The 65307-nt window shown below is 45.6% G+C and overlaps 3 protein-coding genes across 6 annotated transcripts; 2 read left to right on the forward strand and 1 right to left on the reverse strand.

The window, feature by feature from the left end:
- The first annotated feature begins 1984 nt into the window (after positions 1-1984).
- SNX1 (sorting nexin 1) lies at positions 1985-37903 on the forward strand. 2 transcript variants are annotated; one of them, XM_082649232.1, is made up of 15 exons: positions 1985-2160; positions 16800-16911; positions 20430-20557; positions 21106-21172; positions 25014-25057; positions 26783-26924; positions 27909-27987; positions 28441-28516; positions 31387-31500; positions 31713-31806; positions 32862-33067; positions 35489-35632; positions 36214-36294; positions 36737-36825; positions 37465-37903. In XM_082649232.1, the coding sequence occupies exons 1-14, from the start codon at positions 2002-2004 to the stop codon at positions 36785-36787; spliced, it is 1497 nt and encodes a 498-aa protein (XP_082505358.1). In that variant the 5' UTR covers positions 1985-2001; the 3' UTR covers positions 36788-36825; positions 37465-37903. The 2 variants fall into 2 exon arrangements, with proteins under 2 accessions (XP_082505358.1, XP_082505357.1); XM_082649231.1 differs by having other exon boundaries at positions 36754-36825.
- A 12523-nt stretch (positions 37904-50426) lies between these two features.
- SNX22 (sorting nexin 22) lies at positions 50427-53933 on the forward strand. Of its 3 annotated transcripts, XM_082647528.1 has the most exons (7): positions 50427-50507; positions 50885-50968; positions 51397-51501; positions 51986-52080; positions 52471-52503; positions 52736-52803; positions 53272-53933. In XM_082647528.1, the coding sequence occupies exons 1-7, from the start codon at positions 50433-50435 to the stop codon at positions 53391-53393; spliced, it is 582 nt and encodes a 193-aa protein (XP_082503654.1). In that variant the 5' UTR covers positions 50427-50432; the 3' UTR covers positions 53394-53933. The 3 variants fall into 3 exon arrangements, with proteins under 3 accessions (XP_082503654.1, XP_082503655.1, XP_082503656.1); XM_082647529.1 differs by lacking the exon at positions 52471-52503; XM_082647530.1 differs by lacking the exons at positions 51397-51501; positions 52471-52503.
- Positions 53934-54035: 102 nt separating this feature from the next.
- Positions 54036-60630, reverse strand: PPIB (peptidylprolyl isomerase B). Its single transcript, XM_082647570.1, has 5 exons — positions 60444-60630; positions 59605-59718; positions 58599-58692; positions 55108-55292; positions 54036-54381 (listed from the first exon to the last, which is right to left on the reverse strand). The coding sequence occupies exons 1-5, from the start codon at positions 60576-60578 to the stop codon at positions 54259-54261; spliced, it is 651 nt and encodes a 216-aa protein (XP_082503696.1). The 5' UTR covers positions 60579-60630; the 3' UTR covers positions 54036-54258.
- Positions 60631-65307: the final 4677 nt, after the last annotated feature.

Below are 65307 nucleotides of genomic sequence, written 5' to 3' on the forward strand. Positions count from 1 at the left end.
GGGCTCTAGGCACGCGGGCTTCAGTAGTTGTAGCATGCGGGCTGAGTAGTTGTGGCTCGCGGGCTCTAGAGCACAGGCTCAGTAGTTGTGGCGCACACGCTTATTTGCTCTGCGGCATGTGGGATCTTCCCGGACCAGGGCTCGAACCTGTGTCCCCTGCATTGGCAGGCGGATTCGTAACCACTGCGCCACCAGGGAAGCCCTCATACCATGTCTATTGAGAGGAAAGTAAGGATTATCTTGCTGAATTATCCCATGATAACATATCCCATTTATCTTTTTTTAATAGATATTTATTGGAGTATAATTGCTTCACAATACCGTGTGAGTTTCTGTTGCACAACAAAGCGAATCAGCCATATGCATACACATGTCCCCATATCCCCTCCCTCTTGAGCCTCCCTCCCATCCTCCCTATCCCACCCCTCTAGGTCATCGCAAAGCACCGAGCCGATCTCCCGGTGCTATGCTGCTGCTTCCCAGCAACCAACTGTTTAACATTCGGTAGTGTATATGTCAATGCTACTCTCACTTTGCCCCAGCTTCGCCCTCCCACCCCATGTCATCAAGTCCATTCTCGATGTCTACCTCTTTATCCCTGCCCTGCAACTAGGTTCATCAGTACCATTTTCTTTTTTTTTTTTTAGATTCCATATATATGTGTTAGCATACGGTATTTGTTTTTCTCTTTCTGACTTACTTCACTCTGAATGACAGTCTCTAGGTCCATCCACCTCACTACAAATAACTCAGTTTCGTTCCTTTTTATGGCTGAGTAATATTCCTCCCATTTATCTTTAAACTCTTGTCTAGCTGATTAGATTTTAGGCCCACCAGACAACCAGTGAATAATTTAGGTCCCAGGAAAATTTCGTTCAGAGTTTAATAATTCCCCTGCCATCTGTTCCACTCCACTTACTCCACAGCAATTGAGAGGATAATTCTAACTTCCTTGTAATCAAATTTAGGACACTGAAGTCTCACCTCCTCTTTGAGGCCTCCCGACTTCTCCAAACAGAATTGATGATCTCTTTTACTATGCTCCCACAGCACATTATAGCACGGTTCACTTACATGCCCATCTCCCTCAAGTGCCTAGGGGGCCAGAAGCGTCTTTATTTCTATATCTCAAATGCATAGCAGGGTGCCAGGCACACAGTAGATGCTCAATATATATTTCTTGAATGAATTAACTAAATGTTGTTGAAAGAATGAATAGCAAAGCTTTACTGTATCTGTTCAGAGACCTCAATCAAAAATATTTATTGAGGACTTCCCTGGTGGCGCAGTGGTTAAGAATCCGCCTGCCAATGCAGGGGACATGGGTTTGAGCCCTGGCCCATGAAGATCCCACATGCTGCGGAGGAACTAAGCCTGTGCACCACAACTACTGAGCCTGCGCTCTAGAGCCCACGAGCCACAACTACTGAGACCGCGTGCCACAACTACTGAAGCCCATGCACCTAGATCCCGTGCTCCTCAAGAGAAGCCACCTCAATGAGAAGCCCACGCACCACAACAAAGGGTAGCACCCCGTTCGCGGCAACTAGAGAAAGCCTGCGCAGAGCGACGAAGACCCAATGAAAGCAACAATTAAAAATATAAATAATTTTAAAAAATATTTATTGAAGCTCTATGTAGCCACTGTGCTTGGCATGGGTTGGTGGCACGAAGAGGTTTTCAGACTCGCTTCTTCATCTCCTTAAGAAGCCCGGTAGATAGAGCTATCTAGAGCACAAAGAGCCCTTAAGCACGTCCCCGAGCGCCTCCTTTTCTGTCCCTTTGCCCCGTAGGTTAAGAGCTCAGCCCTGAGACCAAGGGTTTGGATTGGCTGGGCAGGAGCCCCGGGTCGTCCCGCCCCGCCCCCAGCGCGTAGGCCCCGCCCCGCGCGCCCCGCGGGACTGGTAGCGGCCTTACCTCTTCGAGCCGCTGGAACGCTTTGCTCGCGGCACTATCTCTTTATAAAGTTGTTGTTGCGGCTTCCGCCGTGGGTGGAGGAAGATGGCGTCGGGGGGTGGTGGCTGTAGCGCTTCGGGAAGACTCCCTCCGCCCTTCCCCGTCCTGGAGCCGGAGTCCGAGGGAGCAGTCGGGGGGTCAGAACCAGAGGCCGGGGACAGCGACACCGAGGGGGAGGATATTTTCACCGGCGCCGCGGATGCCGTGAGTTCGCACCCTTCGGGGCAGGCGGGCGGGCGCCCCCAAAGGAAAGCGACGCTAAGCGAGGGTTGGGGAGGCTGGGCAGAGTGGGCCCGGCGAGACCTTACGTTGGTGACAGTTGTCGTGGCTTGGGTTCTAGATGAGCACCGAGACGTAGGGCCCGGCTTCCCCGCCCCTGGGCGGACGGTGAGGAGTGAGGGATGTGGTGGCTTCTCAGCTGAGGTCCGTGACAGCGAAGAGCCTCCGAGGCGGTCATTTGGCCCTGCCTTGCGGCCCCACGGACCCACGGGGCTGGTTTGCTGGTGGTTTCCTGCCAGGCTGATTTAATAGATCAAGATAAGGGGGTGGGGTGCAGACTTTCCTTTACCTCGCCTTACTGTTCCAAGGATGAATAATGTTATCTGGAGTTGCCCAAGATAGTGACCTGCCCACAAATCCTTTCGTTAGCTCCATCCTTACCGGTGATTACTAAAGGTCCTTTTGGATCTTAGTCTAGGAGAATTAACTTGACTCCTTTGATCTCTAGGAAAATCCTGCCAGATGTCGGTTGAAAAAAAGGTCCTGCCAGATAAACCACTACGTAGATCGAAAGCTTTGTCCCTGTTTTTTGTGCCTAAGTACCTCAGTGGGAGCAAATCTGTAAATGAGACGAGGAAATGGTGTTTCCCATAGTAATATCCGGGTTTCTTTTAAGAGTTAGGTATTAAAAAAACTCATCTTTATATGTGGAATGTGGAAATCAATAATCAGTTCTGGAACCAATGGAGATGTTTTTGGGCTGTTTTATAAGAATACTGACTCATACCATTTGGTACAGTTAGTTCCAGGTTGAAAACTTCTTCAGTGCTAGGAGTGAATTTATGTTTCTTTCTATCTTGGTTAATGCTTAGCTTCATAGTAGCTACTCAGTATATGAGTGACTAAATAAAACAGCTTTAAATTCTTTATGCAAGCATGTGTCTGAAAAAGTTTGAGGCTTCTCTCATTTTAAGTCAGAAAAAGGTTAAGTTTCTTGGCAATGCCTTCTGTGATAATCATTAGATTTTTCCGTGTACTGTATTTAGGAATTAAGTCCATAATCCCAGCTCCAAAAGTGTTTGCTGATGCTTATATAACAGCTCAGACTGTCAAATGAAGTCTCTGTTATTCTGAGAAATAACTCTTGTTGCTAATTTAGTTCTGTATCCCATTTAAAACAAATCTTTTGTCTATTCCTTTAGTAATTCCCTCATAAGCCATGCAGAACAGCGACTGTTGATAACTGCTGAGATGGTAGTCAGACTGAACATCTGAAAACAGAGACTCTGGCTCTGAAAGCAATTGGTCACATTGGTAAATGATGATTTATTTTTCAAAAAGGACCCTAGAAGGATGAGTTGTTATTTTCTAAAGTTCTCTAAGTAAGTTCAAGAGGTTGTGATTTGATTGGTCTCACCAGATTACTTCCCAGAGGCATCCATACTTGTCTCCTAAGATAGTGAAAATACTTTGCCTAATTTCCATCTAAGGGGAGGAGGAGGGGGTCAGAATGAACTTGTTCTACCACAGAAAGCCAAATTATTTTTATTTAGATTTTGATCCAGGAAAATTGAGTTGCTGAGGGAACTAAAATGCCACCTGTAAGCCATTTTTTAGCAGCTTGTCTTGATGTTAATCTTCAGAAAGCCATTTCTGATTCCTCACTAGTTAGGCTGTGACTTTTTTATTAAATAGTCAATACAAATTATATTACAATAAATGCTTTAGTTGTGAGCCAGTGTGAGAAGATGGATTGCAGTGCTTCTGTATCTTAAGGAACAAGATTGAAGAATAAAGTAATTAAGAAAGTGGGCTTTGAAGCCTGGTTTAAATCCAGGCTCTGTTACTTGCTGGCTTAACCTTGGGAAGGGTACTTATTTACTCTGTACAGTTTCCTCACCTGTAAAATGTGAATAGTAATAGTATTTACCTCCACCATTATTGTGAGGATTAAATTAGAATACCTGTAAAACACTTAGAACAGTTGAGCATTTTGTAAACTAGAATTACTCAAAGAATCAAAAAACCCACAAAATCTAATAATGAATTAGAAAAGTTAAATTAATTAATCCTAAAAATGGTTAATGTAATTTATCAAAATCAAACTGGTAATAAGATTGATTTGATTAAAATCCATCAAAGTAGGCACTTAATGACTTCAGTAGCATCCTACTGATTTAAGTTTATCTTCATACTAGGTTTTGTTGCATGTTGGAGGCAAAGAGAGGAATATTAAAGAATTGAGAAGCTGAGGCATATAAAGTTTAAAACTCATTTTTGGTATGCATGTAATTTCCTGGACATTGATGTAACAGCTGCTGCTGTTAATCATCCCATCTGCTCTCTTTTAGAGCCCAAGAGGCTTTCTTAATATGGTAATAAAAATATGATTTGATTTTTAATGGAAAGAGCAGCCCCTGATATGCATTTTAGGATCTACAAACCAGTTATTTGAATGGGATAGACTGGAGTTAAAAGGATTATTAAAACAAATCTGAAATCATTGCTTTAAGCCTGAAAACCAGTTTGTGGAAAGTCTGGTTCTTAAGAATACTCAAGACCTTATCTTCTTTATGCCTCTTACTTTGTGGACCTGTGAATAAAAAGGTCTAAAATTTTAAATATATTATCTGAATCTTTGATTGGACCTGAATCCAGATATGTATCTATTTAGTTAAAACTTTCTTAGTTCTAGGATAGGATTAATTTTTCCCTTAGTAAAAAGAGAGACTAAATTAGAGCCCCTTTTCGGTTCTTCTAATTCTTAAAATTGTTATGTTAAAAACACTAAATAGCATACATGTTTTTACATCTCATTTGACCTCACTGGTCTTATTTGCATACTTCTAAACCGGAAAGGTAAAATTGAAGCAAGTTCTTTATCTGCCTTCCCAGAAGCTCGTATATGCTCATCTCTTTAGCAGTATGCCAGGACCACCATTAGATTTGCCCTCTGAATAAAAGAGGAGAACTGTGGTGTCCTTTCTCATGCTGAGAAAAAGGAGGGAAACATAGATTAATGATATCCTTGGTTCAGGTTTTGGCCAAATCTGGTAACTTCTTCATTTGATGATATATTATACCAATTAGATTTTTTTTTTCTCACCACTCTTATTCTTGAATTGAAACCCTTGTAATTAGAGAAATGGCTAGAAAAAAAGAATAGGATAAAGACAAAATAGCAGGGGACTTGAAAATGAAAAGTCACATATTGAAAAAATTGTCTTTGGTTAATCAAGACTTATTTACATATTTCCACTGGTGTTTAAAGAACAATGTCACTAGCCTTTATTGGTAGTCAAAAGTCAAGGATAGCAATTGGCTTCTGATTGACAATGTTTTATGGACTATAGGGAATTATATAAACATAAGTTACATATTAACATTTAGACAGAAAAGGGCATGGTATTTTTAGAATCCAGTCCTACATCTATGATCAATATAACATGTATCCTGAGGGGAAAACAAATCAGCTTTTTTTAAATTGTGGTATAAAACACACAACAAAATTTATCATCATAACCATTTTAAATTGTACAGTTCAGTAGTGCTAAGTATACTCACATTTGTGTGAAACAGATCTCCTGCGTTAAATAACAACTCTCCTTATCCCCCTCCCCTGGGCCCCTGGTAGCCACCATTCTACTTTCTGTTTCTATGAATTTGACTGCTTTAGATAACCTCATAAAGTGGACTCATACAGTATTTGTCTTTTTTGTGACTGGTTTATTTCACTTAGCACAGTATCCTCAAGATTCATCCATGTTGTAGCATGTATCATAATTTCCTTCCTTTTTAAGGCTGAATAATATTCCATCAAATGTATATACCACATTTCGTTTATCCATACGTCCTTCAGTGGACATGTAGGTTACTTCTGCCTTTTGGCTCTATGAGTAGTGCTGCTATGGGTATGCAAATATCTCTTTGAGACCCTGCTTTCAGTTCTTTTGCATATATACTCGGAAGTGGGATTGCTGGATCATAAGGTAGTTCTATTTTTAAGTTTTTGAGGAACCTCCATACTGTTTTCCATAGCAGTTGCACCATTTTACAATGTTATCTCAGCTCTTTTTTAAGACCAGTTTATTTCCTTTTGAGTGCTTATAGGATAACTTTTTTAGATCTGGATATAAGTTGGTAATTTCATTAAAAGCTCTAAGGAAATTGATAGTTTAACTGGCTAAGATTTTAATTCTCTGTTCTGCAAAATGCGTGGTGGCTATTCCCAAAGGTATAACATGTCTTCAGTAAGTTTCTTGATACTGTCCTTTCTCTGTTCCTAATCAGACTTCTTTTTTTTAAAAAAAAATAAATTTATTTATTTATGGCTGTGTTGAATCTTTTGTTACTGCGCACGGGCTTTCTCTAGTTGTGGTGAGCAAGGGCTACTCTTTGTTGCGGTGCGCAGGCTTCTCATTGCTGTGGCTTCTCTTGTTGTGGAGCACGGGCTCTAAGCGTGCGGGCTTCAGTAGTTGTGGCTCGCAGGCTCAGTAGTTGTGGCACACGGGCTTAGCTGCTCCACGGCATGTAGGAGCTTCCTGGGCCAGGGCTTGAACCCGTGTCCCCTGCATTGGCAGGCAGATTCTTCATCACTGCACCACCAAGGAAGTTCCCTAATCAGACTTCTTAAAGTTAATCTATGCAACAGTATTTTTAAACAGATTTAATACTTAGTTTCTTTAGTTAATGGTATAGTCATTTACAACTAATATTAGTAAATAGTCATGGGTAACTGTCCGTCTAGTTTGTAGTATTTTCTATACGCATATTGTCCCAAACACTTGTTTTTGGAGCTAACATCACATCAGGTGGTCAGATCTAATCAAAAGATCAGAAGTTGAAATTACACATTCTTCACACAGGTCTGATACAGATGTTCTTGGAAAAGTCAGTAACTGGTGTTTTGTCTAAAGATTCATTTTAATGCTCAGCTCAAATTGTAAACTTCTAATAAGTTTAGATTTTCCTGAAGTACATAGACTCATTGATTTCTTGATCATAGACTTGTACTAGCAGTTAACCTAGCTTTCAAGGTTATGGAGGAGAAGCTAACAAAAGTAGTTACAAAACACTTTTGGAGAAAGGGGCATGAGAGAAGACTTAAAGATGACTAATAAGAACCCAACTTAAAATGTATTTAAAATAAGAGTTGTGGGGGCTTCCCTGTGGCACAGTGGTTAAGAATCTGCCTGCCAATGCAGGGGACATGGGTTCGAGCCCTGGTCTGGGAAGATCCCACGTGCTGCGGAGCAACTAAGCCCTTGCACCACAACTACTGAGCCTGTGCTCTAGAGCCCTCGAGCCACAACTATTGAGCCCACGTGCCACAACTACTGAAACCTGCGCGCCTAGAGCCCATGCACCGCAACGAAGAGTAGCCCCCACTCACCGCAACTAGAGAAAACCTGCACGCAGCAATGAAGACCCAACGCAGCCAAAATAAATAAAATAATAAATAAATTAAAATGAAATAAAATTAGAGTTTGGGGCTTATGAGAGAAGCAACTAACATTGTGATCCGACTTCTAGGTTTTGTAGGGAGTTGCTGCCCCTTTACTTACTCAGATGTCAGGGTAACTCTAATGACTTGGCCACTTGTGATTCATTTGGCTGGGAGAAGGGAGAGGAAAAAGAACACTCTAATTTCTCTCCCTTGGTCCTCAAAGCTTCTCAGCACTCTTCAGTAACTGCTGTCATAAATAAATCATGAGTAGTTGATAGTTACTAGAGCAAGTAGCCATAAGTATCTCATCTCCAGGAAAAGTCTGTTGCTCAACTTTGGCGTATTCTTTTGCTTAGTCAGATGGACAGCTGGGGCTTTGTTTTGCTTTCAGAGCAGATTTGAACTGGGTTTGTTCTGCTTTTTCAATTTAGAAGCTAATGCACCATTAGTACTCTGATCCTTCTTCAGTTCCAGGCCCTTCCAAGTTATATTAGTGTGAGACCCCAAAAATTTGGTATGGAAGTTACACCAGAGGATTCAGTAGAATGTCTGTAGCTAAATTTTGGTAGATCATGGATGGCCTTTCACTTTGAGGTCTCTACTGCACTTGCTCATGGTTTTCCTTTACTAACTCAGTGGTCAGTTTCAGGCTTATTTTCCCCACCCTTCTAGCTCCCCCTTTTCCATTTTCATTAGTCCTAGAGGAACTAGCTCAGAGGTTCTCTACCTTTTTTGTGTCATGGACCCATTAGCAGTCCAGGGAAGTCTGTGGACCCATTCTCAGAATAATGTTCTTAAATGTATAAAATACATAATATTACAAAGGAAACCAGTTATACTGAAATGCAATTATCAAAACGTTAGAATAATTTTATGTTATATGCTTTTTAAAAAAATGCTTTAAATAGTATCTAGGGATAGGTTTAATACCGTGATTTTTAAATTGAGATGAGCATAAATGATATTTTAAGATCTGTAATAACTGTAATATCAAATAAAAATATCTAATTTTTATTAGCTATGTCTCAGGTACTGCTACTACTCATGGTTTGTTGCCTGTCTTTATAATTGAAGAAAATGCTGAATTTCAGTTAGAGGTTAGTGAAAAGTAAATTGTAATTTTATTCCCATTTAAATTCATAGGCCCGATTCTCAATTCTGTGGCTCATGGACCCCACATTAGAATCCCTACTTTAACTCCTTAAGTTATGAGAGGGGGTAATATTGTGAAATCATTTGGGTTAGTTAGATATCCACCCAGTTTGTAGAGTAAGATGTACCAAATCCAGTGGACACTTAAGGTCCATTCTCCTAAGCACAGAAACTTTTAGTGCATCTGTGCCATTTTTGAAACATGGTGTGGGAGAGGAGTCACTGCCTGCGGTAGGCGGAATGACTTCCCCCTCCAGCATGTCCACTCCTATTCCTGGAACCTGTGAAGGTCTTAGGTTACAAAGTGAAGGGTAAATTTGAAGTTGGGATTAAGGTTGCTAATCAGCTGACCTTAAAGTAGGGAAATTATCCTGGATGATCTGAGTAGGCCCAGTGTAACCACAAGGATTCTTTAAAAATGGAAGAGACAGAGAGTCACTACCTTCAGAAGAAAGGCACAGAGAGATGTAACATTGTTGGCTTTGAAGATGGAGGAAGTGGGCCATGAGCCAAGGAATGTAGGCAGCTTCTAGAAGCTAGAAAGAGCAAGGAAACAGATTCTCCCCTAGAACCTCCAGGACGGAATGCAGCCGTGATGATACCTTGATTTTAGCTCAGTGAGACCTGTATTGACTTCTGCAGAACTATAAATTAATAAATTTCCATTGTTTAATCTGTTAAATTTGTGATAATTTGTCACAGCCATGATAGAAAACTAATACACTGACCCACTTAGCTCATTTCTCCCCAGAAGTAAAGGTGGCAAAAGGAGTAGTATTTCATGCCAAGATCTTCCAGTGTAAGTTTTTTTCTTGGCTGCGTTGGGTCTTTGTTGCTGTGCGTGGGCTTTCTCTAGTTGCGGCAAGCGGAGGCTACTCCGTTGTGGTGCGCGGGCTTCTCATTGCGGTGGCTTTTCTTGTTGAGGAGCACGGGCTCTAGGCGCGTGGGTTTCTGTAGTTGTGGCACGCGGGCTTAGTTGCTCCGCGGCATGTGGGATCTTCCCGGACCAGGGCTCAAACTCGTGTCCCCTGCATTGGCAGGCAGATTCTTAACCACTGCGCCAACAGGAAAGCCCTACCAGGGTAATTTTTAAAGACTTTGTGACTGCCGTTTTATCATCTGGGTATAACTTCTGGGGTTGACTTATTCCTAATTGTCCTTTCCTTGTCACACAATTCCGTAGCTCCATATTGCCTTAACTAAATTATCCAAATTTTTCATCGGAAAATGAGTATGTACCCAGTTTTCCAGAAGCACTGTTACTTGAGCTTTTTATTTGGATTCATCCTCTAAATGCAGTTGAGAATTTCAATTGTACTACCCTTCTGAGGTCCCTTGAACATAATGCAAAGATTCTGCCTGGAGCAAAGAGCAATTGAGCAACATGAGGAAGAATCAAAACTGGTTAACATAAACGGAAGATACCTGGAATCACAGCAGTACTTTTCAGTACTGAATGGCTGTCAGCTCTGGGGGACAGGAAGCCCACATCTGTCCTTCCCTGAGCTAAGAAAATTTCATTAGTAGCCTGAGCCTCATGGTTTGAAGCCAGTAATTGGCAAGGAATACCTGTTTGCTCTTAACACAAGTGCTGTCTTGCTAGCATATCTTTCTAGTGACTCTCTGAGAATTAGGATTAGGCTGTCTGAGTGCTCTTGTAAGTACAAACAGAAGCACAAGAACCCAGAGAATACTGTTCCTCTGAGCCCTTCCTTAGACAGCCAAAATGATTGAAGACACATAGACATATGGACCGGTGGTGAGCACTGAAGATGCAGTTGCCTATAGAATTCAGACTTAAGGAGGAATAAGGAGAGAGCATCATATGTCATGGTCATACGCTCTGACACTACAGATACAAAAGAACTATATTTTTTATTTTTTTTTGCAGTACACGGGCCTCTCACTGTTGTGGCCTCTCCTGATGCGGAGCACAGGCTCCAGATGCGCAGGCTCAGTGGCCATGGCTCGCAGGCTCAGTGGCCATGGCTCACGGGCTCAGCTGCTCCGCGTCATGTGGGATCTTCCCGGACCGGGGCACGAACCCATGTCCCCTGCATCAGCAGGCGGACTCTCAACCACTGCGTCACCAGGGAAGCCCACAACTATATTTTTTAAAAAGGAAAGGGAATGGGGATAACATTTGCAAAAAAATGTTTGACTGTTTTCAGTAATCATAGTAGTTGGTGATAGTATCAGCATTGTTATCCTGAGACTGTAATGTGGGATAAATCAAGTGAATACTTACGAGACAGTCTAATCCTATCATCCACTGTGTTCTCGAGAATCAGAATTCTTATATGAAAGAAAGGAGACTTGAAATTTGTAGTCTTGATATTTGAATGGAAAATGTCAGTATGAACACATGAAACATTTTAAAAACAAATGTGTGTATCTATATCTTTCTACTGAAAAGCTCTAGATACACTGATGAACCCAGGTACCTCTGAATACCCCTAGTGCTCAGACCGTGGTCTTGAAATAGTATTTCAAGAAACCAGGGCTTCTGGTTCTCGTAGAACAGGCTGATTTCAGGTGTGAGGTAGGAAACGTACAAAAAGAGCCTGGACAATCTTGTCATTACAGATAACAAGGAAGCTTTCAAGAACTACAGGGTCACGTCAAAAATACTCAGAGCCAACTTGCAGAGGTTCCCACTGGCCAATGATGGAATGATTTGAGCTTAAGTAATGATAATAACGACCATGAATTGCAACACATAAAATATATATGAATTGTAAAACAGTATGGAAGTTTCTTAAAAAACTAAAAATGGAACTACTGTATGACCCAGCAATTCTACCTGGGTGTATATCCATAAAACACTAATTTGAAAAGATAAGGCACCCCACTGTTCGTAGCAGCACTATTTACCATTGCCAAGATATGCAAGCAACCTAAGTGTCCATCAACAGATGAAGGGCTTAAGATGTGGTGAAAAAAAAAATACACACACACACACACACACTCGGGAATGCTACTCAGTCATAAAAAAAATGAAATTTGGGGCTTCCCTGGTCGCGCAGTGGTTGAGAGTCCGCCTGCCGATGCAGGGGACACGGGTTCGTGCCCCGGTCCGGGAAGATCCCACATGCCGCAGAGCGGCTGGGCCCGTGAGCCATGGCTGCTGAGCCTGCGCGTCCGGAGCCTGTGCTCCGCAAAGGGAGAGGCCACAACAGTGAGAGGCCCGTGTACCGCAAGAAAATTAATAATAATAAATATAAAATAAATACAGTGAAATTTTGTCATTTGCAACAATAGGAATGGACTTGGAGGGTATTATACTAAGTGAAATATGTCAGAGAAAGATGAAAGACAAATACTGTATGATATCACTTATATGTGGAATCTGAAAAATACAGCAAACTAGTGAATATAACAAAAAAGAAGCAGACTCACAGATGTAGAGAACAAACTAGTGGTTACCAGTAGGGAGAGGGAAGGGAGAGGGGTAATATAGGGATAGGGAATTAAGAGGTACAAAGTACTATGTATAAAATAAATTACAAGGATATATTGTATAACACAGGGAATATAGCCAATATTTTATAATAACTATAAATGGAGTATAACCTTTAAAAATTGTTAATCACTGTTCTGTACACCTGTAACTTATACAATATTGTACATTATACTTCAATAAAAAATAAATTTAAAAAATTTCATCACAGAAAATAGTTTTATCTATTGCCTAGAAATTTAGCCCCCTTCAAAGTTTTGTGACTTACTTTTAAGAGATTTTTAAAATATGGATTATAAAGCAAGCCTTATTTTTAGTTTTGATTTTGTCACTCTGTAATCAGTGTGCCTCCACCCCCAAAAATGAGTCCTTCCTAAAATTTAAACTGTTGCTTCAAAATTAGCTTTTTAATATAAATCATTCCTTAATACTGATGAAAATTAGCCTTTTAACCTTGGGCATATGAAATATGTTTTAATACCAGGTGGCTATTTATTTTGATGAGAAGTAAGCTATTTTATAAACTCTAGTCTCATGGAAGACTTGTTTTCTATTAACAGTCCTGTATAAATGTTGGGTACCATGAACGGGGTTCATTTCTTCTTATCCTTAAAAATAGTCCTGCTCAGCTTCTCTTGTATTTGATTTTAAGTAAAACTTGAGAATATGCCTCAAAGGACAACTGTGTGCTGGGTACTCTTCAGCCTAAAGAAATAGGCCAGTGCCAATACAAATCAGTCAATTGAGAATAAATTTGCTAAGATCAAAAATAAAACAAAGAGAAAAGAGATAAAATTGGGGGCGTGGGTACTATACAATATGCCGGAGAGAGAGTTAACATACTTATGTAAGAGAAGTGTACATCTAAGTAACGCTAACTCAGCATAGAAAAATGGGCAAAGGACACCAAAACACATCACAGGGATTCAGATGGCCAGTAAACATGTGGGAACAAGACAACTTATAACTCGTTAACATACAAAGATTTTTTAGAGAGAGAGAGAATGCTTAATGTTGCTGTGGTGGTGTGGGGTGGGGGCCTGGGGGTGGATGCAAATTGTGACCTTTCTGGAAGGGAGCTTAGTAGAGCCTTTGAAAATTTCGTTTAATAATTCTGCTTAAGAATCTATCCCAAGGAAATAATCAGATGTAGACTTATATATAGGGATAGACATCACCATATTTTTTGTGATGATAAAAATAAAAACCTGGAAACTGTCTAAATGCCCATCATTAGGGAAATGACTATGTTGTAGTATACCCATATGATAGAGAGTCAAGTCACTAAAAATGGGATTTTTGTACAACCTTAAAGACATGAAAAAACTACTCAGATGGCAAAGGGGGCAAAAACAGAATACAAAGTTTTGTGTACATAGATTAATTTTATAAAAGAACTACTGAGGAAAAATTAGAATAGTAAATACAATAATCAGTCTAACTATGTTCAGCTTTCCTAGAACTCAGCCTTTAGTGGTTTTTGGAATGGAGTCCCAGAGTATATTTGAGGAGCAGTTTTCTATTCTCAAAGGTAGTTGTTACCTAGCTTACTAAGAGTGCACAAGCTTTTGTTTTCATCACAGTTCTAGTCAAGCAAAGTATGGTTTGGGCTTGAAGAGGATCTGGTAGAGGAAGAATGACAAGTAGTTGTGCTCTAGTTGTCACCACAGTATCCCATCCATCTGGATCTGTCTTTTCTGATTAGTATAGGGAAAGACAGACTGCTATTCCTTTGTTTTTTTGATTGAAGTATAGTTGATTTACAATGTGTGTTCGTTTCTGGTGTATAGCAACTTGATTCAGTTATACGTGTGTGTGTGTGTGTGTGTGTGTGTGTGTGTTTGGTTATATATGTGTATATATTCTTTTTCATGTTCTTTTCCATTATGGTTTATGACAAGATATTGAATATAGTTCCCTGTGCTATATAGTAGGACCTTGTTGCTTATCTATTTTATACATAGTAGTTTTTATCTGCTAATCCCAAACTCCTAATTTATCCCTTCCGCATCCCCTTTCCCCTTTGGTAACCTTAAGTTTGTTTTCTATGTCTGTGAATCTGTTTCTGCTTTGTAAATAAGTTCATTTGTATCATATTTTAGATTCCACGTGTAAGTGATATCATATTTGTCTTTTTCTGTCTAACTTCACTTAGTATGATAATCTCTAGATCCATGCAGTATGGCTGAGTAGTATTCATTGTATATATATACCGCATCTGCTTTATCCATTCATCTATCAGTGGACATTTAGGTTGCTTCCATGTCTTGGCTATTGTAAATAGTGCTGCTGTGAACATTGGGGTGTATGTATCTTTTCGAATTAGAGTTTTCTCTGGGTATATGCCCAGGAGTGGGATTGCTGGATCATATGGCAACTCTACTTTCAGTTTTTTAATGAACCTCTATACTGTTTTCCATAGTGGCTGCACCAATTTACATTCCCACCAACAGTGTAAGAGAGTTCCCTTTTCTCCACACCCTCTACAGCATTTGTTATTTGTAGACTTTTTAATGACGGCCCTTCTGACCCGTGTGAGGCAATACCTCATTGTGGTTTTGACTTGCATTTCTTTAATAATTAGCGATGTTGAGCGTCTTTTCATGTGTCTGTTGGTCATCTGTATGTCTTCTTTGGAGAAATGTTTTTTTAGGTCTTCTGCCCACTCTTTGATTGGGTTGTTTGGTTTTTTGTTATTGAGTTTATGAGCTATTTGTATATTTTGGAAATAAAGCCCTTGTCGGTCTCATCGTTTGCAAATATTTTCTCCCAGACAGACTGCTATTCTAGCATTGCTCCAGAAAATTTTCTTAATCTTTAAACTTCCAAGTTTAGATGATAAAACAGAAATAGAAAGGTGCCTTTATTCATCTTCGTATCACAAGAATGGGTTCTTCTCGGTGTTGTTAAAAATGGGTAAATTCTAACCTGTTCTTTTCCTGTTTCTTTAGTCTCTCTGGTGAGCTACTAGTAAACTACATTTATATATGTATATTCTTAATGTATCTGAGTTTTAATCTCTCTTAGATCTCCATCTAGAGGCAACTGGTATTAGTGGGAACTGAATTAAAAGACATCAGATGGCTTTTTATGAGATTCCCTATACTGTACAAGAGCACAAGAGCATGTATAGGATGGACGTGTGTATGTAAGAAAGTAGTTGGCAATTTAAGAGGCAAAAGGGAAGTGTAGGGTTTGGTTTTGCCCTATTATTTGTTGTCTGTGTCTCGGCAGTGGTTTTTTTTTTTTTTTTTTGGTTGTTTTTTAAGATTGTGGAAGCAGCTAGAAGACAGGATCACTGTCTCTAACAGAACTGGTAACATTTAAGCACATACAACTAAAAGCTCATTAAATTTTATTAGGGTAGAAAATTCCGTTGTTTGCTAGTATAAATCTACATATTGGTAACAGTTTCTTTCCCTGAGGGTGGCCCCAGTACTGGGATGGAGCTATTTGCATGACAGATTCAAAGTACCCAATAAATCTGTCATTTCACTTTGTTCTGTTGGGTCAGAAAGGGCCTGTTTCCAAGGAACAAACACCCTCAGATTTGTTAAGGAAATGTTTCATAAAAGATTCCTTAAGTCAGGTCTTTTAACTGATTTGGCCTTGGGGTCTGACTTCAAAACCCTCTAATATGACACCATGGCTTTTGAAGTTAGATTCTCAGCTTTCTGTTAGTTTTCTACACAATCCAGCTTTGTTCACTCTGGTACCGGTCTGGGGCCTCACCCCACACTTGCTTGCGGCGGATCACAAGGCCATGGACTGACTGTATTTTCACCATGTGCCTGTAGGCTAAGCATGGCTGGTTTTTCTTCTGCTAGCCTGACACGAGTCTGGTTGAAAATTGTGTCTCTATAAGTTAAGGATGAAAAGATAAGTTATAGTTACAAACAACATTAAAGTGTCATACCTTCCTTTGCTTGTCGGGAGGGTCGGTAATATCCACATAACTGGGCTTCAGTGAATGGTTCAGCCAAGGCCACAAAATAAGGCAGGATCAGAGCTTGATTTATGGTCTCTAGTGTGGTGTCCTGGACACTAGAATGTGCCCTGTCAGCATTTGAAAGAATAAAGGTCATCAACTGAGGAGAAATGCATTTGGACAGGTTCTTTTGAAAATTATCTTTGTATACACATATCCATGTTGGCATCATGTGCTTTGGGGTAGGGCATTTCAGCAGGGTTATAGTGTTAGAAGTTAACCCTAAAATGTGTGAGTTTATTTTAGCTCTGTGATCACTCAGGCCACACTTACATAACTAATAATGATTTGCTGCTTATTAAACTGGCTGACTAGTGATCCTGTCTTCCCCTAAACACCTGGGGAAGCAACTGAGGGGTGCATCAGAAGTCACTTTCTAGGTTGGTTTGTTTTTTGGTGGTTTTTTTGGCCGTGTGAAGCAGCATGGGGGATCTTAGTTCCCTAACCAGGGATTGAACCTGTGTCCCCTGCAGTGGAAGCGCAGGGTCTTAACCACTGGACCTCCAGGGAAGTCCTCTAGGTTTGTTTTTAATGGTACAATTTTATTCATAGTATTCAGAGTATTTCTTTGTTTTCAGAGTAAGCCCCAGTCTCCAAAGAGAATTGCTTCCCTTCTTCCCATCAACAGTGGCTCCAAAGAAAATGGGATCCGTGAGGAACAAGACCAAGAGCCACAGGATCTCTTTGCAGGCAAGTATGGACTCAAAACTTAAGCTAGGAATCTTCTAAGTTGCTGAGTTAAAGTAAAAAGCTATATATATATGAGAAACACAACTCTATGTTAAGATACTATTGTGGAGGATTCCAAAACATAATAAAAGGCAGTACCTGCCATCACGATTCTTACAGGTTTAGGGAGTAAGACATAAATATACAGTTATTTAAGAATGTGATTTAGACAAATTGTTAAACAATAATATAAATGTGGCCAGAGGACTGATAGAAATATTAGGTCACAGGAGCTCAGAGGGGTCTGAGGTGAGACTAAAGCAGTGGTTTTAGACTTTTATGACCAAGACTCATAGTAAGAAATAACATTTTGTGTCATAATCCAAAATATTTATGCACTTGTATAAAACTAAAAGTTTTATTAAATGACTTGCCTTTACTACCCTCCATACAATCTGAAATTTTCTGTTGTTTCTCTTTTTTTAAAATGCTGTTTGTAACCCACTGAATCACTGTCACAATTCCCCAGTGAACAACAGACTGCAGTTTGAAAAATACTAGTATAGAACAGAGTTTCTCAATCTTGGCACTGTTAACATTTTGGGCCCAATAATTTTTTGTTGAGAGGGACTGCCCGGTTCTCAACAAAAGGTGGTCCTTCCCCTGCACCACCCCCAAAGACATTCAAAGACATTTGGCAATGGTTGGAGACATTTTTGTTTGTCACACCTGGCAGTGCTGCCGGTATCTGCTGAGTAGAGGCCATGGATGCTGCTAAACACCCCACAGTACACAGACAGCCCCTCACCAAAAAGAATTATCCAGTCCAAAATATCAGTAGTGCCCTCATTGATAAGCTCTGCTCTAGAGTGATCTTGTTAGACTTCTTGGAAGAAGCAGGATTTATGTAGGAAAAAGAGAAAGGGTGCAAATGGTTAGGCAGGAAGTATATGGTGTGTTTGAGGGACAGTCAGTAAACTCAGTGGGCCAAAACAGGGGCTTCTTAGAGATACCATGGAAGGTAAGTCTGGAAATGTTGTTTAGGAGGATTTTAGATAACAGTAATAATTAGAATTTGAATTTTCATCCTAGTGCCAATTAAGAGCCATTGGTAGTTTTGAGTAAGGAAAGTGATATGGGCAAAGTGAGGAAAGACTGACCTGGTAGAATTATTATATAAAACGGATTGCAATGGACAAAGACTGGAGATGTCAGAAGGCAATCACAAATTAGTTCAAGAATAAAATGGTAAAGACCAAAAATAAGGTAATGGAAATAGGAAAAGAAAGGTGAAAACTTTTCAGAAACTGAAATCAACAGAATCTGGTGTTGGTGATTGGATATAACGGGTGTCCAAAAATAAGGATTGAAGACAGTCAAAAGTTTCAAGCCCAAGGATTAGGAAGAAAATGGTACCATTTTGAGAACTACATTCTACAGAAGAAACTAGCTTTGAGTTGGAAGGTGGGGAGAGTGAGTTTGGGTTTTAGATATTTTAAATTTTAAATGTGGGGATCAACTTCCTAGAGGTGGTAATTGAAACTGCCATGTGAATGAGACCCTCAAAGGAGAGAATGATAAGGAAGGGAAGAGATGAGAGGGTGGACTTGGGAAGGGAAGATCTTGGGAGGACTCTCACATTTGAACTCGGTGCGAAATTAAGACATGACAAGGGAAGAAGAGGTTAGAAGAAGGAATATAAAGATTTCAAATATTTTCCAATTCCTTTCCTCTATGAAACTTAAGTGCCCACTGTTCATTCTGCTAATGTTTACATTTGGGATAAAATTTCTGGAGGAGAAATGCAAATAATGAATCATCTAGTTATATGGCAGACTGCAAAGAAAGTTTTTCTATCTTTGGGAACTTAACATTTATATGATTTGCCCTTTAAGAAGACCTGAAATCTTGGTGTGACTGAGTTACCCCATGGTTGGGTTTTATATATGAACATGTAGAAGATCTTTATTAGGGACATATTTATTGCTGATGAAGGTTCTGATTTACTTCATTCCCCAGCTGTTTTCATAAGCAGCCAATGACTGCCTCATTACTAAGAAAGGAACATAAGATATCTGTAGAAAGGAATGCCTACAGTGATACATTTAGTTTAGGACTTGAGTAGTTTCTCGGATATTTCAGTTATTGACTGTGGAAATTTAAATGTTCTAATACTTTCTACATGATTAGTTTAGTGATCGTCAGAATCTCTGTGATGGAGTCCAGTGGCTCTTCCATTACTCTTATCAAGAGTACAAAGAAAAAAGCATTTTTGATGTAAGTTTTGTCACATTTGTCACAGGACTCTCAATAAAAAATGCACAGCTCTTCAAAAGGCTTTTAGTAGCACTCTAATAAGCCAAAGGTTTTAAATGTTTAAATTCCTGTTTCGTTTTCAGTCACATTTATTGGATTGGATAACTTAATTATTTATGTGGTGCCTGCATGATATGAATTTCTTAAACATACTTTAGCTGGTTGCTTGCTTCAAAGAATCCTATCACCCTAGCATGTTCATTATGCATATTTTTGTGTGGTTTGTACTCCTACAGTAGGGCCAGATTATATTACCACCTCTCTTTTTCTGATGAGGAAAAGAATCCTGATAGGATTCCGACAGTCTGGCAAACTTGTTTATAGACATGATTAACTTTTTTTTTTTTTTTTTGCGGTATGCGGGCCTCTCACTGTTGTGGCCTCTCCCGTTGCGGAGCACAGGCTGTGGACGCGCAGGCTCAGCGGCCATGGCTCCACAGGCCCAGCCGCCCCGCGGCATGTGGGATCTTCCCAGACCGGGGCACGAACCCGTGTCCCCTGCATCGGCAGGCGGACTTTCAACCACTGCGCCACCAGGGAAGCCCTTTTAATGATAATAACATTGATCTAGGACCTGGTTATGCCTTATAGACCCCTCTGTCTGGTTTCATTTTAGCTCTAAATGAAAGTCTAGAAAAGAAAAAGAAACAGTTCTCTTTGAATTCCCTAAGGCTAGAATTGAATACTTACTGATCAGGCCAAACCCTAATGGATATTTATATTTTTCTTTATTAAAAAGAAAAAAAAATCTCAGTTATTTAGGCTTTGAACTTCTAGCTCCATTGCTCCTAGTTGAGAGTGCGTTCTTATTATTTGCCTAAGAAATTGTAATGCCTAAAAATGGTACATAATGCTCTTTTAAAAGTCCCCTCCCTAGAACACTTAGGGAATGAGTTGTTCTGTTCAGCTGAGATTTTCCTAGACAAAGACAGCTCTTTAGCACTTTTTTTTTTAAACTATTTTGATTAGAAAGATTTTCAGATATTGCAATATATTTTTATCCCCCTTGGACAGCATATATTAAACATAACTTAATCTTTGCAAGATGATCTAAAACTGTAATTGTGAACATTCTTAAACTGTGGTAAAACAACAGTGTCATCTTCAGTTGTGGCAAACAGTACTTTTCCCCCAGTGTTACTGCATTTGTATCTTAGGTCCATTTTTTCTAGCTTACAGTTTTTCTGACTCTTCTTTCATTATAAAATATCAACTATTTTTAGATGCCACAGTGGAGCTATCCCTGGACAGCACACAAAATAATCAGAAGAAGGTGCCAGCCAAAACACTCATTTCTCTTCCTCCACAGGAGGCCACAAATTCTTCTAAGCCCCAGCCAAGCTATGAGGAGGTGAGAATTTGTGCTGTTGGTCTTCTTCTGGATGTTTAGGATTGTGCTACCAGTCTGAAGTTCAGTTGAGTTTGAACCTTGATGTAACATGTATGACTCTTGAAGAAGACTCTTATGGTTAATTGACAGCCAAAATCCAATAAAGGACTCTTTCCTGGGCAGAGTATCTGTTACCCAGAAGATGGCACAGAGGCTTTCAATGGTCATTAATGATATTTAGTGTCCGAAGCTCCCATATTCAAGAGTATAGTGTCTCCTCATTCCCTCCTTAGCCTGACAGCGGCAAGTCTTCCAAAACCTAGTAATTATTCGTTATGATCAAAATAATGTTTTAAGAGAATAGATGTAACAAAGACCTTCGTGCAAGCTCCAGCTTAAAGTAGTGGAAGTTGCTTCATCAAGATTGTTGGGAATGGACAGAGCTGAACACTGATGTGTAGAAGGATATATCTATATCTAATATATGTTATATTGATGTAATGTTAATGCAGAGTAAAATTAATATAGCCTTTTTTGGGGTATCTCATGATTTGTCTTCTCTTTAAAAGCTAGAGGAAGAAGAACAGGAAGACCAATTTGACTTGACAGTTGGTATAACTGATCCTGAGAAGATAGGTAAGTGTACTTGGGACTCCCTGTGATGTTAGGATATGGCTGTGAAAAGCACAGTTAGCTAATTTCTTAATGGTTACCTCCAGAGCTGAACTAGCTAGTGTGAAATACTTCATCATTATCTTTCCTATGAAACTATGCCCCTTGCTATGCTTCCAAGGCCAGAAACAGCAGTTACCAGTACTTATTTAGGCCTTTTCTGGCTTAAGAAAGAAAAATCAGAAAATCAAATATTATTCGAATCCCTTTTTAAAAACCCAAAATTGGCTTCTCCCACAGAGTTGTTGACACCATTTTATTTCCTCTTGAGATCATAAATTCCATTTAAGCACCCTAAAAACACGTTTTAAAATCTTGGGATGCTGGATTTATTTTTCCCTCAAGAAATTTGGATTTCTTGTTACATGTCTTTTTACTATGTACTCTTGATATTCTAATAAAGTGGGGAAATCTGCATCTCTCTTTCATACGTAAAGATTAAAGAACCCAGGTTGAATTTTGATCAAATTTAAATTAGATTTTCAAAAAGCACAATACTTAACTTTGACCAGAATGTGGATTTTTAGGATAGCCTTCCTGTGTCTCAAGCTTGTGAGACCTTTTAGTGAGCAGCGGGCAAACAGGCCTCGACTTTCCTTGTTCCAGGTATAGTCTCTAAGAGAAGAGGCTGCACAGAGCTTTTTCCTCCTATTAAGTAGGGGTGATATTTGTATGGTTAAGAGGAAGAATGTGATTTCCAACCCTTTGTCTGTTCTGAACTAGGAACAAGAATTTTTAAAATCTAATTAGACTTTATGCCAAAATGGTTTGTTGTTAAACTGTAGAGTTTTACTTTTCCTAGACTGGTGCACTGGTAGGATGTTTATGAGCATCTTATACAATTCCCTCATCCACCAGTAGAGGAAATTGAGAACCAATAAATGAAATGTAGCCTTCCTGTCAGGTCACAATATATGGCCCGTGGTAGAACCTGGACCAGAATTTTGGATTACATGTTTAGGATTCTCTCTTGCCTCTCTAATATTTATGAATATTCTATATGCACGTTGATTTTAGGCTAGTTATTAGCTGCTTTAAATCCTTGGTAGAGGGCTTCCCTGGTGGCGCAGTGGTTGAGAGTCCGCCTGCCGATGCAGGGGACACGGGTTCGTGCCCCGGTCCGGGAAGATCCCACATGCCGTGGAGCGGCTGGGCCCGTGAGCCATGGCCACTGAGCCTGCGTGTCCGGAGCCTGTGCTCTGCAACGGGAGAGGCCACAACAGTGAGAGACCCACGTACCGCAAAAAAAGGAAAAAAAACCCCAGAAATTTATTCTCTCAGAGTTCTGAAGGCCAGAAGCCTTGTCATGGTGTTGGTGAGGCCATGCTTCCTCTGAAGGCACTAGAGAAGGACTGTTCCGTGCCTCTCCTCTAGCTTTTGGAGCCTCAGGCATTCCTTGGCTTACAGATGAATCACTCCAGTCTCTGCCTTCATTGTCACATGGCATTCTCCCTGGTGCCTTCACATCATCTTCCCTTTATGTGTGTCTGTCTCTGTCCAAAGGTCCCTTTTTATGTAGACACCAGTCATATTGAATTAAGGCCCACCCTACTGACCCCATTTTCACTTGATTTCTTCTATAAAGACCCTGTTTTCAAATCAGGTCACATTCTGAGGTACCACGGGTTAGGATTTTCAACATATCTTTCTTAGGGGGACACAGTTCAATGCGTAACAGTAATTTAAACATCCCGTGGATCAGATTTATTTAAACACAAATCACTTTTGGTGATAAACCTTCATTCCCTTGCATCATAGTAGATTCTTAGTCATGTCGATGCCAAGAAACCAGCTACTTCAAGATTCATATTGATCTTTATAACAGCACCTTCTGTTTGCGTGGGCTGTTTACTCAACATGAGCTTCTTATTCCCACACGCATCTAAATAAGAGTCTCACTACCAGGATATTGCTTTTTAGAGCCTTGGTAATTTGCATATGTCATTTTCAACTTCCTGAAATTATTTAGGAAATTAACAAATTTAAAACTGCTGCATTTCTAGGACATTTCCATATCTTATAAGCTCTGGACATGAAAGTATGTCTCTTTTTTTACACATTGCCTCAATAAAAACAGCTGATAAGCAGGCAAAGTGTCTGAAGATTCTACTTCACTACTGTGTTTTTATGTATGTTTGCACTTAGTCATTCCTTAATTGCAGGCACTAAATCATGGAATTGACCTTTTGGACATTTGACCATGCCTATGCAACTGTGAATGAAAATTTGAAAGTTTATAAAGTAAATTTAGATTTTTTTCCTTTTATCAGTGGTAAGCATCCTTAGTAGTATTAGGCGATATAGTTTAAGTGGTTTAGAAGAGAACTAACAGTGGTAATAAATATAAAGTAATTTCTAAAGCTTTACTTAAATAGTTTCTGGGTTTTGTTTGTTTGTTTTTTAACATCTTTATTGGAGTATAATTGCTTTACAATGGTGTGTTAGTTTCTGCTTTATAACAAAGTGAATCAATTATATATATACATATGTTCCCATATCTCTTCCCTCTTGCGTCTCCCTCCCACCCACCTTCCCTATCCCACCCCTCCAGGCGGTCACAAAGCACTGAGCTGCTCTCCCTGTGCTATGTGGCTGCTTCCCACTAGCTAGCTGTTTTACGTTTCGTAATGTATATATGTCCATGCCACTCTCTCACTTTGTCACAGCTTACCCTTCCCCCTTCCCGTGTCCTCAAGTCCATTCTCTAGTAGGTCTGCATCACATTGCTCTTTTGGTAGGGCTTGGAGAGATGAAGAAAGCAAGCCCTCTCTTCCTGTACAGTCTCCAACTTCTCTGTGTAATTTATAAAAGCAGTTATTCCCAGCCATCTCGGTGAACCCAAGTTGTAATACGTGACCCTGCAGGTCTAGAACTGCACGTTCCTCCCCTGGGCCCTTACCCCAGGGCCAGTTCAGAGGCTTTGGCAGCTAGTAATTGTTGACCTACGTTTTCCTGGTTGGTGTGGGGAAGAATCGGGGTGGGGAGGAAGGGAATGAAACCAGCCTAATGTGCCAGAGCCCAGCACTGGAGTTATGTCTGTCTCGAGTCCAATGTGTGTCTTTTCACTGCTCAGGGAGTCAATGGTGCCTTTATGTCCCTAAGTGGTTGAGGTCAGGACACTACCACAGAGAAAAACAATTGCTTGAATCCCAAATTATTGAACAGTCAAAGCCTTTTTCAGAAAAATAATTCCTCCAGGAAAGAGAGATTTGTGTGACATCAGGCAGCCGAAGTGTCTTCCTGCCAGGCCCTTTGCTCTGGGTGAACATGCTAGATGAGAGGGGTCAGTGTCCCCCAGCACCAGTGGAGGGACCGGCGCAGTACTTCTGAAAGAGCAAATGGAGCCCAGAGCTAGCTTAGGGTAGAACTTCTTGTTTCCTTTTACATCATTTGCTTCCTTCTCCTCCTCCTGCTTTATACAGCAAGAGAATTGTTTGGATTTAGACAGATGTGTGTAACTAGCCCAAATACTGGCATGGTAACAAGCGATGGATTGTCAGTATCCAGTGCTGCTTTGTGGAGGGTATAAATAGAGCCTGGCTTTGGAACAGGAGGCTGACTCTCTTGTCTGACTTAAACTGGGGCCCAGCCAGCATCCATGGGGCCATGATATGCGCCACAGAGGTCCTGAGACAAAGTAGGAACTGGATTATAGGATAGTATATAAAGCTTAGAGATGAAACAGATATCCCTTCTTGTACACAGCTCCTGTGGCTGGCTTATGATTCCTGGTTAAATGTTAGCAAGATTAGTTCTGCTTTGGTTTACAGAATAATCCTCTCCTGCTTTCTTGTTCTCCCCACAGGGGATGGTATGAATGCCTATGTGGCCTACAAAGTTACAACACAGGTGAGTCCAAGTGACCCTGCTGATGACCACCTTAATAGACTTGGGTGCTCATACCAAGAAGGTCATCATTCAGATTATTTCTGGGTATTTCTTTAGTTTCTTTGTCAACATCTTCCTTCAAGTTTACTCAAGATGGAGCAAGTCTGCATCCCCTTGGTAATCTCATCTGAGCCTTTCCACTTTTCTTCCAGAGAGCTAACACTTCAGTGTGAAACTTTGTAAGTTTTATTAAGACATGTGGTGTATCTGATATAGTACCATCCCTCTTAAGAGCTATGTGGCTTACAGCTAGTTTGGCGGATCACCCCAAACTATACCACCTGTTTAAAAATCATCAGTTCTTCTGAGGTTTCCTATGTGGAACTTCTTTTAATGCTCTCCCTAACCTTTTGCCCCTCGGGTCTGGTCTTCCTTTTTTATATAATATTAATGCATACAAAACTTACACGTTGTTGTATGCAGGTTATGAAGCATAAAAAATGAAGCCCCGAACCTACCACCAGTCTTAAGATGAGTACCATTGAATCTACCTGCGTGTTTCTCCCTCCTATCCCCTGCCTCACACCTTAGAGGTGACCACTCTCCTGAGTTGTCTCTCATTTCCTTTATTAAAAAGTCTTCCCATATGTATCTCTAAACAATGTACTGTTTTGCTTTTTTTTTTTTTGAGTTTCATTAAAATGGTATCATGCTGAATATAGTGCTTTCTTTACTACCATTGTTCCTCAGACCCATCCATGTTGTGTGTAGCTGTAGTTAATTAGTCCATTTTGTGATTATAGCATAATACATTCATGTTCCTGTTGTGAATATTTGGCATGTTTCCAGTTTTTGTAATTATGCGCTGTGAACATACTTGCACATGTCTTCTGGTGTACACATAAGAAGAGTTTCTTTTGGGTATATACTCAGGAAGTTTCCCTGGGTCATAGGTAGTGCAAATGTTGAAGAAAAGGAATACAAACTGCTTTTTAAAGTCCTTGTACCAGTTTATACTTCCATCAGCAGTATGTAAAAGTTCCCATTGACACACTTCTCTGCCAGCAGTTGGCAAGGCCCCACCTCCTTAAATTTTGCCTGTCTGGTGAGTATTAAATGATCTCTCAATATGACGTAGGCCTAGTCTTTTTTACTAGAAGTTTTCTTTATATTATCTCTCTACTACTTGTTGACCTGCCCCTGTGTTCTAGATCCTGTGACACTTTAAAGGTTAAAGTGTCTACAGTGTAGACATTTCGTCTGATCCTCCCCCTTAGGGGCATTGTTTACTCTGTCTTTTCTTCCGTTTGGCTGCTTTAATTCCAGCAGCTAATACCCTTAATAAGTCAATGCAGGATGAATGGGTTAATAGATGACCATAGAATTCTAGCTTTAAACTAGATTGCAACATCTCTTTCCTTAGAGCAAGAGCCCTTAACCTGCAAATAAAACCACATTTGAATTTAATTAGTTGCCTTTGTAATCTAATGTATATTATTTTATGCACTTAAAATCATTATTCTGAGAAGGGCTCCATAGATTCCCAGACAGCCAGAGGGGATTATAGCTCAGAAAACAAACAAACAAACAAACAAGAGTAAGAATCTCAGAGAAATTTATTTACCAAGTGGCTAAATGACAGGGATCTGGGAAAAAGATTCCCTTGATGTCAGCTGGATGACTTTTAAGATACTCATTCATCCCCTATTTAAAATGAGATCGCCTTGTATTTTTTCTTTCCCCAAGACGAGCTTACCAATGTTCAGAAGTAAACAGTTTGCAGTGAAAAGAAGATTTAGTGACTTTCTGGGTCTTTATGAGAAGCTTTCAGAGAAACACTCCCAGAATGGCTTTATCGTCCCTCCTCCCCCGGAGAAGAGCCTAATAGGTAAGCCTGTGGTCTTTAATTCTGCTTAGATTCTTTCCTTTGCATTCTTTCTGCCATATACTTTCTACTTAGTATATGAGACTACTTTTAATAGCAGTGTAGACTCTTGCAGTTAGAAAAGAAGTATTTCCGGGACTTCCCTGGTGGCACAGTGGTTAAAAATTCGCCTGCTAATGCAGGGGACACTGGTTCGATCCCTGGTCTGGGAAGATCCCACATGCCGCAGAGCAGCTAAGCCTGTGTGCCACAACTACTGAGCCTGTGCTCTAGAGCCCGCGAGCCACAATACTAAAGCCCTAGAGCCCGTGCTTGGCAACAAGAGAAACCACCGCAATGAGAAACCCATGCACTGCAACGAAGAGTAGCCCCCGCTCGCCACAACTAGAGAAAGCCTGCGTGCAGCAACAAAGACCCAACGCAGCCAAAAATTAATTAATTAATTTAAAAAATTATTTCCAGCATTTTCCTATAAATTACACGTGGTCTAGAGAAATAGTATGTTTTGACATGGTCTCTTTCTTTGAGTGCAATAGGAGGCTCTGGTTTTAGCTTCTACAGTTGTGTGTGTATGTGTTTGTATTGGTATCCTGGAGTCTTCAATGATTGCTGTTCCTTCCAGATTGAAATGTACTAACTGAATGAGGAGAAGGAGATGGGGCAAGGAATCTTCCCATTACAATCAACTGATGTCTGTTAATCTTTACTCAGAGCCCCATGGCCCCCTTTTAGAAAACATGTGCTCTGGAAATCCCAGAGCGTAGAACCTTCAGCACTTTAAGACTAGTTTAAAAATTGACTGTCATGAAAAGAACCTTTTGTTCATGCCTGCTCGTGACATAGACGTGGACTTTGGTTGTATTTTGTAGAGCTGTCCTCATTGCCTTCCTCCTGTGGGCTTTTTTTTTTATAGCCTTATGCTTTTCATGATGATACATGGGTTTTTTGTTTTTTGTTTTTTTTTTTGCTTTTTAAATTCTTTTCCAGGAATGACAAAAGTAAAAGTTGGGAAGGAAGACTCTTCTTCTGCAGAATTTCTTGAAAAACGGAGGGCTGCTCTAGAAAGGTAAGTACCGTAAAACTATTTTCTTGAATACCATGAGAACAAATGAGAAGCAGAAACTGAGACTTAATTACGATGAGATATTTGCTGGAGTTACTAGTGGTGAAACTTGAGTGAATTAAAGATTCCCACCTCCATATTATCTCTAACCTTTCCTAAGTCTCTTTCCTTCCCACCTCAGGAACAGAACATCTTCTTTCCCCACCTTGAGTGAGCAATCAAATTCTCCTTCTTCAACAGTCAAACATGAATGGCTCTGAGGTCACTTTCTGAGCAGTTATTTTTCTTCCCTTTTTGGAAATGTGAAGAATATGAACTTGAATGTGCTTGTACTTAAGTGCCTTATCTGAGGACATTTTAAAGTAATGAGAGACATTGTACCCCTGCCAGCAACTGTATGATACTCCAAACCTTGTGAGGCCAGGTCAGCTAACCAGATAACTCCTTACCCTGTAGGTACCTTCAGAGGATTGTGAATCATCCTACCATGTTACAGGACCCTGATGTCAGGGAGTTCTTGGAAAAAGAAGAGGTTAGTATTGTACAAACTGAATTTCACAATTCATATCTGCCCCTGTGAAATGAAACCAGTTCATTCAACAAATATTTGAGCACCCGTGTATAGCCTAGTCTCAGACTACATCCTAGTTCGTAAGCACCCAAAAGTGACAAGTATTCTTCAGCCTCTGAAATAAAAGAAGCTCTGCCTGCAGTCAAAAGTAACTGGTTGTAGGGCTTCCCTGGTGGCGCAGTGGTTGAGAGTCCGCCTGCAGATGCAGGGGACACGGGTTCGTGCCCCGATCCGGGAAGATCTCACGTGCCGCGGAGCGGCTGGGCCCGTGAGCCGTGGCCGCTGAGCCTGCGTGTCTGGAGCCTGTGCTCCGCAACGGGAGAGGCCACAACAGTGAGAGGCCTGCGTACCGCAAATAAATAAATAAATAAATAAATAAAAGTAACTGGTTGTGGAGGTCAAACTGCAACCTAGTTTTGTCTTTGTCTTATTAGATCAACACAGTGATCTGTTGGGCAAGTCCTTGGAATGTCTTTCATAGGTTACTACTTGGCTCAAATTGAATGCTTATTTTGTGCCAGGAGCTGAGGGGTTTTTAGTTCAAAACCAGTTACCACAGAGCACAGAACTGCCAGCATATAGCAAAAGTGTTGATTCAAGTGGACAGTCTTTTTTAACAGGCTATGCACAGGCTATTCATGATTGTGAAAAACTAGAGACAGCTCAGTTGCTAATAATTGGAGAATTAGGTGAAATATATCGATACAACAAATACTTAATTCTCATCATAAACAGAATATACAGAAATTCATTGGAAGCATACATTTAAAGAATTATGAGGGAGAGGGATAAATTACGTGTATGAGATTAACAGATATGCACTACTATATATAAAATATATAAACAACAAGGATTTACTGTATAACACAGGGAACTATATTCAGTATCTTGTAATAACCTATCATGGAAAAGAATCTGAAAAAAAATATAACTGAATCACTTTGCTGTACACCTGAAACTAACACAATACTGTAAATCAACTATACTTCAGTTTAAAAAAAGAATTATAAAAAGTGAAACATGAAACAATATATAAATACAGCTGAAGAAATATGTTATGTTAGTCATTAAGGATCAAAAGAAACACTGGAATAAAACAATGTTATATCTCATAGGAAAGAAAAGTAGAAGAAAATAAGTGACAGGGTAGGATTATTGTATTTATTTTTTTCATTTTGTTTTTATTTTTACATTTTTCTTTAATTTGCATATCCTATGTATTACTCTGATTAAGAAAATGGTACTAAGTATATGGGTTATTTTCCCCCCCAAAATGGACTCTTTTTTTTTTTTTGCGGTACGCGGGCCTCTCGCCGCTGTGGTCTCTCCCCCTGCGGAGCACAGGCTCCGGATGCGCAGGCTCAGTGGCCACGGCTCGTGGGCCCAGCCGATCCACGGCACGTGGGACCCTCCCGGGCCGGGGCATGAACCCACGCCCCCTGCATCGGCAGGCGGACTCTCAACCACTGCACCAGCAGGGAAGCCCCCAAAATGAACTTTTTAAATTAAAAATTCTCTGTCTAATGCTCTAAATCTTTTTTCTCCTCTGGGATCCCTAAATCCACTTTTCATTTTCACGCCCTGCTTGGTACCCCTAGAGCAGGGTTTCTCTCCAGTGGCACTGCTGACATTTGGACTGGATCATCCTTTGTTGTGGAGGCTGTCCTGTGCTTTGTAGGGTTAGCAGCATCCCTGGCCTCATCCACTAGATGCCAGTACCCTCCCCCACCTCCCTGTCCCCAGTTTTATTATTATTTTTTTATAAATTTATTTATTTATTTATTTTTGGCTGCGTTGGGTCTTCATTGTTGCATGCTGGCTTTTTCCAGTTGCAGCGAGCGGGGACTACTCTTCGTTGTGGTGCCTGGACTTCTCATTGCGGTGGCTTCTCTTGTTGCAGAGCACAGGCTCTAGGCACGCGGGCTCAGTAGTTGTGGTGCGCGGGCTCTAGAGCGCAGGCTCAGTAGTTGTGGTGCACAGGCCCAGTTGCTCCACGGCATCTGGGATCTTCCCGGACCAGGAATCGAACCTGTGTCCCCTGCATTGGCAGGTGGATTCTTAACCACTGCGCTGCCAGGGAAGTCCCCCCTGCCTCCAGTTTTAATAAGCAAAATTATCCCCAGACATGGCCAAATGTCCCCTAGCGGGCAAAATGGCCCTGAGTTGAGAACCAGTGCCTCAAGAGTCCTGGGCACTAAAATCTAATTGTTCAGCGTGGTATACTATATACACTATGGATTCTTCAGCATCCCTTTCATGCCTTCGGAAAGGAGTGGGAAGACTGAACCAGTCAAATTGTTTCTAAGTATTCGGAATGCTTGACTTAACTAGATTGTCCCTAAAAGTAGCCTCAATCTGAATAAATTATGTTCTTGTCCTTGGACCTTTGTTCACTGAGGAAAATCCAAATGGAATTGCAGCACGACTTCAAAGTGTCTCAAGATTTTAAGTCTAGCTGTGTGCAGAGTATGCATCCAAAAGAACTTCTGACTTTTAACAAAAGCGTGTTTGGTGTTTAAGAAGTTCATGCCTAGGTGGGCAGACTATCTCAACGTGAGGTCACCTGGCCACGTAACACACTCTGCTTTCTTTCTGCACACAATATCAGAAGCTGAAAATTTTGCTGATTCTATTTAATGTGGTCCTTTGATTTTTTTTTTTCTCTTTACATGCTAGTTATGGATTTGTCTAACTGCCTTTGAAAATAACAAGCTACAGTTCAAATAATTTGTTTGGCAAGTTTTGGGCATGCCATCTGATGGATACTAATTCTTCTGAACCTAAAATAGGGGCAGCAGATAACTTGCCACCCTGCCTTCTTGGTCTTGTAGCTGCCACGCGCCGTGGGTACCCAGACATTCAGTGGTGCTGGTCTCCTCAAGATGTTCAACAAAGCCACAGATGCAGTCAGCAAAATGACCATCAAGATGAATGAATCAGACATTGTGAGTAGCCCTGTGCCTCTCAGCTTTCCCTACCCCCTCAGGCTTATGGGTCAGAAGCCTTGAGGAGTCCTGAAATTTCTGAGATTAGAAACTTTCTTTTTATGATAATTCAGTCCCTTTAAAAAACAAACAAACAAAAAAACTGCTAAGGAAAGACTGCTCTACACCTGTATGAGTAGCCTCCTTTAAAGCTCTGGGCCTGTGTGTTTCAGTGGTTTGAGGAGAAGCTCCAGGAGGTAGAGTGTGAGGAACAGCGCTTACGGAAACTGCATGCCGTTGTAGAAACTCTAGTCAACCACAGGAAAGGTAACAAACCTCCAAAATGCACTTGGAACTGGGGGAAACTGATGTCTCCAGTGAGCTGGAGATGGGAGGGTATGCTGTTCCCAAGCCTCTCAGCCATTCAAGTTGAAATTCTCAGCCCACCTGGTCCTTGATGTTCTTATCGAAAAGGTATGCCCTGCATCTCCTGGCAAGAAACATGACTCCACCACTGAGGACATTGTACTCTTTACCTGGGAGAGGTACAGGGAAGCCATCCCAGTTACAGCTTGACCTGGGATGTAGGCTTCTGTTGGTGGCATTTGAGTTGGTGGCTTATATCCAAAATGATGTTACATGCCTTAGCTACATGGTCCAATGAGCAATATGTAAATGCGGGAAACCATATATGTCTCTTAACCCTTCTTCACCTTTCTTTGGTGAGATTTACTTAAGAGCTAGTGAAATTTGCCAAGTTTGAATGCTTTCCTTTTCTGCCTTAAACATGCTGATAATCAGAACTCTAAACAGGCAGAAAACCATTAGAATGAGGGCAATGTAAGGGTTGGCAAAATATGACCCAGCCCATGGGCTGTATCTGGCCATGGGCCTATTGCTCTGGGTTGGGAATGGTTTTTACGTTTTTAAAGAGATGGGGAGGGGGGGTGGGGAGAGTGAACCAAAGCTTAAAATACAACAAAGTTGTCCTGCTCTGCCGCATGCAAAACTATGCAGTGTGCATACACTCACTCTTGCAGAAGGCTGCTTACCACAAGCTCTAACGTAAAAATCAGAATCATGCCATTGGCCTGTTTTTATTAACTGGCCCCTGGTTCTCCAGGAATATTGGAGCTGCTTCTTCCAAGTAAGCCTAACCTAGGGAAACTAAGATCAGCAGTTACCTCTCCCTGCTCAAGTGACCGAGCTGCATTGCCCTCACTTTCTGAATACAGTTAGCTGTGGTGTAAGTAACTAGGTTACAGAGCCCACAGTTGCCAGACATGCGGGGGCCAGCATTGCTAAGGCACCCATTGCAATGCCAGCCGACTTGTCCCTTTTCCTTGGGAGATCAGAGGCCTCTGCTATCTTCCTCCTTCCAGAGCTAGCGCTGAACACATCCCAGTTTGCAAAGAGTCTCGCCATGCTCGGGAGCTCTGAGGACAACACAGCATTGTCACGGGCACTCTCCCAGCTGGCTGAGGTGGAAGAAAAGATCGAGCAGCTCCACCAGGAACAGGCCAACAATGACTTCTTCCTCCTTGCTGAGCTCCTGAGTGACTATATTCGCCTCCTGGCCATAGTCCGTGTAAGCGTCTCATTCCTTTCCTCTTTCTCCTCCACTTGATTTAATTTGTCTTTTCCTTTGCTCTTCCCGTTCCCAAGATGGTTTCATCCATTATAGCTCGAAATAATTTTTTCTGCTCTCAAAAGAGAAGGTGTCTCGTAAACCAAAAGTCCATTAAACTTTTAGTTATCACTGAGTCACATTGAGGCCCACAGCCAGTTTTTTAAATGAATTTGGAGAAAAGACCACTCTTGAATTTCCAAGTAGGGCCCTCCTTATTGTTGAAGCTGGACAGTATCCTCTATGCTCCTTTCTTCAAACAAGGTTTATTACAGACCTGCGGTCTTGTCCCCCTGGAGCAGTGACTTCCTCAGTCCTTTGGTGTTTGCCTCCTTAACAGTAAGCGGCGGCTTTGCCCTGGCAAGAGCTCTTGCTGGCTTCCACTTGTCCCTCCAATGTGGGCAGTCAGGTAACTAAACAGAACTGGCTTGGCACTGGCTGCATGGAGGAGTGTGGCCAGGGGGCCAAGAGAGCTTGTCACCAGAGCCCTCTGTGAGCTTTGCTGACCGCACCGGTAGAAACACTGCAGCCTGCCCCTCAGGTCGAGCACCTCACCTTCTCTTCTGGTGACCAGGGCACTCTGGTTTCCCCTGACCTTTCAGAGTGGCCAAGGAAGCTTCACCGGGCAGTGATATTAGCTCTCACATGGCCTCCCTGAGACAGAGGAAAGAGCCAAGAGGGAGCCTGGCGCCTGCCCTAAAAGGGCCTGAGTCTGCCCGACCCAGGTTGGGACCAGAATGTATGAGCCTCTGAGTTGGAGCAGAGCCACCTCCACTCCCCGTCCCCAACCTCGCCCTTGCCAGAGAGCTCCTGTATTGTCAAGAGCCAAGCTGCACCCAGGACTCTCATTTCCTCCGTGGTAGAGGTGCTTAATATAGCCTGTGAGGTTGCTCATTGTCCTCTCCCCTTGCTGTTTGCTTTGCTGCTAACTCCAGAGTGATAAGAGGCTGAAAAAATAACCTGCTTGGGAGTTTTTGGAACTGGTCAGACTACTTAGACTGGAGAGCCGTCCCAGGGAAGGGTTCTCTCTGGGGAAGCTTTCAGAGAGCAGTATTGTTTGGGGTCTCTGGAGAACTCGGCACTTGGATATGACCTTCAAGCCAGGTGAGCCAGTATGGACAGGGGTGAGGGAGGCCTAGCTGGGGCAGCTCGCCTTAGAGCACAGAACTGCAAGCTGGTCTTTTTCCAGAGATCCCTCACCTGCCCTCCTCGTAATCGTGAGCTAGCTGTGGGGTTGGAGAGATGAACAGATGTTTCTTTTCTGCTGAACCTGCAGCTGTACCACAGTTAGCCCGGGGGGTTAGGTTGGATTTGAGGTCACCCTTTACCTAATCCTTTGACATTCAGCTGTTTAGAAATTGAGGTGAGCAGCAGTGACAATGCGGGTGAAGGTAACTTTGGTGTCATTTCACTCCCTAAGGCTCAAGTCTCGGCAAAGGCCTGCACTAAGGAGGCCTAGAAAACATCCAGGGAGCTCTTGTAGGGAAGGGGAGCAGGAGGAGCAGGGCTGGGAGGCTGCCCCAGACGCAGGTCTTTCATCCAGGCCTCTTGAAGCCTACAAAGCCAGTGGTGGTGCAGGATGGTTTTGTTAGGCCAAACAGCTATCCTCTGGAAACGCTGATTGTGGTCAAGGAGCTAGAAACATGGAAAACCAGCAGGTGGACTTTGGAGAGCTTCTTGGGGGCCTTGATAGCCTAGAACAGTTGAATGTATGGATGAGATGAAAGCAGTGTGTCCCTGTGGTAGGTTTAAGTGTTTATTTAAAGATCTGTTAAGCTCACCCTGTATATTGTTCGGGTATCAGTTTAAAGTTTGCTTCCTTAGGTTGGCCTTCCCTGATGTATCTCCCAGGCTAAGCTAGATCCCCAGTTTTATTACAGTACTGTGCTTGTTTTCTCTGTACTCTGCATACTTATAATTACTTATTGGCAATTAGTAGTACAGTGTCAGCCTTTCCTGTTAGATTACAAGCTCCATGAAAGCAGGCCCATGTGTTTCATTCCCCATTGTATTCTTAGCTCCTGGCACATGGCAGACACTCAGGGAAAGTGTGTAGACTCATGAACTGACTGATCTGAGAGAGGCAGTTCCAAAGCCATAGGACTGGGCACCAGCATCAGGCCACCTACTGTGCTCCCAGCCCTCCAGCCTTGGGAGTAGCATGAAGCAGCATGGCGCTGGCCCACTGGATCCTTGGAGAGGAGTCTTACCCAAGCTTGTGCTTTTGGATGTTAAACTTCCAGCTGGGCACTAACACGTGGCTGCAGAACCCGCTCTTGCTCGGTCCTTCCCTAGCACAGCTGCTGGGAGAGCCCCCCAAGGCAGAGCCAGCAGAGCTCCTGAAGGGCTGGTTGTGCTCTTCCCCAACCTCCACCTTCACAGGCCGCCTTTGACCAGCGCATGAAGATGTGGCAGCGCTGGCAGGATGCTCAGGCCACACTGCAGAAGAAGCGGGAGGCTGAGGCTCGGCTGCTGTGGGCCAACAAGCCTGACAAGCTGCAACAGGCCAAGGATGAGATTGTAGAGGTGAGGCCCCCGAGGCAGCCCAGCAGGGGTGTTCTGCTGGCTCCTGAATGAGCCTGGGTCCCCTCCCACCCAGATGCTTAGAACCCCACAGCAGGCAAGAGAACTGATTGAGTCTAAAGGACAGCTGCTGGGGAAGCCTCTGAGAATGATCCAGGCTTGCCATGAGACCTGGCCCTCCTTCTCCTTTCCTGTTCCACTCAAACTTGCCAAATTAGAATCTCTGCAGGAGCAGTCCTGGCTGGGTCTTTGAAAAGCTCCAAGATGATTCAGATGTGCCCCCCCGGTGAGAACTAAATTCATTTCTGTGGGGCTCCCAGCTTTGCTGGCGAATACCTAAACCAGAGCCTCTGGGGTACCAGAGCTTTCTTAGGAACCAGGCTTGGCCTGAGGCACGCGGCATCTCTTTCCCAGCCAGCCTGAAAGATGGCCTTCTACTGGACTCTGGCTGAATCTCCATATCTAGTCTTACCCAGAGGGACAGACAAATGCCAATTGAGGTCTCAGATACAGAATTTCTATTCAAAGGTAAAGACTTAATACCATAATATATTAAGTGATCCTTTCTTTCCTTTTCTTCCCAGTGGGAGTCTCGGGTGACTCAGTATGAAAGGGACTTTGAAAGGATTTCAACTGTGGTCCGAAAAGAAGTGATACGGTTTGAGGTGAGATAGAAGATCCTACTTCTCACAAGTGTGCAGTGCCTGGTTTAGTAACATTGTTGGTTTTGTCCAAGTCTCTATTGAGTAGGGAGACAGATGGTGGTGCCAGTGACTTGGCAGCTGTTGTGAACAGGCGTGGCCGCCTGTGTGTGTGTGTGTGTGTGTGTGTTCATGTTCGTGTGTTTGTTCCTGAGGCAAAGTGGCTGTCCTACACTTGTTGCTGGACCAGAGCACAAAACAAAGCTTGCAGCTGTCATAAACCTTCTACTCCCCTTCCCCACCCTGCCACCATTCAAGAAAACCTTGCAAGAGGCTATTTGGCTGGAAATTATAGCCAATCCAGCTGCTGCCTCTACTTTATGAGGCTGTGCTCAGCCTTGGTCAGCAAAAAACATCAGCACCCTATCAAGAGGGGAAGGAGCAACTGTCTGGATGGTCAGTGTAGAATCCTGTCTCCTTTAGAAAGAGAAATCCAAGGACTTCAAAAACCACGTGATCAAGTACCTTGAGACACTCCTGTATTCACAGCAGCAGGTATGTAACTTATGCATGGCTTTCATCCTCTCTTGCTTGCTCTGAAGGCCAGCTGCCTACTTATGGCTTTGGTGACAGGATGATCTGGCCCTGCTTCAGAGGGGCTGGGCCCTGCTTAATCAATACTTGAAAGTAGGTCCTGGTTCTCTAACGTGGCGCATCCAGTAGGGTCTCTTCCTAAGCAGGATTGCCCTAATCCTATAATGAGTTAGTTCTTAAGAACAAACCCCAGCTCTCCTCTCCCTATAACCCCGTGATACCACCTAACCCTCTTGAGGCTGAGGCCCCAATCAGTATGTGAAACAGTGGCTGCCTGTGAGGAGCTGACTGAGCTGAGCCAAGCTGTGGCCCCCATGGGGGTACTTCCTCCAGGGTAGAACCAGGACTGTCTTCAGATATTGCCCTTGCACTTGATGCTTCCCTCAGTCTAGAGAGGTAAGGGCAGTGTGGCTGGCTGGCCAATCTGTCCCAAGGTCCACTGTCAGCGAAGCCATTTCCTCAGCTTGGCCTTAGCCCAGGCCTCCCTGTGGGTGGCTGAGGCACTTGGGAGAGGGCCCTGGCACTGTGCCTGTTCCCCTTCCAGGCTCAGGCTCTGCCACTAAATGGGGACACTTGCTTACTGACCCCACTTCTTTGCAGCTGGCAAAGTACTGGGAAGCCTTCCTTCCTGAGGCAAAGGCCATCTCCTAATGGACCAAGGACACCAGAGTCCACCTGCCTGACGCTGCCTTTTTATACACTGTCCTCCTCCACCTCTGCTGGACCCCAGTGATGCATCCTGCCTAGCCTGGACTTCACCCCTTCCTCCCTGCCCCCATGGCCAAGCTGTCCCCAGTCACTCTAACCAGTCCTACATTTAGCTTCCATATATATTTTCTTACCTGAGAGAATAGTTTCTTGCTTTAAGCAAAAAACCTATACTAGATGGTGGAATTATGGGATAGGGGTGGAGTATTGATATAAATATATAAATACAAATGTATATTTTTCAGGATGTGGTTAGGAACTGGGAATAACATTTTCTGTTACTCCTGATGGTGCCATGAAAAGATTATGTAATAAAATACTTTAAAATCGGGTCACATGACTCAGAATGGTGGTGCTTTTTGCTTTAGGCTGGGGAGCAGTTGGGAAGCAGGTCTGGAATACTCCTAACCAAGAAATGCCCAGGTATAGCCAGGTATAGTTACTTCCTCTCCACAGGAGTTCACAAGCTTCTGCTCCTGCTTCCCTATGGATCTGGAATTTCCTTTTCTCTGTCTACCTCAGCTACCTGTTCTGAGGGTCTCTTAATCTATTTAACTCTTACTCCTACTTCTTTAGGGAAGGAGTTTTAAACACATCTCTTATAATAAGAGGGACAAAAGCAATTCTCCTGCAGAGGAGGCCAGCTTTCACTTTTATTCCTGCCCTGTTTCCCTCAGCTGCCCAGGGTTCTCTGAGAGTCTTGCTTTCTGATCGCAAAGCCTTGCGTTCTGAATATCTTTTTGCTGCCCATCAAAGCATGTCCTCAGTAGACTGGTCCATGTTAAAAACGTAAAGGACTGATAAGGACTTAGCACTTTGTCCCACTGACAACAGAACCAGGCACTCTGGCTCTAAATAAAGTCATCCCAGGATTCCTAAACCTTCTGAGTTCCAAGAAGCTTCACTATCTGTGCCCAGGGGGGAGCATGCCGGCAAGAGGCCCGAGTGTGGTCAGCACAAGCTGAGGGCGTTCAAAGGGGTCTCTGTGCTGGCCTGGCCAGGGAGGCCCAGTCTTGGATGCACCCGTGCCGGGCTTCCCCTCAGCTGTCCGCAGCCGCTAAGCTTGCTGGTCAGAGCAGACTGTGAAGCTGCTCTGTGGGACAGGCTGGCAGGCTGCCTGCACGCAGGAACCTCCCCACTTCCAGCCCTACCAGCTGCAGAGATGCCCGGCTCTGTCAGTTCTTGTGGGGGCAATGTCAACCTTTGGGGAGGGCAGCGTGAGGCAGGAACCGGCAGTAAACAGCAAGCAGCGCTGATCTCCAGTCCACCAGCCTGACGGGGAGTGCCAGTGCCGGCAAGTACTTTTTCAATATGTGGATTTTTTTTTTTTTTTTTTTTTTTTTTAGAAAAAGTCACTCAATCTCTCCCTCCCCGCTAATATCCTTTTTTTTTTTTTTTAACATCTTTATTGGAGTATAATTGCTTTACAATGGTGTGTTAGTTTCTGCTGTATAACAGTGAATCAGCTTCCCCTAATATCCTTATTACCACCTTTGATTTTATCCTTCCAGTCTTATATGCTTGCTCCGCTTAGTTATAATAATATACACATAAAATATTTTGTATCCTGCTTTTATCATTCAACACTGTATAAGTTATAAGCATTTTTTCTATTTTGTTATCTATCTTCACAGACTTTATTTGTAAGGCTGTGTAATTTTAAGGCTTCCATAGAGTGACTGTACCATAATTCTGACTCATCCCTTGCTGTTGGATTCCTGGTTTGTTTGGTAACTTTTAAAATTTTAATATGATTTTAAACTTACAGAAAAGTTACAGGAATATCACAAAGAACTCCCATATATCCTTTACCCACATTTACCAAGTGTTTACATTTTTATCCCATTTGCTTTATGACTTATGATTTGCTTTATCTGTATTTACATGTTGTATTTTCTGAATCATTTGAGAGTAAGTTGCAGGCATTGTACCCCTTTACCCCAAAACTTCAGTATGCCTTTCCTTAAGAATAAGGACATCCTCTCATAATTTATAACCATAACCACTTATCAAAAACAGGAAGTATAACACTGATAAAATACTGTTAATCTGGGCTTCCCTGGTGGCGCAGTGGTTGAGAGTCCGCCTGCCGATGCAGGGGACACGGGTTCGTGCCCTGGTCTGGGAAGATCCCACATGCCGCAGAGCGGCTGGGCCCATGAGCCATGGCCGCTGAGCCTGTGTGTCCGGAGCCTGTGCTCCGCAATGGGAGAGGCCACAACAGTGAGAGGCCCACACACCGGAAAAAAAAAAAAAAATAATACTGTTAATCTAACACGTGCTCTCTATTTAAATTGTGTCAGCTGTCCCAGTAATGTCCTTCATAGTGATTCCTGGTGCAGGATCATGTGTTACATTTAGTTGTGACACATGATTACATGTGTCTCTTTTAATCCAGACTTCTTGAGCCTTTCCTTGCCTTTTATTACCTTGGCATTTTTGAAGAATACAGTCAGGTATTTTGTAGAATGTTCCTCAACTTGGATTGGTCTCATGGTTCCACATGACTAGATTAGGTTTTTGTATGTTGGGCAAGAACACCACAGAAGTGACATGTCCTCAGTGCATCTTAAGTTGGCATGTGATGGTAGTTGGTCCCATTAATGCTGACATTAACTCTGATCTCTTGGTTAAGCTGATGTCTGCCAGGTTTCCCTTTCTAAATTTACTCTTTTCCCTTTTGTAATTAACAAGTTATTTGTGGGGAGATACTTTGATATCATGTAAATATTTTATTCCTCATCCAGTGTGATTTTCTCACTCCATAGTTTCTTCTACATTTATTGTTTGGCATTCTACTTCTAAAGAACAGCATTTTTCCTTCCTATTTATTAATCTACTTGTTTATAAGTACGGATCAATGGATTCCTATTTACTCAAAGTTGCAAGCCATTGCTTTAATTTGTTTTGATTCTCAAACTGTCCCAGATTTCTGGCCGGCTCTTGTGTCTTTTTAATATATCCCCTTCATTTTTTTTTTTTTTAACACTTTCTTACTTTCTGGCTTAACAAGATGTTTCAGGCTTATCTTGTATCTTCCCTGCCCCAGCCGTGGAATCAGCCATTTCTCCAGGGAATCTGGATTCCTTTTAAAGGAGAATGATATTTAGAAACCTAGAGCTGGGTGCTGAGTGTGCCCATTGCTACTGGGATGTCATTGCTTCTAGGCTCTTGGCAGACAGAGCAAGGAAATAGCTACAGATAAAAATATATGGAAATATTGAGAGAGATGGAGATAGATGATATAAAGAATTAGATATTAAAAATCATGAATCCACACTGATATTTTCAGTCTAGCTCCATAAAGTTTATTCTTATCTTCTCCCTTTCCATATTTGTAACTCTTTTCTCCAGACTAAATTTTAAAACTTTCTCCTTGCTTTGTTATGTTCCATCCAGTGATCATCCTGATGTAAGTCTGTTTTTATTATTTCCTTGGGATGGGCTCCCTTCTGGTTTCAGAACTTCCTCCTCGGCCTCCTATCTCGAGGCTGATAGGGCCAGCTGTCTTTGGGGCCTGTGCATTTCTGTGCAGAGCTTGCGGACATGGAAATTAAGGTCAATAGCAGGTTAAGTGTACTGGGCTGTATGGGGGGGATAGTGCCACGAAGATGGAGTCATTCCACCTGGGGACTCAGGATAAAGAAACTGGAGAAGGGGATGTTTGAGCTGTCTTAAAGGTGAAGAGGTGTTTGCTTCTTCTGCTGGGACCATTCTGCCTCCCTGTGTCGTGTAGTGGGAGGTGGGCACATGTAGGGAAATGCAAGCGGCTCGATGTGGGCAGAGTTAAGTTAGTGGATGGCCCACGGAGAGTGACGAGCAAGAGCCGGATCACACAGTGCCTGTGACCTGTGGGGCACTTTGAACATTATCCTGCAAATGTGGGGAGCTCCTGGAGGGACCTAAGCAGGAGATAACATGGTCACATTTGTGATGTAGACATATCAGAAGGTATGAGACTGGAGGCAAGGAGAGCCTGCCAGAGTGCCGAGGAGGGCCATAGTGATGGTGCTGGAGCTCAGAGAGAGGTGGAGGACCTGGCGAAGAGCCACTGTGGTCTGGCCACCGATCTGATGAGAGGCCCAAGGGAGAGCATGGTGGCTGGCATGAGCCGCCAGCTTCTGGCTTGGATTTCAGGGTAGACGGTGAAGCCTTTCATGACATAGGTAATACAGGAGGCCAAATGGGTTTGGAGCAGATGGGCAGGAAAGCAGAGGGCACAGCAAGTGCTGACCGTGTCAGAGGCTCCTCTAAATGGGAAGGGAGGACTGTGCTGAGAGATGCGGGAGATCCAGAGTGAAAGCTGGCTTTGATTTATTTAAAGGTGGGTCAGACCTAGCATGTTAATAAAATTCAGAGGAGATAAAGGGAATAGCCATCAGCCCTGTCTGGGAGTAAATGCAAAAATGCACAGAGCAGGGAGCCTCGCTGCTGGGTGTGGCTGGGGAAGAATTAAAATGTTCTCAGATAGGAATATCTAGTTTACCTATTTTGAGTCAAGTGGTTTAGAGAAGAGGTATGGAGATGAGTCTTACTTCTCCTGCTTCCCCTTGGGTTATTTCCCCCATGAATCTCTGGGCTCTGGAGTCCTGAAGGTGAGGGTTTAGAGCTGGAGGGACCCCAGCGAGGATGAGTAGTCAGTGACAGAACAAACGCAAGAAGTAGAAATGATCGGAAGTGTCACACGTAGAGATATTTGTAACATTAAGCTCTTTCCAGATGCTTTTCATTGTGAATGCATCTGTAGCTGAGAACGCTAAAGAAAATAAAGAATGCCTGTGCGGCTCAAATTTTTAAAAGCATGAGAAGATAATGGAAATCTAAAGATGGGGTCAGGAACTGGTTGAGGAGGGAACATGGTGATGGAAGGAGTGTCCTTTGCTGAACGTGCTTAGGGCCCACATGGGATTGAAGACCATGGATTCTGAGGGACAGCAGGCCCTAAGGCGGTGGGATTTTCCCCACCAGTTCAAGCAGCCTGGGGGTTGAGAGGAGGGGAAGGGGAAGAGAATGGTGATCCCTCCTGCAGCAAGGAAGGACACACCTTTGCTGCAGTTGCCACATGACTGAACCGGACACCCGGTCTTCAGAGTCACTGGCTAAGATTCTCAGCTCCACATTGGGGAAGAGGCAGGCCTGAGCTCAGAGTTAGAAATGCACTAGAACAGCTTATCCCTGTCTTCTGGCCCCGGGGTTGGTGTGACATCTGCCAATGTCTTGTGATACCACTTGTGTGGTTTAATGTTGGCTCTCTCTGCCAAACAATAAAAATTCTGTAATATTTGATTTGGGCCTTAGAGTATCAATAGGAGCTCAACTGCTACAAGGGATAGGTTGAGAGGAGGCAGGTGACTGAAGCACAAAAAGCAATTTAAGGCATAAAAAAAATTAGACAATAAACTCTCCAAAGTGGAACATGTTTATCACCCCATGGCCCCTGAAAAGATCTGGGCTTAAAATAGGTGCCAGATATCAGTAGGTAACTGTTGAGTGATCTCCAGCTGTGGGCTCTGCCACCTGGCCTTCACAGCCTTCTGTGAGAGGACCCCAGCTCGCCTTTTCCTGTTTATCTCCTAGTCCTTCACAGCGGTGCGCATACCTCATGGAAACGGATTCCACATATGCCCCTTCCTTCCTCACTCTGTGTGGCCTAAGAAGTCTTTATTAATACTGGGCTTTGTTCCTGAAGCACCCTATCTCAGTTCCCATCCCTCCCTTCAATCTCAGCATTACACCTGTCTGAAACAGCCAGCCTTCAGTATTGTGGATAAGAGTGTGAATAAATAGAGATGAGGGCATTGGTTAATGTGTCAGAACATTCACTGGGGATTCCCATAGACACCTCTAGAAACCAAGTCCATGAAGAAGACTGTGCAAAGAGGCCCATCATAGCATTGTTTACAGTTGTAAAATTTGAAATCAATCTAAATGTACAGCAGGAAGGGATTAAATGAATTATGGTACGTAATTAGATATTATACAGCCATTGAAGATGATATATAGCTATATTTATTGACAAGAAAAACTCATTTTTGAACGAAAGTAGGTTATAGAATTACATGTATGATATGGTCTGCATTTATATAAAATTATATATATATGGGAAGGATGTTGATCGAATTGTTAACTATGGTTGCCTCTAGGGATGGAATTTCGCAGTATTTAAAATTTTTATACTATTTGATATTGCTTGGAATTTCTGTGTATTACTTTTATAATCGTAAACATTAAATAAAGCTATTTTCATTATGGGAAAACAATCCACTGCATCCTTTTGAGGCCTACTTTATATGTACATCTCTGGGAAGCTTTCTTTGATCTACTCTTCACCCGCCCCCGACCCACACTGGAGTGGGAGTCCTGCCTCCTTTATAGCTCTTGGCATGGCACTTTGTCATCCTCTTAAACCTCTGGTCTTTCTCGCTTGTGTTTGTTATGTTATCTCATTAGCCTCCATGGCTCTGAACTCCTTAAGGTCATGGATCATGTTCCTACTCATCTAGGTGCCGGCCTCCACTTCCAAAGGCAGCCTCAGGGGGAAGTGACTGCCCTTCAGCTGTGGAGATTACTGTTTTACGAGCCTATGGGCCCAGATCTTGGGGTTTTTCACGAGATCCAGAAATCAGGCCTGATTTGGGGTTCAGTAGGCTTTGCTCTGGTTGGCAGGATTGGTGCTCAGTGTTCCAGGTGGGGCCTGCAAGCGGGGAGGTGATAGCCACTTGCTCCACTGCTTGCCCCAGAAAGGCCTCCCCCCTTTGCCTTTGTCTGTTGTGGAAATGCCCCTCTGGCTCTGATGACCAGACCTCTGGGGCAGAAATCCCCACAGCCCCACCACCGAGGCTGCTCAGAGGAAGCCAGCTGCTCAGCCTCTGGGTCCAGAAAAAACCCCAAAGAAAAACCCTGTCCAAACTGAGATAGGACCTTTCCCTAAAGGGATGTGACGATTGTTTCCAAATGACTGCCCCCTCCTAGCTTCAGAGCTCTCAGCTTCCTCTTCCATTATGAGTGACAGTGATGATGACCATAGGGGCCCAGTAGCAGGTGTCCCCTTGGGAATATTAGCAGCCTCACCAGAAAAAGATGATGAGGCATGTGGCAGCCAGGAACACATGCAGGGCAGCTTCCAGACTGCCCCGATAGTCCCTTCCCACCCCGGGACCTAATAACCAAGAGCTGCCATGCGTTTAACACCTACCCTGTGCCAGCAGGCTCAGGGCTTTGAAACTCATCCAGCACCACTGCTCTGCCAGGTGGGCGTCGTTATCTCCATTAAAAGACTGAAGCTTAGAGACCTTAAGCAGCTTGCCCAAGGTCGCACCAATCTGCTTGACTCGGCTTGTCTGCACCCCCATATGCCATACGATACAGTCGGGGATGGACAAGGAGGACCTAGACACTAACCCACTAAGTTGTTTTCTTAAAGACCTGAACAAATCCATGGAGCAGGCCTGTCAAGGAGAAGCTACCCACCTGACCTTGTAGGCATTTGAGCTTCTCTCACCCTGTGAGATACTCTCCCCAGATGTGCTCAGTGTGTGGCAGGGGCAGAAGCTGGAAGACAGAGAACAGCTTGGGTGAGTAGCTGGGGACCATTAATGGCAGAGAGTAAAAACTCGACTTGCTGCGAAACCCCAGACAGTATCCAGGGCTAGAGCCGGTGGAGGTGCATCTCCATTCCAGACCTGGAGGCCTCTCAGCTTCCCTGTTGTCCTTAGTTCTTAGTCCCACGGCTTCCTCCATGCTTAAGTCCTGTGACTTGAGGGTACCTGAGCATGTCTTTATTCCTTGAGCCCTGGTGCGGGCGCACCAGAAGGGCAATCGGTTGGTCCCCTGACATACCACCCTAAAGGATGTTAGGAGTTGTAGCGCCAGAAAAATCTCCCCGGGAAGCTGTTGCCTCGAAACCGGGTGGCTGGAGTGGTCTCTGCAGCTCCCCCTGCTCTGGCCTTGCATCCTGTTGTCTGAAGCAGCTGAGCTGCCTCTGTCTTCTGGGCAAGAGGCGGGGGGGCTCCTAGGATTGACACTGCTGGCTGGAGCCTACCTGTCCCTTGGGAAGCCGGGCACCAGTCTAACGGGGGGTCAGACTTTGCTCTCAGGGCTCAGGCAGGACATGCTTGTCAGAGGTGCCTTCCTAACACAGCCCTTTCCACAGCCCACTTCTCCCTTCCTCACACCTCAGTTTCCTCATCTATAAAATGATGAATTTAGACTAGCTCAGTAATTTAAAATGTTGTGGCAGCAGAACTAATTTTTTAGACATCTGTACCAAAGTCCAATATTCACAACATAAAAATTTTTATTTTGATTATTATTATTTCAAATTTATAAGATGTACTTATTAAGCAGTTAGTAAGTGCTCTGAGGCTGTTAGGATGAACAGGATGGTTGCTGATTTACACCAACCTGTGCTTCTAATTCATTCTCTTACCTGTTTTTGGTTGCACAATGAGAAAATCAGGAAAAGCCTGATCACAGAGTTAGTAGTTGGAGTAACTAATGTTTGTTTGTTTGTTTGTTTTTAAGCTAACCTTGCAACCTCAGGATACTGAAAAAGGAATAGAAGAATTTGCTTTTGTTGTTTCAGAGATGAATCATTAACAATATATTGGACGGACCATATGTAATTGGCAAAACCCCACAGTTTTGGCCTGCAAAAACAGCGAATTCGTATAATTCAGTCGAATAAGAATAGCTAATGTTTATTTCCTGTGTGCCAGGCCCCATGCCAAACACTTTGGAAGCATGATGTCACTTAGTCTACACACAACTCCCCGTGGTACAGGTAAGGACGCTGAGGCACGGGCATTGTCAAAGGTTGCCCTGGCGACCAGAACCTCCAACTCCAGCCCCCATCCCAGCAGTCCAGGCCCAGCCTTGCCCGGGGTTAATGGGGTTCCAGGTCAGTCCGCCTCCGCCCACCCGCGGGGAGGGGAAAGCATCCAGTCTCTGTGCCCAGCGGCGCCCCTCTGCCCGCCCGAGGCCCAGGAGCTGTTTGTTTTCTTAACGGGGTTAACCAAACCTCCGGAACAGCGCCGGCCGCCCAGTAGAAGCCGAGCCCGTGAAAGGGGCTTTGTGTGAGGGCAGTGGAAGGTGAGGGCCGAGCCAGGGCGGAGACGCGGTCCAACCCACCCGCGCGCCCGCGACCAGGCGGCCCCAGGAGAGGAGGCGTGTCGGGGGTGGACACCTCTGCCCCCAGCCCTTCCTGCCCTCTGCTTGGCCCTTGATCCTCATCTCCAGGCTTCACGTCTGTACAGTGGGGCGAGAATGGCCCCCCTCCCTGGCAGGGCTGGTGTGGGCGTCAAGAGACAGGTGTTTACAATGTGGCCCCCAACCAGGAGCATAAGCATCACCAGCGACCTTGTGGAAAACGCACTGGGTCAGACTCCACGCCAGGCCTATGCATTCGGAAAACCCCGGTTAGGGCCGTGTAATCTGAGACTGGAACTTAGATCACTGTTCACATACTGAGAGGGCCAATGTTTAAAGTATACAGAAAACAAACTTTTCCTTTGACTGTAATAACTGCTTTGGAGCGTACATCATGTCACGTGTTCCTCTTTACAGGAAAATATTCTCCATAAGTTGTTTTATCTCCCCAAAGACATAAATGTCTCCAGGTCAAGGATCTTGTTTTTCTTCATTTGGATCTTCACTCAGGTCTGAATGAAATGCTGTGGAATAAGGAGCTGCAGGTTTACTACCAAATGTTTTACGAGTCAGGTGCATCAAATCTCCCTCTATAAATGGGGATGAAAATCCACTGATTTGAGACTTCTCAGGAACAGCTGAAAATCAAGTAAGTGAATGAGGTGGATGATGGTCTTCAGAGAGAGAGAGAGAGAGAGAGAGATAAGAGTCTAACTCTGAAGGTAGGAAGAGGATTTCTGTTGTTATCCCTCTGCAGGCCTTCCTGTAACCCTTCAGCAACCCTGCTCCCTTCCGGCCTCTTTCCCAGGCCTTCCCTCCTCTCCCTAGCCTTTTCCCAACATCCCCCTCCCCCACTGATTCATACAGTCTTTCAATCAACAATGCTTCTTGTGAGCATCTACTACATGCTTGGCACCATGGTGGCAAAACCCTGACAAGAGACCATGCCCCTGGCTCACTGGTACTGAGTCTGGGGGCCGAGTTGGGGACACCAGGGAGAAACAATAAACAAACAGTAACAGTAATATTGGAATGAGTGCAGAGACAAGGTGCTATGATAGGATGGTCAGGAAGGAAGGTGTCTATGAGAAGGTGAGTTTTAGGCTAAGAATTAGAAGTTTTAGGCAAAGCCCACCACGTGAAGAGTAAGGAAAAAGTGTTGCAGGGAGGGATTCCCTGGTGGCACAGTGGTTAAGAATCCACCTGCCAATGTAGGGGACACGGGTTTGATCCCTGGTCTGGGAAGATCCCACATGCCGCAGAGCAACTAAGCCCGTGCACCACAACTACTGAGCCTGTGCTCTGGGGCCCACGAGCCACAACTACTGAGCCCGTGCACCACAACTACTGAAGCCCACGTGCCTGGAGCGCGTGCTCCACAACAAGAGAAGCCATCGCAGTGAGAAGCCCGCGCACCGCAACGGAAAGTAGCCCCCACTCGCCGCAACTAGAGAAAGCCCGCATGCAGCAATGAAGACCTAAGGCAGCCAAAAATAAAAATTTTAAAATTAAAAAAACCCCCACAAACCTTCTAAAAAAAAAAAAGTGTTTCAGAGAGATGAAACAGTGAGTATAAATGTCCTGAGGCAGAAAGAGTTCGTTAGGTTTGAAGAACTGGAAGAATGTCGCTGTGGCTGGAGCCCCATGCATGAGAGGGTAGGAGAGAAAATGAGAGATGGGCTGGGTCATTTAGAGCTGTGTAGACTATGGTGGGGAGGGCGGGTTTTGTTTTAAGCACAACGTGAAGCCTTTGGACGGTTTAAGCAGATGCCTTGACGGTCTGTGCTACTAGGTAGAGAGTAGACCTTGTATGAGGGAGAGAGGCAAGGAAAAACAAGAGAGGTCCATTAGAAGATGTGGCAGTGTTCTGGGTGGTAGGAATAGAGACAGAGGCAGACCTTCATTAGGATGGGCGACCAAGAAGTTTAGAGGTTTGAGGGTCCTAGAAGAGGACTCCCTGAACAGCAGACAAGGAGAGCAGGGTCCCTGACTGATGGGGCCCTAGAGAACAAGGGAGGTAATGAAACACCAGCACTTCTCCTCATGGTGGATCGTTTCCCTTCCAGGAGGTTTCAGCTTCCTGATTCTGAGGCCCCTGTGAGATGGAATTTGGCGGGGGGAAAGTGTGGAACATAGTATTGGTGAGACCTGCTTGCCCCCTTATGGGGTCATCCTCTCAGCCTCTCTCTGGGGGCAGAGCTGGGAATGGGGAGTTTCTGCTCCAGCTCAGAAACACCTCTGCACTAGCAAGGGAGGGAGGGAGTCAGTGGTCCCCCAACCCCAGTTCCTAAGACAGGTTCTCTGCTCCTTCCCACCATCAAGCTTTCTGCTGGGGTGAGCTCTGGGAGGCAGGGGCCTCGCCTTCCTCCACTGCCCCCCAAGACTATCTGGGGAGGAGTCAGTGGAGTGGAGGCTTGTGCTGAATGGGAAAGCTCCCTTAGGCGGGTGGGGGAAGAGTGCTGAGAGGTGGGAGCAGAAGCCTCTCCTAGCACAGGAGGTGAGAGAGTTCTGGATTAAATCCCGTCACACACCCAGAAAGACTCTGCCAGAAGAGTGGGCAAGGGCAGCCTCGTGCCACTTCCCACAGTCCCTCTTCCCCATCCATTGCCCTGCATACCAACATCACCCACCTGTGTTTCCAGGATGAGCCCACAAACTACCATTTTCCTAATACCTACTCTGCTGAGGGCTTAGCAGGCATTATCTCACTCAGTTTTCGTACACTCTCCTGAAGGAGGCATATTATCTCAATTTTGCAGATGAGCACAGATCTACACAGTTGGGGAAACCCAAGCTGTCTGACCGCTAAAGCAGAGCCTCTGTCCCTACACTGCCTCTCCTCCGCCTGATGAAGGTTTGGGCTGAAAGATGATTGAAATGGAGGAATGGATTTTTAAAATGAATGAATGGGGACTTCCCTGGTGGTCCAAAGGCTAAGAATCCGCCTTCCAGTGCAGGGGAGGTGGGTTTGATCCCTGGTCTGGGAACTAAGATCCCACGGGCCGCGGGGCAACTAAGCCCGCACTCCACAACTAGAGAGACCGTGTGCTGCAACTAATGAGCCCGTGCGCTCTGGAGCCCACGCGCTGCAACAAAGAGCCTGCCTGCCGCAAAGAAGACCAGATGCAGTCAAATAAGTAAATATTTTTTTAAAAAATGAATGAATGGGGCCTACGAATGCTGGGGGAAGGGGGACATCAAAGCCAGAGTGCGTCCAAGCTTTACCCCAGGCCGCGCTCCCAGGGTCCACGTTGAAGGTGGAGGGAAGGAGATGGGGGTGCAGCCTGGTCCTGGGTAAGGGTGTGAGGAACGCAAGGAACGCCCCTGGTTGATCTGGGCCCAGCCTCCCTCCTTGCCAATGCCCACAGGGGCTTACAGTCCTTAGCAGGCGCTCGAATAAGAGCAGGTGAAATTTGGCTCTCCCGCATTCCTGTCAATCACTGGGGACTCGGTGAATGTGGACATGTTGACAAACAGATGGCTCTCTGCCGAAGGGTCTCCATGTACTGCGACCCCACTAGGCTCAGTGGGCGGTGCCCGCCTCGCGCCATCGGGCTCCAGCCTAATCAGCCCCTTGCAGGACCCGGCGGCGCTGGGGAACGCCCTGGGCGGGGCCAACGTGGGGGCGGGTCCCGCAGGCACGAGGAGGCGGGGTCGGCGACGCCGCGGTCTCTGGTCGGAGCGCGGAGAGTTCGGCTGCAAGCGGCGCGTGCATGCTGGAAGTTCGCATCCCGTCGGTGGGGCCCGAGGCCGAGGGGACCCGGCAGAGCCCCGAGAAAGGCCACATGGTGAGCGGGGGCAGTGGATGGGAAGGGGCGCGGGGACCCGCCGGATTTCCCTGCGTCAAATGCAATGCGGACCCCGCACCTCGGGTTCGGGGTCCGAGCGCGGCGGCCCAGGACGTCTGGGGACACGCTGCCGAGGGTCTCTGGGCCGCTTGGACTTGCCAGCCCCGCCGACGGCGGTCCCGGCTCCTGAGGGACTGACTGCACGGAGCAGAGCCCCCCACTGTGTGGGGACTTGGGAGGGTCCCTGGAGAGCAGCGACGCTCCCAGGCCGCTTTGCGCCTCTGAGGGCGGAGGGTGGGTGCGTCGCCGGGAGCTGGTCCTGCTGCACCAACCCGCCAGGCCTCACGCGCACCCGGCTGCCCTCCTGCGCCCGCCAGGTGTTCCGAGTGGAGGTGCTGTACCACGGGCGCAGACACACCGTGCAGAGGCGCTACAGCGAGTTCCACGCGCTGCACAAACGGGTGAGGCTGCGCCCACCACCGACAGACCGACCCCGGCCCGGCTCCTTCCCAAGCCCTGAGAGGCAGGCAGACGAGCTGGCGGGCCCCAGCCTCTGCCACCCCCATTACCGGGCCCTAGAGAGCTCAGGTCGTGGGCACAGACCTCCCTGCGGGCTGCGGAACGTGCGCAAAGGGTTAGGTCCCACGTGCTGCCCGTGCCCCTGCGCGGCTGGTCTGGCGTCGGGCGTCTTGGGGGTGGACGGGGGTGTTGGGGGCGCCTCTCGCCCTTGTCCCAACCACTGCTCACCACGCGGGCGTGTCTCAGGGTACAGCCTGAAGTTTGGGGGTGTGGGTGGCAGGGAGGACTGGGGAGGGCTCTTGGCTAGGATGAAGTGAGCTTGAGGGCTCAATCGGGATGCTGTGATCGCACTGCGGTAACCTCCTGGCAGATCAAGAAACTGTCCAAAGTGCCCGACTTCCCCTCGAAACGCCTGCCCAACTGGAGGACCAGAGGACTGGAGCAGCGGCGGCAGAGCTTGGAGGCCTATATCCAGGTGTGTGTGGGTCTCACTCTGTTGCCTCTCAGCCTGCTGGACCAGAGGTGTGACACCAGCAGAGAGGTGCGGGGGACTGGGGTGAAGGGGACCTACATTTTGGCCATGTTCTAGTACTTCATCCCTCTCTGAATTGGTAGGATTGAGTGAGGTAACCAGGAGGCAGATAGTCCCAGTTAAATGAAGGCTAGCTCTCTTTCTCCAGGGTGAGATCCTGTGCTGCCCTCCTGATAAGGGTGGAGATCCTTCCCCCCCTCTCCCACACGGTTATGCCCAATTGCAGGCCAGGCAGGCTTCGTGGGCCAATCTGTATAGTCACCCAGGGCCAGTGCTCAGAAGGGCCCTAGCTTGGTTTAATGCTCTGCTCTGGCTGTCTTGAAATTCTTTATCATTTTGGAAGGGCCCACGTGTTTTCAATTTGCACCAGGCTCTGCGTATTACACAGCTGAATCCGATTACAGGTTGCCTCTGTTCTCTTCTCCAGGGCATCCTATACTTGAACCAGGATGTGCCCAAGGAACTACTGGAATTCCTGAGTCTTCGCCACTTGCCCATAGTCCCCAAGGCCAGCAGCTGGGGGTGAGCATCTCTAGAGGCGCTTGGCATGAGAGGGGCCCCAGTGTTGTGGGGACAGGGGCTCTCTGCAGCCAGCAGGTGAGGAAAGGTTTTAGAGGTCAAGCCCCTTTCCTTCTTGTATCTGCCAGGCCCTAGCCTGGTTCTTCCTCTTTAAGACACACCTCCCCAGTAGGCTTTCTTGACCCCTGTGGAGGGGCTGTTTTCTGAAGAGCCGTGGCTACCCCGGGTGCCTCCCGAGCTGAGTTTGTTACAAATAGAAGCAGCAGTCCCCTGGGAGGTGAAATTCTGGGCTTCCGCATCTCCACCCCTGCCACACGCACCCCCCCCCCCCCCCCCCCCCCCCGCCAACCCCGGGCATCCCCAGGCAGCTCACAGCCTCTCTCTTCTTTTCAGCGCCCTGGGGGAGTTCCCGCCCGGCAACAGCAGGCAAGTCCAAGTCCCTGTCTGCACTGGGTTCCTGCTGCCCCCTCGTGGCCATACGCCAGGGCCTGAAGCCTCTGGCCTGTCCCCGTGCTCCAGGTTTTCATGTTGTTGCCTCCTGAGCCCACTTCCCACTTTTCCTCTGTGGGTCCTTGGTGATCTCAGTCCTTAGTCTCCACCCAACCTGACACTTTTCTCTGTTTCCCCCTCCACTGTTCATGACCCCTTTTCTTCCCAGCTCACAGCTGTACCACCGGCCTGTTATCAGCTTCTGCATGGATCCTTATATTTGCATCCCATCCCCAGGTGAGGAGGTGCCTCTGACCCATAATCCACACTTAGGGCCCAGGTACCAGGGTGGGAGTGAGGGTGAAGTTGGTATTTCTCAGCTCGCAGGACCCCTAGGCAGCATCTCCCTCCTACTGCCCCCCTTTGGGGCCACACCTCCCCGCTGTTCCTGTGCCCCTGTAGCCTGCTTTGTATTTTCCTCCAGGAAGTAGATATGGTGAAATGAGCTTGGCTCCCCTGGTCTCCATTCTTTAGCAGCCTGGCTTTACCAAGATGTGAACAGAATGTGAACTGGGAATGCCAAGGCCTCATTTGAGGTGGCCAGCTGCTACCTGCTGCCTTGGCAGGGACCCCTGTTCTCGGGGAACAGGGGGTGCTGAGCCTATGAGCAGGAGCTCAGGGAGCTGCAGGCCTGCAGCCAGGCCCACCCCACTTCCTCTTGCCCTGAAGCCCCTACCCCTTACTCCTGTTTTCCTTCTGTCCTAGAGCCTCTGCCCAACGTGGTGGTGAACGGTGTGCTCCAGGGCCTCTATAGCTTCAGCGCCAGCACAGCTAAAGCCCAGCCTGAGGCTGCCTGTCACCCTGCTCCAGTGCCACCGATGCCCTGACCAGTCCAGAGGGCTTTAGGCCACCTGCCAGGACAGTCATGGACCTCAGTCCTCTGAAAGGGACATGGGCTGGGTCAGCCTTGGCCTGGACCCCGGACTCACCACCCTCCACCCCTCCAGGCTCAGAACTCAGCTGCACTGGTGTCTGAGGTGGTAGGATCCTGCAGTCCTAGAGCCCAGGGGCCAGGGTGGGGACAACAGAGGATAGGGAATAAAGGGAGAATTCCTTTAGAATGTTCATAGCCCACCAGTTTGGAGGTGGGCTATGAAAAGGTACAGGTGTATTCCTTTACCTGTCAGGAGAAAGGCGTGGCGGGGACATGCAAAGGTTGAGGCACAGTGGCTAGCCAAGTTCAGAAGCAAGGGGCAAAAACTCCTGCTTGACATTTTGTGCGTAGCACATTTTTCTGTGAATGTCCAGATCTGTTTCCCCCTGCCCTCCCAGACTTGTGTGGCCAGTTGGAAATGTCTGGTTTGTGTTCATCTCTCCCTCATTTCTGGAGCATTTCTGGAGGGAAAGGGTTCAGGCCGGAACCCAAGGAGGGGACAGGCACCACTGCCACAGGAGCCCCAGACGGGCTGGCACTGGACTTAGGGTCGGGTGGGGATGCCGGAGGCCCCAGAACCTAGCCCATACGCAGATTATAAAAAAACACCTTTTTTTTAATCGGTCAGTGTTTGTTGGTAGGAGTTTGTTACAAAACTGGGCCCGCGGGCCCGCAGAATGTGGGGGGAGGGGTCCGCTCCGTCAGACGCCAGCACTACGGCCAGTGCAGCATGGAGCCCTGTGGCGGGCTGTCTTCACCCCCAGGAGGGCAACAGGGCCACACAGACAGTCGCTCAAAGGGAAGAGGTCCCTGGGGCCCTACTCCTTGGCGATGGCAAAGGGCTTCTCCACTTCGATCTTGCCACAGTCTGCGATCGTCACGTCCTTCAGAGGCCTGTCCCGACCGTCTGTCTTGGTGCTCTCCACCTTACGCACTACATCCTGGGGAGGAAGGCAGAGTGTCAGGCGGTCTGCTGGTCGAGGGAGACGGGCCCCAGCGTGTGGCCGCGAGGGCTGAAACCTGCACGTGATGAACAGCGTAGAAACCACGAGGCACCAAAATCCTAAGGGCATCGTGGCCGGGCGCCAGCCCAGGGCAAGTAGAACCCAGATTTGACAACAGGAGGATGCAGTAGTTTCGATCCTCTGAAGTATGACCCAGGCTGGGCTAGGGGTGAGGAGGGGGGCGGCTGGGGAGAGGGTGCCAAGAGACTTCTCCGGGACAGCGTGTTCGGCTGGGCCCTGTACAACCGACGGTGGTGCCAGGACATGCCTGAGGCTGCAATTGTGCAGCCTCACCGAGACCTCCTGGCCGGCCTCTGCCTGGGGCCTGGAGGGCTTTAGAACTTGGAGGCAGGACTTCCCTGGCGGCCGAGCAGTTAAGACTCTGGGCTTCCATAGCAGGAGGCACGGGTTCGATCCCTGGTCGGGGAACTAAGATCCCGCACGCTAGACGGCATGACCAAAAAAAAAAAAGAACTCGGGGGCATAGAGAGAGAGGCTGTTTAGTCTCAATTCCCCCCAGGTTTGTAGAAATAAACACTGGTCAGAATCTGTACATTCCCTTCTGGGAAAGGGATAAAATATATGGATCCCCTGCCCTGGGGTCTGTGTCAGATCCCTGGTCAGGGTTGCCCAGGGTTATTCCCTCCCCCCCACCAAACTCACCATGCCCTCTAGAACTTTGCCGAACACTACATGCTTGCCATCTAACCAGGCTGTCTTGACCGTCGTGATGAAGAACTGGGAGCCATTGGTGTCTTTGCCTGCGTTGGCCATGCTTACCCAGCCAGGGCCATAGTGTTTCAGCTTGAAGTTCTCATCAGGGAAGCGTTCACCGTAGATGCTCTTCCCTGGGAAGAAAGAGTAGGTCAGGGGAGCTGGGGGAGCCCCAACGAAGCAGATCTTAAGGGCGAGGATTCCAGAGGCTGAACCTGTCCCCCGTGCCAGGCCAGGCTCCAGTGGAGTACAAGGACGTACAAGCTGTTCCCTTCCTACCCTCTGGCCCTGGAGCCAAACCATACTGACAGCCCAAGTGGGACATGAGGCCAGGGTGATTTAGTGAATAGCTCACACAATGATTACTTTGAGAATATAGTTTTATGACTTTCAAATAAGGCACATAAAAACTACCTTGGCTGTGGCCTGCGAGGCCTTCCATAGGGACTTGCTTTAGTGGAGGGAGGTGCTGTGCAGGATGCAGGGGAGGTAAGAACCCTCCAGAAAAGGAGGACTAGGGCTTCCCTGGTGGCGCAGTGGTTGAGAGTCCGCCTGCCGATGCAGGGGACACGGGTTCGTGCCCCGGTCCGGGAAGATCCCACATGCCGTGGAGTGGCTGGGCCCGTGAGCTATGGCCGCTGAGCCTGCGTGTCCGGAGCCTGTGCTCCGCAACGTTAGAGGCCACAACAGTGAGAGGCCCGCGTATCGCAAAAAAAAAAAAAAAAAAAAAAAAGGACTGCTGTGGCTGACCAGCTTTTCTTCCTAAGAGCACAAATGATATTGAGGACAATCCAAAGCAGGAAGAGAGATGAGTGGGGAGGGGCAGGGAGAAGCAAAAGAGAGGGGCTGCCATTTGAGTTCTGGAAAGTCAAGAGCCTCTTATCAACGCATGAACCAAAATAAAAGGTGGCTCTGAGTGTGTGTACTGTGTCTGTCTGTGGAGGGTCTGTGGCCAGCATACAAGATAGTGGAGCCGAGAGGATCTCTACCCCATTCCAGAGATCCTAACCTAAGTTCCCAAGGCTGGTTCCCGGAGAAATACTGCAAAATACTGCACCCTTCTTTGTCCCGGTCCTCTCCTAGAGATTCACACTGTGCACTAGAGGCCCCAAGAAACCCAGCAACAAAGAAGTAATTCTCATTTTGTTTTACCCAACACCTTTCAAACTTATTTGTGTACAAAACCTTTTTCCTCTTCAATACACGTATTTCCATCCTGTGGTTCCCACAGAGTGGAACCAGGTTGGGAAGCTGTCCTAGACTGATGCTGAGGAGGTATTTCTGATTGTACAGTAAGTGGGAAGTTTGAAAATCACCTGGCCAGGAAGGACTCAACCAGACAGATAAGGAGATTGGGGAGCCTCTTTACATCAGTTTTATATTACTTGTTCTACTTCACCAGGAGATCACGGCGCTGTGACGTTTTCTAACAGCATGACAAGGAAGACTTGTTCCCCCTTCCTATCAAAGAGAGAATAGTTTTGGAGGGGAGTAGTGGGACCAAATAAAGCAATTTTAATTTGTAATGTGAAATGCGAAAATAAAACTGTCAACTCTTTTAGTTTTTTTTTAAGAAAAGAGGATTCCCATGTGAGAATCCTCTTTGTGCATCTCAGTGAACTGCAGGAATTCAACTACTGCTGCTATCCAGAAAATTCCCAAGTCTATATCCTTAGCTCCAATCACTTTACCAAGATATAAGGAGTCCCAAACTTAAACGGATAGTGAAGGTTTTAAACTCAACATACTTTGTCATCTTTCTCTCCAGACTTCAGTTATTCTTTTGACATTTGTTTCCTCCGCACGTTGTCAGTGTTGTCCTCACCCCCATCACGGATCATCCTTTTCTCCCATTCCTGCTACCCCCGCTGCAATCACGGCTAGTGCTCAGAGTGGGAACAGTGTGCCAGAGGGCTGGTGCAAGCATGAGAAACATAAAAAACCCACCCTGTAAGGCAGAAGCTAAGAGCCCCATTTCAAAGATGAAGAAACCGAGGTACAGAGGTTAAAGGCACCCCAGCTGTGAAGTAGCAGAACGGGAATTCAAACCAAGGTGGTCTGGCTCTCGAATCTCTGCTCTTACCCACTAGGTATCCTCCCTGGGTTCAGGCCCACATCGCCCGACGCAGGGGCAGCTGCACCAACACCCCTGCCAGTCTGCTTCTCCTGTGTCCATGTCCTGAATCTGCCACATTATTATCCCTCAAACTCCTTTGCGATCAGGCCTTGCTCCCATTCAAGTCTTCAGCGGATCCTCACTCCGTGGAGGACAAAGCCCTGGGTCCCTGGCCTGGCCACGGCCCGCCACTCTGGGTTCCCGGTGGGAGCTTCACTTCCATCCTCCTGACCCCACCTTTGGCCAAGTTCCTGCCGCAGACCAGACCTGAGCTCACGCCTTAACCCTGCCTCTTCCCTGCCCATGCAAATTCTCCCCAGCCAGATCTGTCCCCGCTCAAATCTGTCCTCACGTTTACGAGGCCATTTCCTGATCACCTTGGCGCAAAGTGAGTCCTTTACTTGTCAGCACTTTGACGGCGGCTGACTTTACTTACCACTCGCTGGGCACTACGCGCTCAACATCTCACCTCACCCTCCCAGCACCCACAACTCTTGCCACTTACTCTACAGAAGAGGAAACTGAGGTTCAGAGGACTCACTTGCCTGAGGTCACAAAGTAAGAAGGTGGCAGACACCCAACTGTGTGTGACTCCACGATTACAGTGCTTTTGTATCACGTCTGCTTTGTCTTTGTCGTCCAGCTAGCTATGACTTACATCTTGTATTATGTCACTTTCATAGTGTTTTCTCCTCGTTCTTCCCACCTCGACGATAAACCACTTGAGGACAGAGCCTGAGCCCTAAAAGGCTGTGTTACAGCCCATTTGTGACTTTTCAGGTACTGGAAGTGAAAGGGAGTTGCCGTCCCACTGGTTTTTGCATCCTCAGCACCCACCACAGAGCCTGGCCCAGTAAATATTGATCGGTGGGGTGAGCTGCAGCTGTGTCTAAAGGAACCGCAGGCTGTGCACCCAAGTGTGGTGAGACCTGTTGGTTAGTCCAGGCTGTCTGTCTGTCCTACGGTACAAGTAGCGCAGGTGAGACTGCCAGCGCTTGTCAAGTGGTCTCTGGGGGGAGACTGCCAAGGAGAGCAATTTCTCCCACCCTTGCTGGGGCTTTCAGGGCCGCCCACACAAGCTTTGCATGCCTGACCTAGAATCACCTACAGGTGTTTCACTTTGCTCCCTGCCCCGCCCCGCAGGGCGTACTGCGAGGCAAGTCACCGAGGCTGTAGGCCTGGATCAGTTGGTCTGCCAGCTGCGCGAGATTCTCTTATGTCCACCTGAAACCCATTCCTCCCTCTCCTTTGTACTGGGTTCCCTGGCCCTCCCACCTTGGGGGCTGCACTGACAGACCCCTCTGCCCAGAGGATTTGAGGTTACCTCCAGTGCCATCTCCCCGGGTGAAGTCTCCACCCTGGATCATGAAGTCCTTGATCACACGATGGAATTTGCTGTCTTTGTAGCCAAATCCTTTCTAGAAAAAGGGATGAGAAGGTGAGAAGGTGGCATGAGGCACCAGGCAGACATTAAATAGGCCCTGCAGGAACCCAGCCCACAACAACAACTGCTCACAGAAGAGAAACCCCTGCTGGCAGATTCATCCTTCAACGTGCCACTGGGTGACCAGTAATCAAAGGCCAGGCCTGGAGCACACAGATCCAGGAAAGGCTGTAAGACCGCCCATTTCCTCTGCCTTTATACAAGTCTACTTCATACATAATGCCTCCACCTTTCCCCTCTCGTTTTTTCCTAATCTAATCATAGGGAGAGAAGCAAGAAAACTGACCAAAAAAAAAAAAAAGTTACCTGCTGACCCAATGGGAAGTTGGAATACAGACTTTCTTTTTTTTTTTCTGTATGCGGGCCTCTCACTGTTGCGGCCTCTCCCATTGCGGAGCACAGGCTCCGGACACGCAGGCTCAGCGGCCATGGCTCACGGGCCCAGCCGCTCCGTGGCATGTGGGATCTTCCCGGACCGGGGCACGAACCCGTGTCCCCTGCATTAGCAGGCGGACTCAACCACTGCACCACCAGGGAAGCCCCAGACTTTCTTAAATGGGGCATTCATTTCCTTAAAACCTGGAAAGCTCTGGGCCCCTCACTCTGGTGCAGAGACCACAAACTAGTTTCCCTGGATGTTTTCTTTGGTTACTGCAACGTCTCAAAGATGAAAAATTTTCTCAAAAAAAAAATTCTAATTCTGGATTTAGTTAAAAAAAACGGAGAAGATATGATAATCCTGGGTTCCCAGTGCCAGAGAGCATAGCTGGTACTCCGTGACGGCCACTGCTATGGGTGGGCCACGCTCTGCAGTTCAGTTTGCCGCCAACCCTACTTGCCAACTCCGCTGCCTGTGAGCTTGGCTACCTCAGCTCTAGCCACTTACCTCTCCTGTAGCCAAGGCCACAAAATTATCCACTGTTTTTGGAACAGTTTTTCCAAAGAGACCGATGACCACCCGGCCTATATCTTCATCTCCAATTCGCAAGTCAAAGTACACCTGAGGAAAAAGACAATTTCAAACTTAACCTCTTAAAAGGGTCTTTCCTAGGGAACCGAGGGCCCAAGAAGCTACCCGGAGGATGCGAGAAAACAGACCCATATTTTAAGAGCAGTTTCTGAATCTGATTTTGGTGGTGACAAAAACCCCATGAGAATCTAATGAAAGCTCCATTTGTTTACACTCTCCTTAGACTACAGGGTAACAACCTTTGCTCTAAATAAATAATGGGCCCAGATTCTAAAACTTAACATCAAAACACCATAAAGATGGGAGCCTAAGCACACCACTCAGGTGTAAACTATTACATTGCTGTGCTTTGTAAATGAAGTGGCTAAAATCTGGCCTACGTAGAGAAAAGACCGGCAATCTGGCAGGCGTGATGTTTCACCATTTCCTCAGCACTGTTGGGTATCTGCAAATAGGCAGCTCTGAGTCTGCAACGCCGGCCCCAGCTAGGCATCCTGGGCGCCAACGCCTGGGTCAGGGCTGGGCTCTCGGGGAGGGTCCGGGTCATTCTCCAATCTGAATGGGGGAGGACGACCCAGGCGCCAAGAGGCCACGACAGGGAAACTAGGGAGGGGTAGGGCCAAGGCCGAGGACGCCCAGGCCCGAGCTCTGGGACCCGAAATGCCTCGGACATGTGTGACCAGAGGCGCCAAGGCCGGAACCCAGGCGGCGGAGGGCAGGCCTCGCTAGGCAGGTCTGGAGACGGGAGGCTGGACCTTAACAGTGACTTTGGGTCCCTTCTTCTTCTCATCTGCAGCAGAAGGTCCAGGCAACAGCAGGAAGAGGACGGAGCCCACGATGAGGGCGGCGACGAAGAGCACCTTCATGTTCCGCTCCGAGAGCCGCAGCATCCACCGGGAGAAGCTAGCGCGGGCCTTGCTGCCGAGGCTGGAGGAGGGTAGGGGCGCGGCGACGTGGGCCCGGCTCCTCCACCGAGCGCAGCCGGGGGGAACCGGGGCTCCTGCAGGCCTCCTAGCGGGAGGCAGGCCCCATTTCCCCCTCTGGTTGGGAGCCAGATGGTAGGTCCCCCTGGGGGGCGGAGCCCGGCTCGCTGACTGGGCGGGCGGAGACGCGGGCTCGTGGGTGGCTGCCACGTTACTGTGGCCTCATTGGCTTCACAGCTCGTCGACGCCCACCAACAGGAAGGGGATGAGCGGAAGGCGACGCCCTCTCCAAGAGCCCCGGATTGGGCTTCTGAAGAGGCTACCAGCCCAAGCGGAGAGACCCCATGGCCCGCCGCGCTTTTGTGGGCGTGGAAGTCGTTTGGCAGGTGGTGACCGAGGCTTTAGGTTAGGAAGTCTGTGGATGGGGCTGAAGACACTTGTCGTTGTCCGTATTGGGCCAGTCAAGGGTTAGTCACACCGAATTGGGTTTAAATGTGATAGCCTCCAAAAACTCAGGACACGTTTATGCCTACCCAGAGTATATAACCTTATACAGCTCCGTCTGTCTTGCAAAACTTGCTTCAAAACCCACTTCCTTTTGACTTAATCCCCGTCACTGTCCTTTTTTCTCTCCCTTCTCTAATCTTACTGTGCTTACTGCTGTATAGTCAACGCACACTATTGTATACTCTGGTTCTTAACTTCCTTTTTTTACCTGTTTTCCTAAGCAACTACATTTTAAATTTTTTATTTATTTATTTTGGTGAGAAACGGACTGTTGCTCTTACTTTGTATACAGCTCCCCCAACTGCTGCAGGGCTAAGTGCTCAACAAATGCTGGATGGAACAGCCGTCACGTTGGCACTGAGGTGGGAAATAATATCTGCAAGGGTCTGAGGTTGAGTCCTTCTTTTCTAGAAACCTCCCGGAAGGTCAGGAGTAGTCGTCAGATGCGCCGCAGCAGTATTTCAGGGCTCCGAAGACGCTTGTTCCCAACAGTCCGCAACATATATACTTCAGTACTGCAAGTCTAAAACACACACACACACCCAAAATTGCCACTGACATCTTTCTAAAGCTCGGAACCATGACATTATTAAATGTCTTTAATTTTCAAAGATTAACTTTACAGAAATTCCTGGTCTTCACAGCCCCGATTGTAGGTAGACATGGCTCCATTTCTATAGTCGAACTTGGCAATTTGGTCTCTATATAAGGTGCCGACCTGAGTTTGAGGTTATGCATGGCCACTGACATTACCTCGTCCTTCCTTACACTGAGGTCACTGCCGGCGGACTGCAGAGCTTCAACAGACAGTTCTCTCAAATAAATGCAAATAACATTTGCTGTTTCTAATTCTCACACCTCAATCCAGACCACCTCTCAGTGAGGTGGAGGTTCTTCTATGTAAAACTGTTGCACTGAGAAAGCTGATCTTTCAACCCCCTCTTCCTCTCCTCCTTCGTTTTTTGGGTCTCTTAAGCCTCTTTCCCCACTCACTGGTCTCACACTGCCCACACTGAGAAAATTGTTTACCAAGCTATGTTTTCAAAGTAGCCTTCTCCACATGAGGAACTAATTAATGCTAAAACTAATTAATGCTAAAACAGCATTAATGAAAAAAAATAAGCTTGACGGATACAGTGTTCTCAATATGAAGTTTTTCCATCATGATGATTTTTTAAAAAAATATTTGGCTGCACCGGGTATTAGTTGCAGCATGCAGGATCTTCAGTTGTGGCATGCAGACTCTTAGTTTGCAGTGTGTGGGATCTAGTTCCCTGACCAGGGATTGAACCCAAGCCCCCTGCATTGGGAGCACAAAGTCTTAGCCACTGGATCACCAGGGAAGTCCCTCTCATGCTGATCTTAAACGTGTTTTTTACTAGTGAAAGAAGAAATCGTTAAGTAGCAATTGAGTAGTAACAGAAAGAATTGGAACCAATGATGGCCAGACTGCCAGTTGTTTTGTGCCATATGTGCACATCATAGTCATACCTTCTGTCTGTATAGATGTTCTTCATCAGTAGAGCAGAATTACAAAGCTGCCATTTCATAGTTGTTCCAGAGCAGATCCTAACTTCCTGGTGTTCTAGCACCTAAGAACCACAGGGATACAGGAATTAGTATGTGTGATGAATGTCCAAATTCTACCAGAAATATTTATTGTTTTTTATTTTATTAATTTTATTTTTGGCTGTGTTGGGTCTTTGTTGCTGCATGCAGGCTTTCTCTAATTGCGGCGAGCAGGGGCTACTCTTTGTTGCAGTGCGGGGACTTCTTGTTGTGGTGGCTTTTCTTGTTGCGGAGCACGGGCTCTAGATGCACGGGCTTCAGTAGTTGTGGCTTGCAGGCTCTAGAGCGCAGGCTCAGTAGTTGTGGCGCACAGGCTCAGCTGCTCCGTGGCATGTGAGATCTTCCCAGACCAGTGCTTGAACCCCTGTCCCCTGCCCTGGCAGGCAGATTCTTAACCACTGCGCCACCAGGGAAGCCCCAGAAATATTTTTAAAGTGAGCTGCTTATAAATTTTGGAGGTTAATCCTTTGTCAGTTGCTTCATTTGCAAATATTTTCTCCCATTCTGAGGGTCCCACAGGAGAGGTCAATGTTCAACCCAAAAGAATGACGCAAGAATGCCAAAGTATCAGGCATTATTTTCATTCCTGGAGCCTTGTTACTAAGAGTCCTAGACGGATTCTCCGTTACAAATGAACCAGGAGAGCTTAAAAGCAGAGAAACCAACCAACCAAACAAGCAAAATTAGCCAAGAAAGGTAAGACATTTTATTGTACATACAAAAAGGGTGCAAACTGAGTCCTTTCCTCCCCAGATTGGAGAAGAGGTATACTTAAAGATCACATTTGTGTTTTCCATGGTGCCCTAGGAAATGGGCTACTCTGAGATAATATCAAGACCCATTTCCATTTACTCCAAAGAAGGCTTCTTCCTCTGCAGAGGAGTTTCTACTTAATGGTGTACAAATCTCTCTCCTGGAGGAACCGTTTCAAATACACTTGAAATTGACATTCATGTTTAAAAATACTACAAGTTTCATTTTCACAGCTGAGCTTTGCAGACCAGTGCCAGGGTTTATGAAACAAAATTATGTATCTAAAATAAAAGGTTAAAAAAAAGGCATTTAACAATAATCAGACACATCCACGCATCAATTAAAACTGATTTCCACAGCTGATTTATACATTATCTAGTCTTAAAAAATTGCAGTCAACATCCCAACATCTTTTAAAAAGTACAATGGGCAAAGATTAAAGAAACAGACAAAATAATAATATAATAAATTAGAGCATGTAATACATCCAATGGGAATTGATGAATGAACATTATTTTCCATTGGGGGGGCTTATAATATTTTTGGTTTCATCTTTTTTTCTGCTGTTTACTCTTCTCCTTGATAAATGGGGCTCATTCCCAGAGCCAGCTTGCTGCCACACCAATTTGAGAAACTCATTTGTTTCTTGTTTACTTCTGAGAATATTCAGGAACACATGGTCCCAGCAACCTGGGCTGTGAGTTTTTTTTTCTTCAGGTGGGCTGTGAGTCTTTATGGAAGTGAAATGCATACAGATGAGTGCTGGCACGCACAGACACACACACACACGCATACAAATGCAACCACACACACCCATCTGTAGATACAGTCCCCCGTAACCCCCCGCCAAAGAAATGGCTCATCTTCCTGAGACATTCCTAACAGATTGATAAGCCTCTTAAAAAAGCTTTTGGTGTAAGGGCTGGCCTGGGATTTGGTCTGGAGCTCAAAAAGAGGAACACTGAAAATGTCTCACCTGCTCTGAAAGAGGGGATTTGCGGGGAAGGGGCAATCAGGATAGCTGTCCTCTTGTGTGTGTTACTGGGACAACTGCACTGCATCCCCATTTCTTACCATGGATAACCCTCTGCTTTGAAGGTGGTGATGGCACTGGAAAGATGATTGTGAGAAGTAAAAAAAGAAAAGTAACAAAATAAATTCTGTCCACAGAACTGAGGTTTCTTTATAACACTGAGTTTGGTAATCGAACTAGAAATATATGGAGTACACATTCACTTTTTCCTTTGTAATACAAGCTGAGCTACAAACAAACTCTGGAGTGGACTTCCTGGTCGCTTTTTGAGGAAATATGTCAACTACTACTGTCTATATCCAGGGAACCTACTTACTATTCTGAATACAATGGAGAAACTATTCTTTTGCACTCAGTCACCTGCAAAAGGAATTAGGAAAAACATTTTTAAGACTGCTTAATTGATCAAAGACTTCCAAGATTCCTTATTTGTGGCTAAAACACTGCCTAAACCCTCAGAAGAGCCATGGTTTCCTCTTTTTCTTATTCAGAAACAAAATCACTCCCCTCCCCCATCAAAAACAAACAAACACCCAAGAAAACCAAACCACAGGCATCCCATTTTGATTCCTACCAACCCATCATGGGGAAGACTCTGGCCATCAACCTCTAGAGGGACCTTCCTGGAGCCCTGAAATTGGCAAAAGCAAGAACCCCAGAGACAAGTACCTGCTGCTCAGGCCAATCCAGATGGGGTGCCAAGTTATCCTGGCTCCCTAAGGTTTCTGGAACTCACCTGCCCACCTTGGGGCAATGGTGGATTGGTGGCAGTGGCCTGACAAAGGCAGTGTTGGCTGTATGACAGTGCAAGCTCCCGATCTGAGAAATTCTAGC

The sequence above is a fragment of the Grampus griseus genome (genome assembly GCF_964374135.1).
Source record: "Grampus griseus genome assembly, chromosome: 2".
Lineage (NCBI taxonomy): Eukaryota > Metazoa > Chordata > Mammalia > Artiodactyla > Delphinidae > Grampus > Grampus griseus.

Excerpts from the sequence above, each read along its gene's own strand:
- SNX1 (XM_082649231.1), top strand. The coding sequence starts at position 2,002 with ATGGCGTCGGGGGGTGGTGGCTGTAGCGCTTCGGGAAGACTCCCTCCG. Across the intron at positions 25,058-26,782 it reads CCTACAAAGTTACAACACAG|ACGAGCTTACCAATGTTCAG; the intron begins GTGAGTCCAAGT and ends TCTTTCCCCAAG. Across the intron at positions 36,826-37,464 it reads TCCTGTATTCACAGCAGCAG|CTGGCAAAGTACTGGGAAGC; the intron begins GTATGTAACTTA and ends ACTTCTTTGCAG.
- SNX22 (XM_082647528.1), top strand. The coding sequence starts at position 50,433 with ATGCTGGAAGTTCGCATCCCGTCGGTGGGGCCCGAGGCCGAGGGGACC. Across the intron at positions 50,508-50,884 it reads GCCCCGAGAAAGGCCACATG|GTGTTCCGAGTGGAGGTGCT; the intron begins GTGAGCGGGGGC and ends TGCGCCCGCCAG. Across the intron at positions 52,804-53,271 it reads TATTTGCATCCCATCCCCAG|AGCCTCTGCCCAACGTGGTG; the intron begins GTGAGGAGGTGC and ends CTTCTGTCCTAG.
- PPIB (XM_082647570.1), bottom strand. The coding sequence starts at position 60,578 with ATGCTGCGGCTCTCGGAGCGGAACATGAAGGTGCTCTTCGTCGCCGCC. Across the intron at positions 59,719-60,443 it reads GACCCAAAGTCACTGTTAAG|GTGTACTTTGACTTGCGAAT; the intron begins GTCCAGCCTCCC and ends CTTTTTCCTCAG. Across the intron at positions 55,293-58,598 it reads CCGGGGAGATGGCACTGGAG|GGAAGAGCATCTACGGTGAA; the intron begins GTAACCTCAAAT and ends CTTTCTTCCCAG.